The sequence below is a fragment of the Coffea arabica genome, chromosome 6c, assembly GCF_036785885.1.
Source record: "Coffea arabica cultivar ET-39 chromosome 6c, Coffea Arabica ET-39 HiFi, whole genome shotgun sequence".
NCBI lineage: Eukaryota > Viridiplantae > Streptophyta > Magnoliopsida > Gentianales > Rubiaceae > Coffea > Coffea arabica.
This window is the reverse complement of record NC_092320.1, coordinates 5,433,232-5,494,179: the sequence shown is the minus strand read 5'-3', so window position 1 is coordinate 5,494,179 and position 60,948 is coordinate 5,433,232. Positions and strand designations below refer to the sequence as shown.

The 60,948-nt window shown below is 36.3% G+C and overlaps 6 protein-coding genes and 1 long non-coding RNA gene across 15 annotated transcripts; 5 read left to right on the top strand and 2 right to left on the bottom strand.

The window, feature by feature from the left end:
- Positions 1–3,446: 3,446 nt before the first annotated feature.
- On the top strand, positions 3,447–9,045 carry LOC113691604 (F-box only protein 8-like). 3 transcript variants are annotated; one of them, XR_011815729.1, is made up of 5 exons: positions 3,447–4,581; positions 4,688–6,997; positions 7,312–7,424; positions 7,799–7,842; positions 8,436–9,045. XR_011815729.1 is itself a non-coding variant. In XM_027209824.2 (5 exons), the coding sequence occupies exons 1-2, from the start codon at positions 4,576–4,578 to the stop codon at positions 5,652–5,654; spliced, it is 996 nt and encodes a 331-aa protein (XP_027065625.1). In that variant the 5' UTR covers positions 3,450–4,575; the 3' UTR covers positions 5,655–6,997; positions 7,312–7,424; positions 7,799–7,842; positions 8,436–9,045. The 3 variants fall into 3 exon arrangements, 2 of the variants coding, with proteins under 2 accessions (XP_027065625.1, XP_071908416.1); XM_027209824.2 differs by having other exon boundaries at positions 3,450–4,581; positions 4,665–6,997; XM_072052315.1 differs by having other exon boundaries at positions 3,450–6,997.
- Positions 9,046–10,538: 1,493 nt separating this feature from the next.
- LOC140007956 (uncharacterized) lies at positions 10,539–11,397 on the top strand. Its single transcript, XR_011815387.1, has 2 exons — positions 10,539–10,790; positions 11,105–11,397. It is a non-coding gene; the product is annotated as an uncharacterized lncRNA (long non-coding RNA).
- A 6,130-nt stretch (positions 11,398–17,527) lies between these two features.
- LOC113691602 (protein ABSCISIC ACID-INSENSITIVE 5) lies at positions 17,528–21,929 on the bottom strand. 6 transcript variants are annotated; one of them, XM_072052318.1, is made up of 4 exons: positions 21,514–21,929; positions 21,376–21,413; positions 18,302–19,656; positions 17,528–17,999 (listed from the first exon to the last, which is right to left on the bottom strand). In XM_072052318.1, the coding sequence occupies exons 3-4, from the start codon at positions 19,508–19,510 to the stop codon at positions 17,901–17,903; spliced, it is 1,308 nt and encodes a 435-aa protein (XP_071908419.1). In that variant the 5' UTR covers positions 19,511–19,656; positions 21,376–21,413; positions 21,514–21,929; the 3' UTR covers positions 17,528–17,900. The 6 variants fall into 6 exon arrangements, with proteins under 6 accessions (XP_071908419.1, XP_027065618.1, XP_027065622.1 ...); XM_027209817.2 differs by having other exon boundaries at positions 21,376–21,401; XM_027209821.2 differs by having other exon boundaries at positions 17,528–17,996; positions 21,376–21,401; positions 21,514–21,928.
- A 943-nt stretch (positions 21,930–22,872) lies between these two features.
- On the top strand, positions 22,873–24,403 carry LOC113692340 (germin-like protein subfamily 3 member 2). Its single transcript, XM_027210737.2, has one exon. It carries the CDS (start codon positions 23,342–23,344, stop codon positions 23,999–24,001), a length of 660 nt encoding a protein of 219 aa, XP_027066538.1. The 5' UTR covers positions 22,873–23,341; the 3' UTR covers positions 24,002–24,403.
- A 1,408-nt stretch (positions 24,404–25,811) lies between these two features.
- Positions 25,812–29,633, bottom strand: LOC113692642 (uncharacterized). 2 transcript variants are annotated; one of them, XM_027211107.2, is made up of 6 exons: positions 29,245–29,633; positions 29,017–29,043; positions 27,897–28,159; positions 27,554–27,765; positions 27,163–27,427; positions 25,812–26,399 (listed from the first exon to the last, which is right to left on the bottom strand). In XM_027211107.2, exons 1-6 carry the CDS (start codon positions 29,339–29,341, stop codon positions 26,097–26,099), a joined length of 1,167 nt encoding a protein of 388 aa, XP_027066908.1. In that variant the 5' UTR covers positions 29,342–29,633; the 3' UTR covers positions 25,812–26,096. The 2 variants fall into 2 exon arrangements, with proteins under 2 accessions (XP_027066908.1, XP_027066909.1); XM_027211108.2 differs by lacking the exon at positions 29,017–29,043 and having other exon boundaries at positions 29,245–29,588.
- An 11,650-nt stretch (positions 29,634–41,283) lies between these two features.
- LOC113691490 (CEN-like protein 2) lies at positions 41,284–43,237 on the top strand. Its single transcript, XM_027209634.2, has 4 exons — positions 41,284–41,760; positions 41,872–41,933; positions 42,539–42,579; positions 42,794–43,237. The coding sequence occupies exons 1-4, from the start codon at positions 41,563–41,565 to the stop codon at positions 43,009–43,011; spliced, it is 519 nt and encodes a 172-aa protein (XP_027065435.1). The 5' UTR covers positions 41,284–41,562; the 3' UTR covers positions 43,012–43,237.
- Positions 43,238–50,201: 6,964 nt separating this feature from the next.
- LOC113691489 (CAAX prenyl protease 2) lies at positions 50,202–57,174 on the top strand. The gene is made up of 8 exons (XM_072052314.1): positions 50,202–50,795; positions 52,010–52,066; positions 52,204–52,416; positions 53,793–53,904; positions 54,604–54,675; positions 55,072–55,134; positions 55,520–55,597; positions 56,762–57,174. Exons 1-8 carry the CDS (start codon positions 50,535–50,537, stop codon positions 56,893–56,895), a joined length of 990 nt encoding a protein of 329 aa, XP_071908415.1. The 5' UTR covers positions 50,202–50,534; the 3' UTR covers positions 56,896–57,174.
- Positions 57,175–60,948: the final 3,774 nt, after the last annotated feature.

Sequence of the window (60,948 nt, the reverse complement as noted above, 5' to 3'; positions counted from 1 at the left end):
GACACCAAATAGAGGCATTAAGTACCTAATTCGAGATCCCGAGCATTCTAACCGACTAGTAGAAATTACTTGAAAACTTTGACATCCAGGCTTGTGAAAAGAAAAATGGATCTCACTTACAGGCTATTGGAATGCAGATAACAAGTTGGTTTAAAGGGTGAAATTGGCTAATTTCATAGTAATGGTTTCGTCTACAAGAAGTTCTTATTTTTGCTTCTCTTGTATGTGCATCTATCATCACATTTAGAGAGGGCTGTTGGGGTCAAAAATTGTCCAACTGCAGAGCCTTTGCCGTCTCATGAAGGATCCTTTGGTATCAACACAACAACTTTCGCTGGTCTTTGTGCTTAAAGGCTCTAGAAATACATTATCAAGCGTATTGGTTGTTGAGCTGATAGGAGGAGGGAGTGACGCTAAAGATGGCAATCCTGTGATAAGAGATTTCAGTCTAGAAATAATTCATTTTGGTTAGTTTCCTAGAAGAGAATTTAGTGAAGAGTTATGAAGGACAAAGAGGGTATATGTGGATGCCACCTGCAAAAAGATGTATCACACAGAAAGTAGAGATGAGATTGTTTCTTCTTTAGTACTTGCTGCTTTCTAAACAGACTGATTAAGGGGCTAAACTTCTTGTTGAGAAAACTCTTGGTTTTTGAGAATTTTTTAGGTGATCAAGGTTTATCCTACCTGTATGAATTGTGGCTATTATACTTTGCTGGATCATCACTAATTGTGACTTGTCAATAGTGTGTATAGCCTACTACAGGCAAGACAAGTTTACTTTTTCAAAACATTGAAAAAGTTGAGATTAGTCTGTATCATTGGAAGGTTAAATATGATGGCTGAGGCTTACGCTGAAACATTTTTAAATAACACGTCAAGTTCTGCAATTTTATCGGCGTAGCTGCATTTTTTGAATTTCATTATGTATTATTATTCATCATGAGAGATTCTAGGTGACATATTTGACTGGAAAGATTGTAAACTTGCACATAGGAAAATAGCTTGTTTGCAGGAGTAAAATTACTGTGTGTAGCACTCCCAGGACATAGTCCTGATATTGTTAGAAAACTTGTCACACTAAACTTAGTGTATGATTAAGGATGAGGTGCAGAAAGAAGGATTGCATTTCTGCATTTGTCCAATGGAGCTTCTGTCATGCAACGGTTGCATAAGGAGTAAAGTTGCCCTTGTAGTCCTGTTGCTTGCTTTCTCCATGAACATTTCACCTAAATTCAAGGTGAGTACAAGATCTCCAAAATCAGTTTATGTTCTCTAAAAGCTTTTTAAGAAACAAAAGATTGCCACCAAAAGTCTAAATCCTTCTGTCATAGCAATCCCATTTCTAAACGAGTTTTATGTTAAGTTAATGTACATGCTTAAATTTGAGGTGTGATACAATTCATACGTTCTTGTTCACGTAGCTTTCTTGCATAAACTCACTTTAGCATGCATCTGGACACAGTCTTTATGATTGGATCAAACCTGCATTGCTAACAGCGGCCTGGCTGTGCATGTATCTCTGAGGGGTGCCGTGCCCTGTATCTATATAATCTATTGTTTTCCTTTACCAGAGGATATGCCAATATCACGGGGCAACTACCTTCGTTTATCTCACGTGTTGTGAGAATAACATTAGCAGCAAGCAAGCTACCCCTATTATTTTCGGTTGCTCTTTCGCGGTGGCCATCCGAAACCAGATTAATTGATCTGCTTAGTTAGAGGCGTAAAAGTAAATAAGGAAGACTGGAATTAAAATTAGTTAAAAAGAGTTTACAATACTAGGCAGAGAGAAGCCTTTACAATCATCCTCTAAAAGTTTAAAATAGAAGAAGGAATACAAGTAGAGTTAATGAAATCCAGCTCCTGCTCTGCACCCATTCTTGCCAGAAGATCTACTACACACCTATTTGCTTCCTTGTAGATGTGGCTAATGCTAACTGTAGCAAAAACTCTGGAAAATGGTCCTGCAGTAAGAGATAATAGGGGAGAACTCATGAGTGTTAGCATTCAAGTTTTGAATGAGATCTCCAATCACTTCAGCATCAGTTTCAATCTGTATGTTAGGAAGGTTCAAAGATTGAGAACGAGAATGGGTTCATCTCTAAAGCCCAAAGCTCTGCAGCAAAGTTTGAGGCAATCCCCAAATTTCTGCACAAACCTCCTGTCCAGACACTTAAGGTGGCTGCGAATAACCCCACCTGCGCCAGCCTTGCTAGGAACTGAAGCATTCATCATCCATACTGCAAATATTAGGCATTTAATTTGTACGAAACATCTCAATGGTAAAAGAATAGGTCAAAATCATTAAAAGAATTTTTTAAAAAAAAAAAAAAAGATGAAACGATTTAGTTAAGCGTTACGACTCCAAGACTCACAAAAGTATAATTTGCAGCCAGTTGACATACAAACACGGAAGAAAAACTTTTTCATAAGCATCAGAACATTACAAACTCTATTTGCTATGCATGAATACGCAAAAGATAATTTCACATACAGTCCTAAATGACCACAAACCAACTACACTTATAAGCGTTTGATTAGAAAGAGAATGACTATTTGATAATACCCAAAAATGCCCAATTGTTTTTCAAAATGTTCCGGATTAACAAGAAGGAGATAAAATCTTCCATTTTGAATGCATATACATGAAATACTGATGAAAAATCATGGCCACCCATGCACAACCACGAAGACATAAAAGCACGCAATCGACTGAATATAAAAAGGCCTAAAAAACTTGCAATAGTCTATGCTAAATAAGTTGTATGCTGCCTGAGATTAATTCTTTTTTTTGTTTGAAAAAAGGCCATTTCTGAGGCAAACAGCCATATAGATAATCATGCAAGCCATAAACTAGTAAAGTGGCTAACTATTTTGCTTCCCTCTTGTCTTCGCAAGAACCGAAGTGCTTCAACAAAAACTTCTCTCCGGCTTTTGATGATCTTCAATCCATTTTTAATATGTGATTTTGCTGGGCAGTGGATTTGAGATCGTGCTTTTGGGGAGATTAAAAAAAGGGATTTGGCTTTTGGTTTCCGTGCCTCAAAGGGTATGGCGGGAATCGCATAAATGCATCTTTTTCTTTTATTATATATTTTTTTAGATTTACAAGTCATTTGTCAGTCTAGCTATTTTGTCATGTTTAGATCTGTTAAATCAATCGAGTAGCTCGAAAGCTCGTTAGAGCTCGACTCGTTAAGACTCGAGCTCGGCTCGTTAATTTTGGTTAACGAGTCAAGCTCGAGCTCGAAACATGCTCGTTTAGTTAACGAGCCGAGTAAGCTCGGCTCGTTTGATACTCGAATAGCTCGTTAGAACTCGTTAATGAAGGGCATATTTGTTATTTTAGAAATCAAAATTATAAAAATTAAAAATTATAGATTTTTATTAAGATTAATTTGCATGAGCTCGAGCTCGAGCTCGTGAAACTCGACTCGCTTGTGATAAACGAGTCGAGCTCGAACTCGAGCTCAAGCCACATGTACATTTAACGAGTCGAGTTCGAACACATTTTAAAACTCGTTTTCCTAACGAGCTCGAGTCGAGCTCGGCTCGAATTAAACTCGAGTCGAGCTCGACAGCCAAATACTCGGCTCGACTCGGCTCGATTAATAGCTCTAGTCATGTTCCACATTTCGTTAGTCAAATTTAACGGACATGATTGTTGGGAAATGGGGGAATCTGTAATTTGGTCAAATTTCAGGGTCCGATTGATAAGTCGGCCGAACCACAGTGGAAGTAAATGTAATTACGATTAATCTTCTCTACACTACTGACAAAGTATGCACTGTCAGGATTGGATAAATGTTAACTATGTAAAATTTAGAACTTAAAATTCAACTTTTACACACATGTCATGAATCAAACGATGATAGTATATACTCTATCAGTGTATATAAGATTTACTCATGTAATTGACCCTTTAATTAATCAATCGAATGTAGTTAGTTTGATTTTAAATTTTGTATACGAGTAAACAAGTGATTATGAACGGTTTTTATTTTCAAAAATAACTTTTGAAATTAAATTAAATATGACAAATTAGTTTTAAAACTAGTATTCAATGATCTTCTTTTGTAAATTTACGAAAGAGGCCTAGTAACACATGTCATATGTCTATTTGAAAAGCGAGGCCTAGTAGCACACATTTGCGTCTCTTTGGCACCCAGAAACTAGTTTGAGCCGATACCCGTGGAATATTTTCTCTTGAGTAATCATCACACAAGAAGTTTTCCCACGTCTTGCCAATGAAGTTTGTTCCATTTGCCGTATGCAAGTAGCAAAATGGTTTTTATATGCATAAATTTCATTAACCATTTAAGCGGTCATCTTTCTCACTTGTCTTCTTGTCATCATCGTACGTCCTTGTCTATGCCCCCCAAAAGGAAAAAAATTAAAATTAAAATTAAAAAGGCCTATGTCGTTCGCACTTTGCATCACCTTGCTTTAAAACTGATGGATAGGAAATTTGATTCCTGCAACAATTTGAGAGCGTTGATCTTTATGCTGCTCTAATTTTTTCCCCTCGCATAAAACGATCCCAGGCTTCAAAAGTTTGGAAGGCTGCAATGAATGAAGGTACGACTTTTCTTGAATTGCCTGCAGATGTTGTAATGCATATTTTCTCAAAGCTTCCTGTAAAATCACTGTTACGATTTAAGGCCGTCTGCAAGTATTGGTGCAGTCTCATTCAAAGTCCTACTTTTGTTGCGAAGCATCTCCGCCATCACAAAAACCAAGAAAATCTCTTAGTCCACTGCTATCATGTACACGGTGGAGCTTCTGCGCTTTCTTTGTTCCCGGATGCATACCTGGCTGGCACATCCCTGGAATACCAAGATCATATACCTACACCGACATCCTTCTCAACCGTCTCGACCGTGCTCGGCCCGGTGGACGGTTTAGTTTTCATCTACAACGATCACTCCCTGATGCTGCTCTGGAATCCAGCTACAAGAGAGGTTAAGCTTCTCCCACCATTAGTAGTCTCCTCCTTACCTCTGTCCTCTCCGTCACGGACTCTGTATTCCCATGTTTTCGGATTTGGGAAAGACCCCTCAACTAACGACTTTAAGGTGGTCTGTGTACGAGATTACTGGGATGATGATTTGCAGGTATGGTATGTCCCTCTTGTTTCAGTGTACACCTTGAGTTCTCACTCCTGGAGGCAGTTCAGAGATTACACATTTTCAAGCCTGCGCGTGGTGAAATCTTATACTAACACATACTTGAATGGATTCTATTACTGGGGGGGTATTAGCAGCTGTAGAGTCTTCGCTTTTGATGTGAGAAATGAGATCTTTCGAGAAATCAGGACTCCGGATACGTTCAAATCAATGCAGGGGAATCTCGCCTTGTATAATGATTCACTAGCTACGTTTGCTTACAATCGCGGCACTGAAACGAGTGTTGATGTATGGGTTATGGAGGCGGAAGGGTGTTGGATTAAAAAAGTCAGCATTGGACCTCTTCTAAACATCAGGAGGGCTCTCGGGTCTTGGAAGACTGGGTTCATTTTCATAGAAACAGGGAACATGCAGCTAGCCTTGCTGAATCCTGATACAAAGGAAATCAGGCATCTTGGACCTCGGATTAACTGCTACTGTTTGCAAGTTTCTAGATACAAGGAGAGTCTCGTTCGATTACATTAGGCGCGTTCTCCAAAAATGGTAGTAATTGAGATTGAGATATAACTGCTGATCCCCACTCTCAGATTCTGGCTGCTCTGGATTACACTTGTTTTGTTTGAGACTTGCGCCCCTTTCAACTTAAAAACCTTGTTAGGGGGGGGGGGGTTCCTGAATGGATTTTAGATTACATGTGAGAATCAGAAACAGAAACTGATGGTAGAAGTTCCATTTAGTATCTAGCTTTTTTCTGGTCATGGGATTCGAAAGTTGGGCACATGTTGCTGTCTTATAATGATTTGTTCTTCAAACTTTTTCGCTTCTTGTCTTGCTTGTGAGAAAATTAAAACATGGACAGGTAAAAGAAGCCATCCATAATTGAGGGTTCTAGAATATAACCTTTTCCAAGCAACTTGAAAGATGCTGCTTCAAATGCCTTTTACAGCATCTTATCCTCGTAGTCCTGGCATTCGAATCTGTCTGCTTGCATAGTCAGCTAATATCTGGAGATCAAAAGGCCATGAATTTCTATTAGCCATTTATCTTGTGCTGACCAAAGTGTCTCTTAATCTAGAGGAAAACAATATTATAAATGCTGGCAAATTCATGCTGCGAAAGATAGAAGATGCTATTATCAAAAAGAAGGATGGCAGAACAGCAGATGCTGATTTCATTAATTGACGAGTCTAGAGGTCATTCTTTGTGCTTCAATGCAAACATTTCCTAAAGGAGACAAGAAAGATGTATTTTAGAAGGGAAATGAGGCGAAAGTTTTGTTGCCTGCCAAGGTTTGCTCTCAACAACTCCTTTAAACAAAAGCTGTGGAATGTAGATCAAATATTGAGGTGTTCGAGATAATGTCAGGGACCAAGCAGTAAATTCCTGTTCGTTTCAAATAGAAATGCATGAATGAATTCCTTACCGCAACGGATCCTCTGTACCACAACCCTGTCTCACACCCTATCCCACCCCTCCTAAACTTGCCAAGTGTCCTTTTATTAACCCAATCCTGAAACAACCCAACTCGAACCATGTTTATTTAATTAACCGATTAATCGGGTTGAGAAACTTAATCTCTATAACCAAAATCAATTAAAATAAAAACCCAAAAACTAAAATTAGAGATTAAACAGCCACGAAATCGGTTTCCCATCAGATTTCACTCCTCCTCAAAAGCTTCATCACAAAATTCGGGCAGGACAACAAAGTGCAATTCAACGCAGCAAGTCACGATTCTGGTTTCCCATCAGATTGGTATCCTTCTCAAAACCTTCATCAGAACGCAGCAGGGCTGTCCGAGTTCATCATCTTCACCATTCAGCTTTGACGAAATATTCACGGATGAAGCTTCGAAGCTCTTCCCAAAGGTGAGAAACAACTTATTTCTTAAAAACCTTGGTGGGAAACCTTCGAAGCTCTTCGCAGGCCAATATGATGTGATTTGCTAAGCTTAGGCACTTGATCTAGTTTTCAACTTCAAATTGGTCTGTTGATACACACCAATTGAATTAGTTTTGCTATATCCTCAATTGCAGGGAAGAAGTAAGAAATTGGTTATATTCTGTAACAGATAGGTGTCTCTGTTTTAGTGTTTTGGAACTTAGGTGTAGATGATTTTGGGAGGGTAACAAGTTTGCGTTTATCTTTTGCTGATTGAGGGAATTTTTCTTCTAATTTACAGCTTCCGCTCCGAATGTTTCATCTGTTAAATTGTCTGAAAATTCGGTATCTGCTGGACGAAGCACACCACCTATTCGATCAAATGCCTAAGAGGAAGATGAATCAAACTGTAAGGTAAAAATCTGACTTGGTTGCTCTCATATTTTTGCTAGTAGAGCAACTCCTCTACTTCAAATGTTGTCTCACATTTTAACTTTTTTTCCCCCCAAATGTTAAATATGTGCCATTTGGACATTGCCTTTTTCATATTTCATTTGTTTCAATCAATGTTTTCCGTAGCAGATTTTTTGGGTTCGTCCCGAACTTGCTTTTCCTCCAATCAGCTATGTGTTCTCAATTTTTTCTAGTTTCATCTTGCTAGAAAGGAAAATGGAGTGCAATATAACTCTATAAACTCTGAGAAAAAGTGATCAAGCTTTTAAAAGAGAACCAAATAAAAGCTGTACGTCTGGCCAGTTGTCTTCTAATCACTTTGATGAATTTTGCAGTTTTTCCCATTACTGTTAAAGCTGATTGCCTGGAACGGAGAGAAGTAAGTCTTCAAAACCTTCTTTGTTCTGAATTGCTTCTAAATTTTTAGGTTTGGTTGTGGAGAGCATGTTTCAGATTTCTCATTGTCACTAACAGCTTATGAGAAGTTTCTTGGCTGTGAATTTTTATTTTATTTTATTGAGAACTATCTAATGTCTACTCTTTAGCCTTTGCCATTTAAGAGGAGTCAAGGAACCAAGCACTCTTAACCTCCCAAAAAAAGAGGGATTCTTTTGGCTTTTCAGACACATTGATTTAGAAAAAGGAGCGCATAGGATAATAAACCAATTAATTCCACATGCATAACTGAAAGTAGCTAAATTCAAACATGACCGAATAAAGCTGTAGTTGTCTTAAGTTGGGATATAAAGCATAAGCTTTATAGAATGTTCAGAAACCAATAGTTGCGTTTATGTCATAGAGGTGTTTGTAACTGATTGATTTCCGCCTTTTATGTCCCTTTGAATTTTATGAGTTTGTCGGAATAAGGACCTGTTTTTGTGAAAGGTGTGGATTAAACTAGGTCTTATATGCCATACAGCATGATGACTATTGCCATTGAGTTTCTGACATTGGAATTCAACATTCTGGCAGGTTGAGACTGAGAGAGAAGCAGGGCTAAACAAAGGAGTTTCAGATAAAGAAATTAGATTGAAAGTTTCTTCTCCAAATGTTCTTAATATAACCCTCGTTGATCTGCCTGGGATTACTAAGGTACCTGTAGGGGATCAACCAAATGATATAGAAGCAAGAATCAGGGAAATCATAAACTCCTACATAAGACAGGAAACTTGTATCATATTGGCTGTTACTCCTGCAAACTCAGACTTGGCCACTTCTGATGCGCTTAAAATGGCTAGAGAGGTTGATCCAGCTGGTAGGCTTTTTGGCAGGATGATTTTCTCTGCTTGACTTTATTTGGAAGCAGCAGCGTATATTTCTGTCATTCGGGATGTAGACAGGGTTTTGGATGCAAAGAAGATGGAATTGAAGAGCAAACAAAATTAGTTTACTTTCTCAAATGTTTCTAAGCATATCAGATTTGGTGAAAACCAATCTGTTGTTCAGGACTTATTTGAACTCTGAGATCTTTCCAGTATAAATAGTGAGCTGTGGGGTTTTGTCCAACAGGATGGGAAGAAATATCTATTGTTTAGATTAAAGAGATTACTTTTATAAATAAAAGAATCAAATGTTGTAGTCATGGTCTCAACATTTATCTTGCCCTTTCAAATTTATTCTAGTTCATTTTCTCTACGACTTTTAGCATTATTTGAATTTTGGCAGCATAATCATCAATTTCAATGTGCTCAAACCTCATAAAGAGGAAAACAAAAAATGGAATGATGTGTATAAAAATCTATAATCCCTCTTCTACAAGGGAACAGAAAGAAAAGAGTGGATAGATTCCGAGGTGTATAAATGTATAACTTCACGCCTTCCAAGTTTTTTGCACTGATCATTTATCTTTAGCAACTTGTTGATCACTATCATCATTATTTCTCAGTTCTTGTGCCTACAAAAAACAAATGCTAAGTTAGCAAATGTATTGAATTATAAATGTAACTTATCAAACTAATATATATAAAATTAAGTAATTAATCAAGGTTTTTTCTTACTTGGACAAAACTCATTGACGCTGCTGGTGTGCTATTGAACTTGAAGACATCAAATCATAGCCTTGGGTTAAGTTAGGGTCCAACGTCTGCCCAAAAAATAAGAAATAGAAGACCACCCTTCATTATAAAAATAGCTATAAACTTGTAAAAGTATAATACTAGAAAAAACTGCAATAAACTTATAAGTAAGCATACTATTTACTTACTTGCAATAATTGTGTCATGTTTGTGGGATTTCGCCTATTGTAGATGTCTTCTATTGAAATTCCAAATTCCTAATATAATTAAAAAGAGACGACCACAAATTAAAATTTTCATTGAAAAAACATATCGTTAATGTACTTTAGTCATCTAAAGAATAAATTATTCAAATAAAATTTAAAATAAATTACATATCTACTAACCAGAATCGTGACTTGCTGCGTTGAATTGCACTTTGTTGTCCTGCCCGAATTTGCTGCGTTGAATACCAATCTCAAGGTTTTGTTGCACTTTGTCGTCCTGCTTTGTTGCTGCTGCGTTGAATACCAATCTCAAGGTTTTGTTGCACTTTGTTGTCCTGCTTTGTTGCTGCGTTGAATACCAATCTCTAATTTTAGTTTTTGGGTTTTTATTTTAATTGATTTTGGTTATAGAGATTAAGTTTCTCAACCCGATTAATCGGTTAATTAAATAAACATGGTTCGAGTTGGGTTGTTTCAGGATTGGGTTAATAAAAGGACACTTGGCAAGTTTAGGAGGGGTGGGATAGGGTGTGAGACAGGGTTGTGGTACAGAGGATCCGTTGCGATTCCTTACTGGGTTCAAACTCGCAACGGATCCTCTGTACCACGACCCTGTCTCACACCCTATCCCACCCCTCCAAAACTTGCCAAGTGTCCTTTTATTAACCCAATCCTGAAACAACCCAATTCGAACCATGTTTATTTAATTAATCGATTAATCGGGTTGAGAAACCGAATCTCTATAACCATGAACTATTAAATTAAAAACCCAAAAAACAAAATTAGAGATTAAACTTCCGGAAAAAAAAAACCACAAAATTCGGGCCTCACCACGATTCTGGTTTCCCATCAGATTGGTCTCCTTCTCAAAAGCTTCATCGGAAAACAAAATTAGAGATTAAACTTCCGGGAAAAAAAATCACAAAATTCGGGCAACGGAAACAAAGTTCAACTCAACGCAGCAGGCCACGATTCTGGTTTCCCATCAGATTGGTCTCCTTCTCAAAAGCCTCATCGCAACGCAGCAGGGCTGTCCGAGTTCATCATCTTCACCATTCAGCTTTGACGAAATATTCACGGATGAAGCTTCGAAGCTCTTCCCAAAGGTGAGAAACAACTTATTTCTTAAAAACCTTGGTGGGAAACCTTCGAAGCTCTTCGCAGGCCAATTTGATGTGATTTGCTAAGCTTAGGCACTTGATCTAGTTTTCAACTTCAAATTGGTCTGTTGATACACACCAATTGAATTAGTTTTGCTATATCCTCAATTGCAGGGAAGAAGTAAGAAATTGGTTATATTCTGTAACAGATAGGTGTCTCTGTTTTAGTGTTTTGGAACTTAGGTGTAGATGATTTTGGGAGGGTAACAAGTTTGCGTTTATCTTTTGCTGATTGAGGGAATTTTTCTTCTAATTTGCAGCTTCCACTCCGAATGTTTCATGCGTTAAATTGTCTGAAAATTCGGTATCACCTGGACGAAGCACACCACCTGTTCGATCAAATGCCTAAGAGGAAGATGAGTACAAAATTTATGGTGCACATTGCAATGTAATCTACATGAGTGACAAATTTTGTTAACAACTCTCCACATTCTCTATTCTGTTTTTGTACTTTCCATGGAAGGTATTGATTGTGGTCTTATCAAAAAGAAAAATGCGTGGCTCAAAGTCCCAATGAATGAATATGCATAGAGCTGAATAATCCTTTTGCTAAGCCTATTTATTCACAAATTATCTTATTTATCTCGTGCATATTTCTTTTCTTATGTTGCAGTTTGTAATTACAAAGGATCATGGATTTCATAACTGTTGACTCATTTAAGTCTGCAATGCATCTTGGTTATTCCAAATGGTTAAGCAGATTGTGTCTAGAATTGAGAATGAGGGAAGCGATTTGAGGTTTAAATTTGATCTTTTACTTGCGGTTTAATTTATGGTGCATATTCCAAGAGATGCTTGAGAATCAGCTTTAGTGCTAAATCCGTCGGCACTCATGTAATTTGTGATGCATATTCCAAGGTGATCTAGTCAAATTAATCAGAGTAGACCTCAAACTTCAGGAAATCCTGCAACCTTACTGTTTGGCATGCTTGCATTTATGGCAATTTAATTTGACTGGATTACCTTGGAATGTGCGCATTAAATTGCATAAGGTTAAGCATATACTAGTCGCGTAGCAGTCAAATCAAAATAAATGAAAATAAATTAACTAGTTTCGTTGGATAAAACATATAACTCACTGAGGAGTTCGAACTTTTATTAAGTTTTTAACACTAAAGCTGGTTATTATCTTGGTGCTTATGCTTAATCTATTAATTTGTGAAAATCCATTGTGTATTTACCAATTTGTTATCACTCTGAAGTATCTTGCATGGAATTTTTGCAACCCAATGAAAAGGTTTTTGTTTTACATACTGTTTTGCAACTTAACTGGCATCTTTCTGCTTATTGGCGCTACATTGTTAGAATTATTTAGTTTCATACACTTCAACATTCTGTTTCAAGCATATGATTAACCACTTGTCAGTATTCTTATGACTTGAAGTCTCACTACTCAATTAGCAAGCCTTTGTTCTGATGGAAGTTATGCAGCTCAATTGGCATATTACTTGTGCTCATGGCTGACATACTTTTGATGTAATCCATCTTTACGGTTGGCAATGTTCTATAAATGTTTGATCATTTTTGTATGCTAGGAAAAGAAAAAGGAACTGGCCTTTTTTGCTCGCTTGCCTTACCAGTATTAGGTATTTTACATTAATCCGTTTCAGTGGTAAGAATTGTTTCTGAAGTCAAGAATATAGCGATTGTCTGTCACCTGAGCTAATGGGGCTGCAACTACTTGTGGGGTAATAACCTGATTAGACAGCTGACATTGCACAGAAATGGTAGAAGCTGTAGTAGAGTACTTGTAAAAGATAGAGGGACTTGATGAAGACATACTGCTCAAAGTAGGTCAGATTTCAATATTGAAAGATGCCCTGGGCAAACCCTTTGACCTGCTGGCAAGCCCAGATTCGGAGCATAAATACTTGGTGAATTGAGGGATAAACGGTGAATTTGTCAAGATTGTTTAGAACTGTTCATATTTGTACAAATGTTTTTGTTGGTTGGTTTTTTTACTTCTTTGGTTATTACGTCTTGAAAATGATGTTAAGTACTGAAAGGTTTGCAATCAACCGTGCAGTTCGTAACGTTATGGCAATTTTTTTATTCTAGTTCATTTTCTCTACGACTTTTAGCATTATTTGAATTTTGGCAGCATAATCATCAATTTCAATATGCTCAAACCTCAGAAAGAGGAAAACAAAAAATGGAATGATGTGTATAAAAATCTATGATCCCTCTTCTACAAGGGAACAGAAAGAAAAGAGTGGATAGATTCCGAGGTGTATAAATGTATAACTTCACACCATCCAAATTTTTTGCACTGATCATTCATCTTTAGCAGCTTGTTGATCACTATCATCATTATTTCCCAGTTCTTGTGCCTATAAAAAACAAATGCTAAGTTAGCAAAAAAATTTGGATCTTCTAATTGCATGCCTTGTAAGTACTCTAAGACTCCTCCTGTGTCACCTTGCATCATTGGTATGGATCTTTTGGATCGTAAGTAATTTTTTAAATCATCTCGAATGAACCCAAGATTTTCTCGTCCACCAACTTGTTTCGACATCAGTTCAATCGATTGTTTTGGTGTAATTCCACAACTTCGGGCCATATCTATTTCAGCTTCGTGTGCCATTGTCACATGTCTATGAGATCTGAATAAATGAGTTTTGCTTGGAGTTGATAGCTCATGATTATGTTCAGCAACAAATTGCACAACACGGTATTTTTCACCTTGTCTACAGCTAATTTTCATCCTTGCACTGCAATCACATCTTGTTTCTGGACGAGGACACTTAACAATCATATTGCGTTTGTCTTTTGGCTTTTTTCCTTCACGGGAGCAGCAAAAAACCCTGTCCAACATCAAATCACTATTTTTGTCTTTATGTCCCTTACTCAATCGAGTTCCAAAACCAGATGCTTTAGCATATTTTTGGTAAAAATTTTTGGCTGCTACTTCAGTATCGAATTCCATGTCAAGTTTCGGGACCAAGTCATCCGGTATAGCCAAAGGAAGAAAAATTTGATTTCCTTGATTGCCATCAGTAATACAAAGAGGTAAGGCATTATCATTTATCTCCTGCAAGTCAACATCTTCAAAGTTCAATTTACGACATGATTGGACTTCATGAGTTGGCAAATCATTCTCCATATTCCCCCAAAACCCAACAAATGACCTGTATCATGGACCACAGGAAATTAAAAGCAGAAAGAAATTTGCATGCTAGTCACTGCAAGATGCATTACACGAAGAATTGTTAAGGACATAACTAAATACTATAGAGTGATGATTTAGTGTATAAAAGTTAAGGACATAATTGTCTAATAATAGTATAGGGTGTGAATTTAGTATGCAGGGATGTCGATGTAGCCCATCCCACTTACTTAATTATGCATACCCTATAAGTCTGTATACATATTTTTTTGCTATTGGCATCAAATTACTGGATACAAATACATAATTTGTTATCCCTTTTGGTGATTCTATATTTAATATTCTTCTTATTAACCAAATTCTTCATTGTTTTTACAATAGTTAAAAGCCTGGATAGATATTTTCTCCTTTGTCATTAAATCAATTACCAGCTATAAATAAATAATTCATGTCTTCGGTTCAGACTATGAAAAAGCATTTCAGATTATAGTCTAATTTGTGCTTGACAGATTTTTCCAACCCAAAGTGGAATACTTTTGTCCATTTACTGTGTATATAACCTTTCTAGATGATTAACAACTATTTAATCTGTCGTTTATGATCTCATGCTACTGGTCTACCTTCATAGTCTATTCATGCATGCATTCTATGGCCAGGGAGATTCATCACTCAGGAATTTTACTATTGAAGGTCCTCTTTAATGCACTTTTAAGTGTTTGTTACCTTTTTGTTCCAACTTAATGTACAGAGAAAACTATACGGTTTGCACTTATTCTTGTTTACAACTATTGTTTGACTCATATTATTTTAATGTTGCTATTCCTGTAATGTTCTGTTCGCATAAGTCACTCATAGATGAACAAAAGCAGGAAATGAAAAGCAGAAAGAAATTTGCATGCTAGTCACTGCCCACACAGCTCTATCCCTCAAACTAGGAAAAAGAATAATGAAGAAGTACCTGATGGGCATATACAAGCTTTATATTTTTTTTTCACACCCCTGGGCTAATATAAGACTTACTATCATATTATTGTAGAGAACTTTCTATAGTAGTAGTATCTAAAGATCTATAACACCTTTCATTTGTTATGATTTTTGGAGATGTTTTTGTGTGTGCGGTATATAGGACCCAAGAAAATGCATAAGATGCAAAACATCTCAACAGCTTAAGGGGGTACAAGGTGAGCAGCACTATATTAAAGCCAACAAAGAAAACAACTGGTGTAAATAATATTTTTCCCCTGTTTAGTTTGTAAAACAGCACTTAGAATTCTAACTGAGAAAATACAATTGGATCACATCAAAAGAAAAAAAAAAAAGAAAAAGGATGAAAAACGCAAGTGTTGCTTCAGCAACACCAAGGCCTGCAAACTCACTGCAGTAAACATTAGCATCGATTTGATTTACATGACTATTTGACTTCCTATCAACTAATAATATGGAACAGTGGATGATAAAGAAAAAACAAAGATGAGAAACAAAAGATAACTTAGCAGCCAAAAGCAGTGCAGGGCCTATGAAGCCAAAAGGATGCATACGTGAAATCAAAACATATAAATGCCATTCAAACACATAAAAAGACGGAAACCGTGTTGCCTCATTTTGAGCTAAGCTAAAGGATCTTTTGTGCCTCTGAATTACTCACAGTCAATAATTTAAGGTCAGAAAAAATGATAAACTTGGCTCCAAAGCAAACTGTTGGAAAATTAAGCAGCACAGAAATCATGAAAAAAGAGAAGTTTGAAAATTTTAAACGACAATGTTACTAATAATTAAATACCAGTAGGAGAATGGCGAGGGAGGATCGAGACTGAGAAATGGAAGCCACGGGACGCTGAAAAATCTTATTCCATTCCGGATAAACCCTAGCTATTAAGTCCTCCGAATTCTCGTTTTACACAATTCGCACAGCCCTGCTGCGTTGCGATGAGGCTTTTGAGAAGGAGACCAATCTGATGGGAAACCAGAATCGTGGCCTGCTGCGTTGAGTTGAACTTTGTTTCCGTTGCCCGAATTTTGTGATTTTTTTTCCCGGAAGTTTAATCTCTAATTTTGTTTTCCGATGAAGCTTTTGAGAAGGAGACCAATCTGATGGGAAACCAGAATCGTGGTGAGGCCCGAATTTTGTGGTTTTTTTTTTCCGGAAGTTTAATCTCTAATTTTGTTTTTTGGGTTTTTAATTTAATAGTTCATGGTTATAGAGATTCGGTTTCTCAACCCGATTAATCGATTAATTAAATAAACATGGTTCGAATTGGGTTGTTTCAGGATTGGGTTAATAAAAGGACACTTGGCAAGTTTTGGAGGGGTGGGATAGGGTGTGAGACAGGGTTGTGGTACACTTGGCAAGTTTTGTTGCCTGCCAAGGTTTGCTCTCAACAACTCCTTTAAACAAAAGCTGTGGAATGTAGATCAAATATTGAGGTGTTCGAGATAATGTCAGGGACCAAGCAGTAAATTCCTGTTCGTTTCAAATAGAAATGCATGAATGAATTCCTTACTGGGTTCAAACTGTGTTCCGACTTCAATTGGGCTTTGCCAAACAAAGTTTAGTCTCCGACGAGGAGTGTGTTAGTGTGTGCGGTTTTTTTTTTTTTTTTGGAAAGAAAGTTGGGCTCCTGGGTTAGTAGAGGGCAGAAAGTTGGGCTTGAATCTGAAACCAAACTCTTCCAAATGGCATGGCTTCGATCTCAATTGCGACAAATACCAAGCGAGGAGACTGCGAGACCCACGTCAAATAAATTCACATTGTGTATAATTCAAGAAAAGTCGAATCGAGTAAATAAAATTCACTAGAAAAAAAAAAGTAAAGAAAAAGCATCCTCTAATATATGTCTTTCTATGTACAAATAGTGAGGGGAATCATAAAATTAGATGGCATGCTTAATTGAAAAAAAAAAATTTAATAAATCAATTTGATACTTATGCTTTACTCATTTTGTACTCGACTCTCCTCAAATCAATTCTTCTTATGGTTTATTTTTCTTCTGAAAACTTTTATAGAGTAACTTGATTGGTTTAGCTTTAAGCGTTACACTGCTGAATTATTAATTTCGATAAAGATTAAATATCCTTTTTGTGAGAAAAATGGAATTCGCATCATTTCTACTTGATTGGAAATGAATGCATAATTTAGGCGTATAATTATTGTAAAAATTTTATTACCATATGAAATAATATGTGTAACTTTTTTTTTTTCGTGTTGATGAATTTTATCGCCGTATAATCCATCAATTGTATAAATTATTTTCAACACGGGCACAAATAGATTAAACGTTTATTTTTTTTACCAAAAAAATAAGCAAGCAATAATATTATGAACATCTCTCTCATGACTTATTCATGCCATAACACATGTTGGGTAACAAAGTAACACAATATCGATATCTCGTGCTCAAATACTGGTTTATTAATTATTATGACCAGTCACATTTGCTTGACGATATGATCCATATTCCCGAAATGTCCTCAGCTTAGCTTTGGATATGCAAACTCCGCAAGTTAGAATAGAAACTACTTGCGGGGATAAAAAGGAGAAATACGACAGGTAAAAATTGTTATTACGCACGACGCGACCTCAAACAAAATTTAATTCAATCATATTTATTATTTACGGCCGACAAACTACAGAAGAAGAATTCCACACAAACAAATTCAAGAGCAAGCATAGGTATAACATCTCAAACAATTTTCTGGTACCAAGAAGTAAAACCGGTCGGTCATGTTTCTCCACCTCAAAAAGAGGGGAAGAGAGAAATATATATATATATATATATATATATATATATATGTATATGTATATATCAAAAAAAAAAAAAAAAGAAGGCAGCCTAATCACGAATTATCATCGAAATACTAGGCATTAATCGAATATTAACTTATGATGGCTTCTGAGCTGCACATTACGTTATATCAGCGGCTGCAGGTCCACGCCGCTTTTGTTTCTGAGTTCAGAAAGGAGAACTGGTGGTCCTCCTCATGGTTCTCATCAATTTATCGTCGTTTCGCTGCGTCCTCGTCTGAGCTTTCATCTTGGACTCTTCAACCTGCTGACAAGAAAAATCAGATATTTTACGCATGCTATACTACTGGCTGGCTTTTTAGCAAAGATACTAGTAGTTTTTTTGAGGTCATTCAATAATATCCATTCTCGCGTTCAAGAAGCATGTAACCAGATTATTATTACTATTAGTTGACGGACTCCTTTCGGTTGTGCGTACGAGGAAGAAACCAAGCCAAGCATCTGCAAAGAACTTGTACTCCACTAGCAGATACTATAACATTTTCAAAACGGTTGTCGGGACGTACATGTACACGAAGAGGAGGACAAATTGAGTGGGAATTAATTTACCTGTTGCCTTCTTTTTCTCTCAAGCTCGGCCAAAGCCTGCTTTAGATGACCATTCTCTTCCTTCAGCTGGTTCAATTCAGCCTCCAGTTCCACGGTATATGCCTGCTTTCTAGCTCTTGACCTTGCGGCCGATTCCCTGTTCTTTATCATCCTCCGCTGCCTCCTTTCCACCACCTTCTCTATTGGACCGTCGATGATACGTTTCCTTCCTCCGCCTGCTCCGCTGCCTCTCATTCCGCCCACGTCCATCCCGTATGGGTTTGCACCATCCATCTGATTGGCACACAGCCCCTCGGATGACACCGGACTCACAGGTGAACCCATTCCTAATCCCTGCACTTGCCCATATCCGCCTCCACTCCCTCCATTTCCCATTCTGCCGCCAAAACAGGCCGCTGTTGGCTGGGCCGCATAACCTCCGCCCCTCTTCATGCTTCCGGGATACGCGGCAGATGCATCCCCCGTTTGTGGCATCGGCTGGTAGCCCACAACGTTAGCACTGCCACCAATGACAGGCCTCGTCACAAAGCCAGTTCCCATTACATTGGTATCGTTATTTTGGTAGAAAGTACCACCGTAGGGCTGTTGCGGCTGCTGAGGCAACGGCGAAGGCGGTGGCTGAGTCTGTTCTCGTACCACCCCTGCTCTGACTAAAAAGTCTTCCAGAGTCATTTCCCCAAATGTGATCTGCCGCTGCTGAGAAGAGCCCGAATTTTGCGGATTGGTGTAATTACTCGGGGGCTCATGTTCTTGTTGAGACTGGTGAATCTCCGTCCACACCTCCTCGACTGTTTTCCGCGATAAAGGTCCCGGAAGTGTGAGAGAGCCTTGCCTTGGGAGGCTTAGTTGCTTGGTGATGATGCCCTTCTGATCTATCGGCGCATCGTTGGCTTCACCCAGCTGGGACAATTGCTTAGGATTGGGGTTGGTATTTGCTGCTGCAACTACCATCGCCGCACTCGTGACTTGAGCTTGATTTTCCTCAGCTGTCCAGATGCTATTCAAGAACTCGTCCATATTCATCGACCCAAAATTCTTTCCACTCTCGCAAACGGTGTTTTGAAACTCATCCAGAGTAAGCGAATAGATGGACGACTGACTGCCAAGGGATGCGAATGCATGATTCTTGGGCTGCTGCTGTTCTGACTGTAATGGAGGAGACTCAACCTTACTACCATGAGATGTCATTTCTGAATCTGTCACAACCATTTTTATTCCCAAAAATCTTGGTATCAGAATTTGACTTGGGAGTTCTCTGTTCCTCGTTCCCCGGCTGGTCTATAAAAGCCGATTCCACCTGAGTATGCCTTTTCTTCTATTCCCGACTTGGGGTTTTATAAGCTGCAAGTATATGACTGCAAATGAAACAAAAATGGATTTACTCAATTGCCAATATAAATTAGTTTCGCTATGCGATCAAACTACATATACCAAACAGAATTCATCTCGATCTACGAAGAAAGTAAACGTAAAGAATGAAATATCCAAGGACATCAATCAGACATGAAACGTATGTTCTTTTCCATTCACCTGGAATCAAACCTTAAGGGATCGAGTATGGAATCGAACAAATATGTACAACACCTGGAAATATTTATGTGTATAGCAAGGTGACAGAATTTCAGATGTCAGGAACAGGATGCATAACAGTGGTAATACAATATAAAGAGCCTTACACCACGCCCCACCCCACTCCACCACCCCCCTCCCCCCCCCAAAATAAAAAACGAAAAAAGTAATCTATAGTCATTGGGGTTTTTCTTTTTCGTTATTTCCCTTCGGTCTGCGACGATAAGGGATCAAAAAGAAACTAATGAAGTCAGCAGACGGTTAACCGCCAACTACCTAGAACGAAGAAAGCTACTGGCTTCGGGGACCCTAATGATATATATATATATATATATATATATATTTTTTTTCTTATGCGTTCCAAAAACTGTGGTTGCAGTCTTAAACTGTTAGCTGACATGTATGGGACTTTGCCTGCAAAATTGAGATAGAAAACTGTCAAATTCACGTTCACTCCATCTCCATTTCATCTTTGGAAGAAGACTGAATTCATCACCCATTGGACGTACGGGAAAAGAGGGACAGTCTATACGAGATTCGTGACTCACCCAAGTACGCAATCCAAAAGTTTCCTAGCGTCCAGGTGCAGTGGATGACATGGCCATGGATATACATCGGACCAGTACGGCATCTCAGGTTATTTTGTCGTATTCGTGATTGTCAAAACAACAACACGAGCACGATCGACTGATATTGAATTGACCATCATTGGAGACGCAATGAGCCGTTAATTGAACTAAATCACGAGCAGGAAGTAAGAGGATATGTCATGTTCAAATGTGACCCCATGAAATGACTGCTGGTCTATGATCTATCAGAGTTGATTTTCCCAAAATGGAATGATCCTCAAGCAACTAGCCTTTGAAAAGTGTTTCAGTCAGCTAATTTACTTACTTAACCTGAGATATTTACATCACCACATGCCAATACTTAAGTGAGCCTCCTGACTCCCTCTTTCCACACACACACACACACAAAAAAACAAAACAAAACAAAACAAAACAAAAAAAAAGAAGAAGAAGAAGAAGCAATTGTTAAGAATTCGAGGAAAGCCAATATAAACACTTGTGTTTGGTCGCTTTAGTTAAAAGACGAAACTGACAGCATGAAGAATTTTGTATTGGTTTCAAACACACAGGTTATTATACGTGCTAAACCAGAAAGAAAAAGGGAGTGCTAAAGGTCGTAATAAGCAAAACGGCTTCTAGATAAGTCATTAGCCCACCAATCAAAATCAGAGCTGTAATCATCAACTCAATCTCAGGTCGGGAAGATACTAAGGAATACCCCAGAAGTGACAAGGGTTCTCAACTCGCAAGGAAAAGCCATCTTTCACCCCCACAACCCCACCCCACCCCACCCCACCCCAAAAGAAAAAAAAAAAAAACACAGCTATTAAAGAGAGAGAGAGAAAAAAAAAAAAGAAAAAGAGAGCAGCTATGTATATCGAAAATCAGTTCCATGCAAATGGATTATAGGCTACCAAAAAGAAAGCAAATAATTACCTTTGATTTCTTGATTGAGATAAAATCTGCAAAATTAGCTTCAAACAATAATAATGTTACAGAGATGGAACAGAAGTTGATGCGTAATAAAATTTATAAAAAAAAAAAAAAAAAAAATCATGTTTGCATGATTCTGACCTCCTTTAGCTAATCAAGGAGAACCGTCATTCTCCCTAGCTAAATTGCTCCTTTAGCTAATCCAGTCTGTTGAGGTGATCTGAGGGGGCTGGGGAAAGGAAGAGGGAAGAGTTGAAACAGTGAGCAGTAGTGTGTTTTCGCCTTTTTGGACAGCGGTCCGCAATTAGCTTAGTTGCCTTTGCTGCTTTCTTTCTTTAGCCTTCAAGGGCTCTTACGTCGCGACAGCATTGGCAAATTTCCGGTTCCTCATCTTTCTCCTCCAAAAACCGGGAAAACAAAAAATAATTTTTTTTTTTACTGCTACTTATTCCACAGTTCCATTGCTTGGTTGGGGGACCCCACAACAGACAGCCTCCTGCGGTCAAAACTGAATAGTAGTAGTAGTAGTATTAAACTTGTCCCGGATTTAACATAACACAAATTCCAACTGCGGCCTAATTGTTATGTAAGGAAACTTGAAAATGCCTGCCCTCCTTGACACGTCCTCACCCATGTGTCCTCCCCACAGCTCTTCTGCGTCATCCTCTCTCCCCACATGTTTACACGTGTCTCCTTCCTTCTCTCCCCCACCTGCATGAACTGCTCAAAATATTACACCACTATTTTATTTTTCTTAAACAGAAAAGCATACAAACTGATTACTTGTCCAGTGGCAGTGGGTGCTCTTCACTCTGCTTAACTGCTGATTGTGGTTCTGTTTCATTATTTTCAATTCTTCTTCCTCGACGTTCTTATTGTGTGTTATGGACCTGTCAGGCCAATTGGGCCGTCAGTATGTGAACCAACCAGATCGCAAGTCAATGCGTGGCCCATCCTATGCTATGATTCGAGTCATTTTGGTGAAGAAGAGTGATCGAATTTCAAGCCTCGAGCAAAAAAAAAAAAAAAAGGTCTAATAATAAGGTGCAAAGTCCTAAAACATATCATTTTTTTTTTTACTAGCGTTTGTGGCAGGTTACGAGAGCTTGACGTTGGCTGTTGTCATACATCGATCCCTTGGCAAAGAAAACAAAGAATTTTTCAGTGAACAAGTTTACAAACTCTACACAAAACCAACCCTGTTCTATTCCTAGTTTCGCTTTTCTTCTTTCCCGTCGAAAGAGGAAGCCAACTGGAGCTCGCGAGGGATCCGTTTTGCTCTGTTCTGTTCTCCCGGCTTCAACTTTCAACAGTGTGTGTCACTCTCTTGAGCACCAGCAAAATGACAGAATTCGGAGCAGTAACCGGTCCCTGATCAATCCAACAGACCTAATAACTTGGAACAGATCACTTACGCATTACTTGCTACTCATTTTTTTTCTCTTTATTCACAAGTAAAAGAATATGCATCCAGCACGCATTAGTTTTTTACTTTAAAAAGCAAAAAAAAAAAAAAAAAATTTAAACGGGTCTCATTTTCATAGAGATTGCTTGCATGTGTCACAGTGTTGAAGATATTTGCAATCATATTTTCAGCATCATAGCCACCCATCCCTGCACCTAACAGAGTCAAGAAAATAATTATTAGCTATAATCACGTCGACGCTTTGTTTAGTGTATAGCACATCGCACTCACATCCCTCCATTCGATTAAAAGCACTCCAGAAAAGTCGCCAAAAGTAGAGGTTGATGCCCTACAGCAGTACCAGTACTATAGCCCTACTCAATCTAGACAAATGAGCGTACCACGCGAAAAATCCTAGCAATTCATATAAGTTGGAAATTCCTGATTATCCTGGCCAATATTTATATAGTAGTATCTCAGTGTTCTTTTCTTTCATGTATATATTTTGCTCTAGTGCTACCTTGATAGCGGTTGATAATTGCAGCCAAATAGCCTGAGTGGAAGATGTTTCCAAGACTGGAGCTCTTGCTTCCATTAATTTTCTGCCTCCACTCTCACCTCGTGGCATTGGCCTGGGATCCTGACCCCGTGCAAGATTTTTGCATACCCAATGCAAAAGTTGGCTCCAATAATGCCAGAGCGCAGTGCAAAAATTCAACGGAGGTTACCCCTGATGATTTCGTGTTTTCGGGTGTAAAAGCCCCTGGAAACTTCTCGGAAACTGGCCTCTCGGCAAAATCGGTCAACCCCGCCACTTTTCCGGGGCTTAACACCCTAGGAATGTCGTTTGTACGGGCAGACCTCCAGGTTGGTGGGATCAATGCTCCACATTTTCATCCCAGAGCGACGGAAATTGCATTCGTGGTGCAAGGAAAGGTTTATTCTGGCTTTGTGGATTCGACGAACCGAGTTTTTGCCAAGGTGATTGAGCAGGGAGAAGTGATGGTGTTCCCAAGGGGTCTAGTTCATTTCCAAATGAATGTTGGCGAGTCCACTGCTACCGTCTTTGCAAGTTTCAACAGCCAAAATCCAGGAGTGCAGAAAATCCCATCTACCATTTTTGGTTCCGGAATCAATGATGAGCTATTGGAGAAAGCTTTTGGGTTGACCCTCGAGCAGATTGGGAAGATGAGAAGGAGGTTCTTTCCTGGAAGGAAAGGTTAGCCATTCTCAGGAATCTGCGTCTACCAGTTGCGTCCTTCAGTTCGGAGCTGATTCTAGCGGTAAATCCTGGCCAAGCATTTGTCAGGTGATTAGTCGGTTCCTGGTTCCAGGTTTTAGATGAAGGGCGGCAATTAGCTTATTTGTGCATTGTTTTGGTCGTTTTTCAATTTAAATAACAAAAAAAACAAAAAACCAGATTCTGTTTCGATATTCCCATGCCAAATGTTAGTTCCTTATTAAGCCGTCATGCTTGTTGTTTAAAAATTGCTCTTGAGGTTTGTCATAATATTACTCAAGTTGTCGTAATATTGTCCAAGCAATTGTCAGGACAGAGGAGTTTAATGAACCCCTCTAAAGTTGGTTGATTTTCAAGTATTGTTGAAAAGGTTTGTCATTATATTACTCATCTCTCTTAAAATTTTTAAAATTTCATTTACCTTCCTTGTCAACTTGACAAGACTAAATATTCCCATCAAATGTCACAAATTGACAGCATTACCCTTGCTTTTAGTAATTATTTAAGCACAAAGCCAAAACAAAATAAAATCTTAAAACCAAAAAATGTAAATTAAAAAAATAAATTGCTAGTTAAAAATGGTCCATATTTCTTTATATTAGAGTCGCGATGGAATAACAAAGGACGTAGATAAATTAAATGTAATCAAAATCAACCACTTAGGAGGACTTTGATTAGTAATTAATATCTTAAAAAATTCCGTGCATAGTTAAATTACAATTAAAGATGTCAAAATATATTTTGAGGAATTATGTTTTAATTCATGGTGTAATTTAAGTTATATTAAAAACTAAAATAATCTCTTTATATATGTGAATTTTTCAAGATATAAATTTTGATTTTGTTTCAATACAACTAAAATAAATAGTTTGCATCGAGAAATTTAATCTTATTTTTTTATTATTGTTATAAATTTCATAAGCAGAATAATATACGATTAGTATTGGAACAAAAAGTTTTTTTTTCTCATTTTTCTTCCAAAGGAGTTAAAATATTACAAGAAATGTCGATGCAAATGAGGTAAGCGAAAATTTAAAATTCTCAGAAAAGTCGAGTAACATTATGTAAAACCTCGAGGGAGATTTCTGAAATTATCCCTTAAAAATTTCTGTTGTTTCTAGAAAAAGCTTATAACACCTTAATGCTAGCTGCCAATGGTTAAATTTATTCCGGGAGATAGCTTTCAAAGCTACAATGATGCGGATTCTCCCTGACTCTCAGAAATGTCACCACCACCACCATGTTCTTTCCGACCGTAAATTATCTTTACGTTTAGTTCGTTCAACGTTTAGCAAAGTATTCATGAGAAAACTCTAACCCATAATGGTTATTTTGTCTTCTGAAACCTTTGGTAGAAGATATAGTACTTCAATTATTGAAGACCTTCAGTTAAAAATATCAATTTGTCGAATATTCTGAGAAGAAAAAGGAAATTAAATTGGATAGAAATAATCAATTAATAGCTTAATAGCTGCATATCTGAGGAAACTAGTGCCGTTCAGATTCTCCGAAATTGAGCTGGAGACGCATCCGGCCTGGAGGCATAATATAGGAAGAGCCTCTAATCGAGCTACCCACACCACAAAAACCCTGATATGATGATGTTCCCAATCCCGGTTTTCCCTTGCGCCGACCAATTCATGGCGATCCAATTTTGGGTGAGGTACTGCGGTTAATTTAACGTATAATTCCGTCCCTGTAGCAGAAAAAGTATCGCCTACCCACCCAAAATGACGACTTCAATACGAAATGGCTCCAACATGTTTTCATAGCATTGAACCACCATTTACCGCGTTGTGGAAATAAACAAAGAGATCCATATAGATGAGACTGCAGCAGTTTATATGACAAACAATTGTCCAAAATCGAGACATGTAAATGTTTCCATCTCTTGTACTATCTAATCCAAAGGAGCAAAATTTGGCTATCATGCTATGTTATAGAGCAATTCAGTCTGATGACCCCCAAAAAAAAGAAAAAGAAAAATAAAGGTCTAATCACACAATACAAAAGGACTAGAAAAAACAAAAATTCCTCAGACGAGCTCACACAGAGAAGCTTGGGAATGAGAAAGGAGAATTACCTGGCACTCTTCCCACTCACAAGTGCCTTCACTATATTGTCTCCCATTCCTTCAGCTAATGGAAACATGTGACCGGCACCTGCTAGTTCATGATAGTGAATCCATGGTAGCCGCTTGGCAATGTACTTTTGTAATGAAGCAGGTACTAGCAGATCCTCATCTCCTTGCCATATGTGAACAGAACCTTCATTATTTGGGAAGGGATTCTCCAGATCCATCGGATCAAATTCCCACTTTCCAAAACCAATTATCAGGTCACGGTGAAGAGACTCGTATTCTCCTTGCTGTTTTATCTGAGCCTGATGTTGAAATAGAAGCGATATCCGAAATAAGACGCTGGTTTTTTCCAATTTAAAGGAACTGTAGAGCTACAATTGCTTATACACACATTACAACGAATAAAGACAATGAAAGAACATGGAGGACGTTGCCTGATAAAATTCACAGATGTCAGTAAGGAAAATCTTATTACTTGATTGGAGATGCAGACTCAATTACAAATATACTTACTTTCCAGGTCAAAATCAGTTCAGCCTACAACCAGTAGGGATGCAAAAGGGTCACTGCAGAAGCGTGAAATTAACATTTTTGAAAGCAAATAATTTTCTGTAGCTGATCAGTTGAATATATTTACTCCACTAAAAAGGATCTTGTCAAGTGCCAATCCATTTTCTGTAGTTTGTGTTGCCGTTCTTGAGAACTTTGAAAAGAAATGACATGTACACCGGTGAGGATAGGGGTTGGGATCTGTTGATCATCGTGTAGTACACTATTAAAGACACCTAAACATTTTTTTAGAAGTAATCATTGTATGAAGGTGCAGCTTGTCTCATACTTGGTGGTTAGTATATCTGATAGTGATTGTACAAAAGCAGGAAGAAAGAAAACTGAAATTTACAATGGGTAATGCAGGCATAGATCCAGGTTACAATACACAAAGATCTTCCTGACTATCAACACACACACAATCATTTTGACACACATGAAAATGTATGCTTCATGTCTCTATTTAGAATAACGCGAAAATGCTCAGGAAATGAGAGAAAATTTGACAATTATTACCTCGTAATCACGTCTTAGAGTATTGTGGCCCATCAATTCAAGGTCTTGACGTGATAAAACAGCAGGATTCTGAGCCACAGCAGCAGCAGGAGGAAACAATTTTTGAGTATTCCACCAGTAGGTAAGCCATGCTGCATAGTGAGAAACACGAAGAGCCCATTGGTCTTGTGGAAGCTGTTGGTTGTATGCTTCGTTCGACAAGTTAGCAGGAAAACCAGGCCACCAATAGTTGACAACTGGTGCTAAGAGAGCCGCTCCTGCCAATCTGTTCAGAATAAAAGATGTTATACTTGAGCTAGAGGAGATGGATAAGATACTGTTCAGAAGAATGATGAAGCAACTGCTGCAATATTCTTCCCTCCGTCACATGCATGACTTGAATGAATCATACCTGTGAGGAATATACTTGATGGATGGCCAGAGTGCCTGTCCACCCATTGAAAATCCAACAACATAGAATTTGGATCCTAGTTCCAACTGATCAGCAAGCTCCTCTAAATCAGAAGCCATGCTCTGTAGTGTTCTGTTAGGATTTGGATCACTTTCTCCATAACCAGGTCTATCGAATGACACTATATAGATGCCTAAGCTTTCGATAAGATCCTGCTACAAAAAATCTTTTCATTTTGAGAGATCATATCCTTAACATTTTCGCGCAGAAACTTACAATCCCTGTAAGTATAAGATAGTAAGATTCACTTTACAACATAAGCCAAATAAAGAAAAATTTGCACCTGGGAGAGGGTAGCCATAATGGCAACGTCATGTCTGCAACAATGAAATCCGTGGACAAATACTATCTTATACTTTGCTTTATCCTTTGAAACTCCATGCTCTTTGTAGGCTAAATGCCTTCCATCCCTAAGTTTTATCCTAGGTGCTGTAACAGGGGCACCATCAGGAGAGCCTAATGGTTTGGGAGGAGGAGGTCGAGTAGCTTGATAAGCCCATGCCAAGAAGCCGATGAAGAAAACCACAAGGATCTTCTTAAATATCCCTGAATTTGTAGGTTTAGTTGTACACATGTTCACCAATTTTAAGAATGCTCCTATTCCCTCCCCGCATTAGGAGAAAGCAGTGTGAAGTGGCGTGGCAGCACATGCCACTTCAAATTATGTCAAGTTATTGAAGGGAATTTTCAATCTTTATAGCATCACTAGTCAAACAAGGCCACATAAAATTTACTATCAAATCCTAAACAGTTTAGCAAAAACCAAAGTTTTCTCACGGTCAACTTCTGGCTTTGCCTGCTTGTGAATATGCCCAAACCAACTATAAAGGAATTCATCATCATTACTTTACGGGCAAAGACTTAGCTGTAGCATGCGAATCAAATTTAGAAATCGAAAACATATGCATCAACTTCATTTAAAGTATGCATATCAAACAATTTATGCAAAATCAAAGGAAATATTGGGATGACAACAAATAAATCTGGAAAGCCCAGATGACTTTTTTTTTTTTTTTTTTTGTTGAGATGGCTTGTTTAAATCAGCAAATACTGTATGGTTTACGGTGGCTCATCAAGACACTTAGTGATATGAATAGCAGAGTGAACCAGATTAGATTGAATCCTTATGAGTATGCTTCTCACATATGTAGGTAGCCATATACTTAGAGCGGGTTTCCGCAATCAATCAGAATGTTTCGAGAATTAATCCTGAAAATTTTGCTGTTCGATTTAAACAACGTACAGTCGCAGAGCAGATACTGCAAACGTTACCAATAAGCATAAAAGCCAATTAACAAACAAGCAATGATGAGTCAAATGATAAAAAGTAGTATACTTGTACTGTCGTACGTGAGATATCCTATCCAACTTCAAGCACAGAGACATATGTTAAAGAATCTCACCAATCCATGCGTCCAGATAACTGAAATCTGGGAGCCAAGATCATTAATTGGACACATTAAAAATCAAAACTCAATACTCAAACCAAACAGTTGAGACCCATATGCATGGATTAAAATCAGACTCCAATAGCAAACGTTGACTCCAAATTACTTTTCTCAATCAAGAAAATCAGCATCTGCGTACAAATAATAGAAGAAAGCAAAGAAAGACAGCAAAAGAAAATAGACCTGAAGGAAGAACGGGGACGGAAGACTTCTGCTTGGATTTCCTGGTGTGGGCCCTAGCAGAGGCTGCAGAGATTTTCCTAGTTACTCCTGCTGCCATTTTCCCTCGACGCTTGTGAAGTACGATGAGACGGTCAGTAGGCTGATTTCCTCGACACAAATCAGCAATAACTCGCACACCCACGTGGCGTGGGGTGAAGTGAAAGCGGGAAATAGAGCTTCACAGATCTGGGGCGGGCGGGCGGGCGGGACAGGTGATGTAGGATAGGAGTTGGGACTTCCTTGGCTGTCGTCCGTCTGTAGCTGTATACTGTATAGACGGTCAGTTTCTTCAGCTTGTGTGGCTTGTTAGTGGAGGATGGTAATAAATGATATATGTATTCATACACGATAAGCAATAATTGGGATTTCCTGTTCAGTTAAGTCTCGAGGAAAGGAAATTGGATTTTTTGTCCGACGAATTATAGTCCCATCACACATGGCGTGAAATAAAAAAAACGGGAATTATTAGTCTGAAGGAGTACAAAAGCCCTAAAAGAAAATAAAAATTTTGGAGGGCCAATGATTTGTGTACTTATTATTCAATCGTGTATTGACAAATTCGATTATTAAAATTAGAGATTAAACACCCATATGCATCTTAAATCACGTTAAGTGTCAACTTTTGATGAAAAATAAAATTTGAACCCTTTACCTCCTATCTCACAAAACATGCAGTGACCAACTCGAAAGTTGGTTTTAAAACATTTTTTTTTTGCACCATAGAGACCAGTTTTCTTCTCTCTCTTGCGTGATAAATTTTCTCCTAAGTCCTAATGCATCTTATATTTTTTAGTGACAATTTTGTCCTCTTCTTCTTTTTTCATTTGCTATAACACTTTTTTTTCTCTAATCCCCTAAGTGTTTAATGCATCTCATTTTAAATTGTATATCATATAGAAATTAAGAAATAAATCATTGGATTTTAGTCCATTGGCCAGGAAGAGTCCCTTAAAACTCTCTCGAGCACTATTTTAGGGATTTAAACCCTGCCTAGTGCATTATAATGAAGCATTGTGCTCAGGGATGGTAATGCACGGTCACCCGTCCCGCAGGGGGCTAATGGGGAGGGGGTTGGGGTGAGGCGAATTTTTTCCCCTCAGTTTAGAAATGGGGCGGGGGGCAGGGGGCGGGGGAGTGTACCCCCGTCCCGCCACCCGCTTTAAAAAATAAATATATAAAAAATATATATAATTATATATAATATATAATTTAATTAGTTACAAACTTATTAATGATATCATTAGTTATATGTATTATATGATGTCTATTAGTATATATAATATAATTGATATTATTAATTATATATGTGTACTAATACAAATTATTAATTTGTTATACTAAATTTACTAATACATTTATACTAAATTCTTAATTACACTTAATACAATAACATTTTTTTCTTAAAAAAAGCACAAGCACAATAATGAATTAGTGATTGTATTTGTGTCAAAAGTGAAAACTTGACTACTTTAGTTATATTTATTTTATCATGTTGGATTGTATTCAAATAATTTTTGTTTGATTGTTTTTATAAGTTTCAATTATAAAATTATAAGGAATAATAATTTGATGATGTGTTGATATTTTAGTACTTGATTATTTGTTAAAATAATTTGATGATGTATTGATATTTTAGTACTTGATTATTTGTTAAAATTTAACCATAATAAAATTATATAACAAATTTTTATTAGCCCCGCGGGAACACCCACGAAGGAAGCGGGGCGAGGAGGGGACGGGACGGGACGAGGGGAGTGGGGGACGGGGGATGGGGGAGGGGTCCCCCGCCCCGTTGTCATCCCTAATTATGTTTCCTTTTTTTTTTCAAAAGAAAATTTCAAAAAGTGCGGTAATGCACTTATCTGCCCGAAAGCTGACACCCCAGCTTCCTTACAAACCTAATTGGACTTTCCTTCCCCAAAAATATAAATATAGGAGTGTTATTGCAGTTAGATGATAAAAGTTGGTCACCAATAAACGTTTGACGCACATTCCATTGGGTTCAATGTCAGGCCGACGGTCATGGCCCAATATGACCCATAAATGCTTGAGCGGAATCCATGGACTTGTCGACACATGGTCATCTCTTTTTAATGGCGGGATAAGTCCAACCCATATTCCCTATGTAGTCTGTTTATTCCGTAGCTTGACAAAAAAATAAAAAACAGTTTTAGTCCACAATGTTTAGTTCTTGTGTGATTTTAGTCTTTAAAATTTTGAAAAAAGTAAATTCAGTCCTCAATATATAGTACATGTACAATTTTGGCCCCTAAAATTTTGGCAAGAGCAAATGCAGTCCTTAATGTTAACAAATTGAAGTTGGTTTATGATAGTTGACAATTTTTTTGCAAATATTGACGAAATCAGTCACGTGCAATCACATATTTGTCAAATTAAACTCTTGAAAAGGAAGTAAAATAGAGAGTAACATTGAACAATAAGAATAATTCACGTGATGGCACGTTAGTGATTGATTAACCACAAAGTGACGCATAAAAAGAAAGAAAATTTGTTAGTCTATACAAAAAAATTTTAAGTATTACAATTGTTTGTTTGGGGACAGTGAAGAGAGAGAGTGTGTGTGAAAATAAGTTTTGAGAATTGAGTGCTCCAAATAGTTTTAGTTTTTAAATTTTTAAGTTTTCTTTCTTTTTACTAGTTAATTAGTTAGTAAGCGAGTTATTAGTTCTTAAATTTATTGTTTAAAGTTAGCTACTATTTTGTTTTTTATTTTAAAATTCATTTAATGGACACATGACTGGATGTGACTAAATTCTATCAATAATTGGGAAAAACATATTCAAATGTCCTAAATCTACTTTAGATAATATACATTGGGGATCAAATTTATTTTTGTCAAAATTGTAAGGACTAAAATTGTGCAATGCTAAATATTGAGGACTATATTTGCTTTTGTCAAAATTTTGAGAACTAAGACTACACAGAAACTAAACATTGGGAACCAAAACTGTTTTTTTTTTTTTTAGCAAAAAGTTCTATATTAGTTTTGAGAAACTAATGCAAAAAATGAACTTTAGAGGAATATAATATTGCACATGTTTAAATTTAACTTCACCATGTAATGAGCAGAAAGGTTGAAACTCTTCAAAATTTGAAGAGTTTTGCCAAAAAAAAAAAAAATTTAAATATTTTCATCTTCTTTGTCGTGGTTTAACGTTGGTGATAACCCTCAATAACGACGGGTCCGTTTGGATTAGCTGTTTTTTGGGTTGTTTTTCAAAAACAGCACTGTAGCATTTCATTTTTCAAATACAAGTCCGTTTGGATTAGTTATTTTTGGGGTTGTTTTTCAAAAACTATATGAAAAATTTTTACTGTAGATGTTTTATGGATTATTTTTAGATGTATTTTTAAAACATATTTTCAAGTATTTTTATAATTTATAATTTTTAAATTTTTATAACAATATATATTTATGCATTTATAATACATTTATAAATATTTATAAATAAATATATTAATATATTTATATAAAAATATATAAATTATAAATGTATAAATTATAAATGAATATCATATAAATGTATAAATTATAATTTCCAATTTTTATATTATTATATATAATACATAATATAAATACATTTATAAATATATAAATTATAAATGAATATCATATAAATGTATAAATGTATAAATTATAATTTATATATTTATATATTTATATACATTTATGCATTTATAATACATTTATAAATATTTATAAATAAATATATTTATATATTATATAAATATATGTAAATGTATTATAAATGTATTATATTATATATAATACATAATATAAATATTTTTATAAATGTGTAAATGAATATTATATAAATGTATAAATTATAAATTATAAATGTTATATTTTTATATTTATTTATAAATATATTTATATATTTTTGTAAATACCTTTATAAATATTTATAAATGAATATTTATATATATTTATAAATGAATATTTATATATATATTTATAAATGAATATTTATATATATTTATAAATAAATATTTATATATATTTATAAATGAATATTTACGTATATTTATAAATAAATATTTACATATATTTATAAATGAATATTTACATATATTTATAAATGAATATTTACATATATTTATAAATAAATATTTACATATATTTATAAATAAATATTTACATATATTTATAAATAAATATTTACATATATTTATAAATAAATATTTACATATATTTATAAATAAATATTTATATATATTTATAAATAAATATATAAATGTATATTATTATAAATATATAAATTATAAGTGAATATTATATAAATGTATAAATTATAAATTATAATTTTTATATTTATATATTTATATACATTTATGTATTTATAATACATTTATATATATTTATAAATAAATGCATTTATGTATTTATAAATGCATTTATGTATTTATAAATGCATTTATATTATATATAATATAAAATATAAATGTATTTATAAATGTATAAATGTATGTTATTATAAATGTGTATAAATTATAAATGTATAAATTAATATATTATAAATATATATTAATATTATGTATAGGTGTATTAATATAATAAATATAAATGTATAAAGGTATTAATATCATGTATAAATGTATAATTAATATTATGTAAATTAATATAAATGTATAAATGTATAATATTATATATAATACATAATATAAATGTATATTATAAATATACATAAACATATATATTATGTATATATTAAATATATAATTTTTAATATTTAATATTCATAAATTTGTATAATTACATATTTATATTATATATAATTTATATAATACATAATATTTGTATAAATATATTATAGAAATATAAAATTATATTTTATATAAAATAAAATATAAATTAATATAATATATATATCCTATACATAATTGAAATATACAAATTGAAATAAACATATTAAATATTTATTTGGAGTTGTTTTTGATATATTGTTTGGATATAGTGTTTTTGGAGTTGTTTTTGAAATACACATTACTGTAGCATTTGGAATGTGAAAAACAATTTTTCAAAAACAGACCAAAAAATAATGAATCCAAACAAACCCGACATTCGGGATTAAGGTTCAATCATCAATGAACTCCCTATACACGTACAATGTCACGTGTGTGCCAGACGCGGCTAGACTACCCTATATTTAGAGTCTAGTCGGGGTAACGGGATTAAGAAACTGACATTTGGCGGCGATAAAATCGCTTGTACAACGCGGAATTAAAGAGGGTGGGGAGGGCCACTCTCCCTAAGTCTTAGAAAATTTTTACTTTTTCTGTCTCAAAAAAATTAAAAGTTCAAAAAAATTAAAAGTTTTCAATGCTGTCCTTTATGAATTATTAACTTTGCCCACACAAGAACACGAAAAAAATATTTGATACCAAAATTTTATTAAAGGTATGTATATTAAAAATTTGGCGGCAAAAGTGTTTTTGGAGTACATATTATTTTCATTTTATTTACGCACACTGACTTACTTGCACCATCAATATATTTTTCAATTATCTTTTTATCTAATATACATCACATAAAAAAAACACTATAATATTTTTTCACAAAATTATCTCAAATAATTTACTACCCAAACCACCCTTAAAGTAACATATTTTGCTCCCCCTATGCAATTACAGAAGATTCTTTCCATTAGGCCACTCCCGGTACGTTTGATGGCTGACTATGCATGTGTGTGTGTGTGTGGCACGGAATGCATGATTCAATACATCAGGAGGACAAAGATGATCTACTTTGACTGGCTAGTTTCGGGTTCGATCTGGTGTAAAGAGCAAGTAAAAGAACAGCAGGTCAAGCACTCTAATTGCTAGATTAAAAACGTCCAAATAGGATTAGAGCATAAAAGTTTCCGTATAGGTGGCAGTACAACCAAGTTGGATCATGAGTCCTTTGTAACAGCAGTGGCAACATCACTACTATGTACTTCTAAATTGAAGAGGATTCAGTTGATTAGGTGATACATATTTCACGTTCCTGTCAATTAGACGTTCGTGTACGGGTAAATTGTACATACACACATCTTCACGTGTGAGTACAGCTACAATCATAGAAGTCCAACATACATAAATAATTTAATCCATAGCATGTACAGTGTAAGACTTGTCCATGGAATATGCACTTGCAAATTGTAAAATTGATGGAGGATGTTAACCATGTATTGCATGAGTTCATCAATAAAACCTGTTCTACCTCTGTTTCGGTTCCTTTGTTTTTTTTTTGGGGCTTACGTTGTTGACTATGACAATTGGCATGGTTTATTTTGTTTTTTCATTTTTGGATGCAGTGGTTGTTCAGGGCTACTTCTTTATTTGATTTTAAAAAAAAATCAAGGATGCCAACGGATTTGTTTGGATTGGAGTTTATTTGTAAATTTTTACTTGCTTGTATCATCAATATATATATTTTTTAATCAATCTTTTATGCTATATAAATCATATAATAAAACGCTAGAGTATTTTTTTTAAAAAAAAAATTATCTCAAATAATCCACTATTCAAACACACTCGACGGTGTGACAAAATAAGTTCTCTGTAATGATTTGACCAAATTCCCTTTTTTCGGCTAATTACTCAGAATATTGGCAACAAAAAAACCAGAAGAATGGGGGTCTGACTACCCCATGTACAAATCTATTGCTGCCGGGCTTAAAATCAACTTATTAAAAAAAAAAGAACACACAACCCGGCTGCAAAAACAAATTATATATTAAAAAAAGAACAATGACACAGCCCGGCAGCGAAAACCAATTTTTTTTTAAAAAAAAGAGTGCCATAAGGAAGGAAGTTATGAATCCTGCTAAGTGCTAGCTCCAAATGGTTTTTGCAAGCCACGCCTCGTGGTATGAAAAATGAGCAGTGTTTTTTAATGTCAATAGTTGGGATTGAATTTGATAAACAAACCCTAAACTATGCATACAAAAAAAAAAAGTTGTTATTTTTTAGACCCTAATAATGATAATAATTTTCCGTAGGTACACCTACTATACTAATATTTAACAATTACCCTCGCACGTAGATTTGCAAATTGCAATTGTGTAGTTCTCTAGTCCCACGCTATAATTAGATTATTAAAGCCTAGGACAGTGATTAGCCCGTTACATTGGCGATAGAGTCTAAGTTAAATTAAATGTAAAGCATAGAGTTAAAAATTTCCTCATGGAAAACAAAAGTGCTAATGACAATTTTGCTTCCTTGAACTACAATAGTAATCACACTTTGTCCCTTTAAACTAAAAAACAAAAAAGAATGTACACTTTTTCGCCCCTAAATTTGACTCCATCATCCTTTCCTTCTCTCTGCCTTCCCTAAAAAAAAAATGATGTAACGATTAATTTGCCCTTTTCTATTATTAAGTGTTTTGTTATAACAAAATATATCCTTTCTTACTCCGGGCCAAATATTCTAAGTATTATAATAAACATATTCATAATTGTCATTTTTATGTTTAAATTTAAATTCATCATTACATTTTGCTGCTTAAAATTTTGGCAAAGCGCTTTCAAAACTTTTGTTTATAAAATTTAACATTTTGCTCATACCAAATTTACTGATTTCTTACATACTATCTTATTTCTCTTATATTCTTTGAAATACAAAAAATTTAAGTTTAATTTTATGGATTGCAAAAGACATTACAGTGCGTAAGGTTATCCATACTTCATTGTGAATAAAGATTGACCATGGAAATTGCTAAACTCTATCTTGAAAGGAAAATTATAGAATTAAAATGCAAGTAAATGTTGACAGTGTAATGAATATATAGGAAATTTTTTTTTTTTATAAAAAAACTACATACAAATATTTTTTTCATCAATAATGTTTGGAATAAAGTATATACTTAGTATTATAATCACATTATTGTAACTTTATAACTGTAGATAGATTATTAAAGCAAAGAGTATATTTTTATGACTAAGGGACAAAGATTGATTAACACTGGGGACAAAATTGAAGAAAAGTTTTCATGTGGGGGTTAAAAAATAAATAAAACTCCCTAGATCAGTTAGGGTAGGGAAATGAAGTAGGATTATGGCTATAGGTCAGGGGTCAAAGTGTTATAAACTCACACACGTACGGGGTCGCCAGGTTTTTCCAGTCAGCTCCACACTCTCTCCCTCCAGCCCCAGCCTCCAACCCATCTTTCTCTATCTTATGGCACTCTTTTATTTATTTTTTTTAATTTGGTTTTCGCTGCAGCATTGTTATTTTTTTTTTTTTATAATTTGTTTTCGCTGCCGGGCTTAAGATTTGTACATGGAGAGTTGTCAGACCCCATTCTTCCGAATTTTTTTTTTTTGGCCAATACTCTGAGTAATTAGCCCTTTTTTTCGGCAGCCTTAGAAAACATCGAATCAAGCTGGAGCTCTCACGAAGTGAAGTTATCAGATGACCATTTCGTTTATTAATTATGACGGTAACAAACACATCCTGAGTTAGGCCAAATATATTCGAAAGTACTCCACGTAGCTTTTCATCAGTGTATGATCATAGCTGCCGCAAAGGTATCAAAAGTACAATACATCGGAAACAGGCACATACTCGAAGTTTCAAATTCTAGAGGAGAAGTCGATGTTTTTAAACTTAAGACTGCTAAGTGTGGGAATCGGATGAGTTTTTTTTTTTTTTTTTTTTCATTCATGGTTTAGCCGGTTCAGTTCAGTTCAATCTTTTTTTATTTTTTTATTCATTATGTAAATTGGAAGAAAAAAGAAAAATTATTATGAACCAATTTAAAAGTTTTGTTTTTAAATCAATTTTGGTCGATTTGACCAATTCTTGATGAAGTTTGATTAATCTGACTTATGTTTTGAGTTGACTAATGAAATAGACCAATACCATGACTAGTTCATGGTTTGACTGGTCAAATTAACTAATCCTGTCCGATTTTTAGAACACTGACAGAAGTGGGGAAATAAGTTAAGGTTGGAATTGGAGGCGTTCCATTCATTTAAAATTGATGCAGGACATTGTAGAAAAACTGTCATATTCTGAATATCTATTTCTTTTCTCTAAACGAAAGAAGAGAGTTCGCCTCCAATTCTTTTCTGTCAATTCATCAATAAGGTCCCGCAACCGTTACATGGAGAAGCCTATAGATCTTTGGGGTTGCCTCACAAGATCCTAGGAAGAATGACTAATTGCATAATATTCCCTCCGTCCTATTAGAAGTATTATAACTTTTGTTTTGAAATATTTCAAAATGTTTGTCATATTGAGAAAGTCAAAACACTTTTTAGTTTCTTCTTCTAATATAATCCTTCCCTTTAATCATATATATGTTACCAATCAAATTGAAAATTTGAATTTGTAGGGGTAAGATTGAAAATAAAAGTATAAACATCACAATCAAACCATTATTTTTAAAAAATTGATTTTCGAAACATGACAAAATAATTGAAGCAGAGGGAGTGATAGAAACCAACATAAAATTAACCGTAAAGAAAACATATGTTAACCGATCCAACTGATAATTAAGGACATTGACCAATTTTGGGGTATTGATTCAACTCTCAAATCTTCTCGTTCTTTTCAGTTTAGAGTCTCCCTTAAGACACAAGAGGGGGCCAAAAGAAAAAAAAAACAAGGACAGGAAACTATTATGCACATCGTAATCTTTTTTTTTTTTTTGTCGACACAGGGGCGTCCGGGTCAATTCTTACGGGGCTCGACTAATTCCCTGCGGCCCGGATCCGGCGCCCCAACCCGGCCCGAACACGTTAAGTGCGCGGAGGAATCCAGCGGAGCGAAGACTCGAACTTGTGACATCAAGGTTAACTAGCTAGTTATACTACAAGTTAAATATTACTCTACACATAAAATTTGTCATATTGAGAAAATCAAAACACTTTTTAGTCTCTTCTTCTAATATAATCCTTCCCTTTAATCATATATATGTTACCAATCAAATTGAAAATTTGAATTTGTAGGGGTAAGATTGAAAATAAAAGTACAAACATCACAATCAAACCATTATTTTTAAAAAATTAATTTTCGAAACATGACAAATTAATAAAAACAGAGGGAGTGATAGAAACCAACATAAAATTAACCGTAAAGAAAACATATGTTAACCGATCCAACTGATAATTAAGGACATTGACCAATTTTGGGTATTGATTCAACTCTCAAATCTTCTCGTTCTTTTCAGTTTAGAGTCTCCCTTAAGACACAAGAGGGGGCCAAAAGGAAAAAAAAAAACAAGGACAGGAAACTATTATGCACATCGTAATCAAACTAGCTAGTTATACTACAAGTTAAATATTACTCTACACATACAATTCCTTCACTGTATTTTCCTTCCAACCACTGCATTGACTAACTTTTTACTAACAAGTTAAGATGAAGGGATGGTAATCCTTTTCCACGGTCGGAAACTAATGGACAATGGATTTTCTGAACTAGAAGACGAAGTAAAGGGAGATTGAGAAGTGGTAGTTAATTCGTTAATATATTGATGCGCAGTGGTAATTTGGACAAGTTTTTACATGACATCAAACTAGGAAAAAATATTTTATACTAGGGAATGAGTTGAAAAGATGGGAGAATTTGTTGTGGGAGGAAAGGTAGAGTTTAGAATTTGAAACGTGGTGTCTGTGGGACTAAAGTCACCACATGAAGTCCTCAGTGCAGCAGAGTAGTTTGGTGCCTAAATAGAGTAAGTCCAGCTCGAAGCATTTGCTAAAACAAGAAAATCTGGGGGTTCTTTACTTGAGATGACCTCTCAGCACTTTCAGCCACTGCCTCTTGAGATGAGTGTATGGTGGTGGAGTTCCCCTTTATACTCTGAGCAGTGTGTCTATCTTCCGACCGAATCTGTGGAAATTAGTGAATATTTTGCCTTGATTACAAGTAAACTTGGAAGGTTCTATCCTAGTCCACCTTGAAAGTTTTGCTATATTGTTTCCTGAAATGCAAAAGACGGAATCTATCTACTAGTAGTAGAATACAAGCTTTTTAATCAAGGGAGCAAGCAGAAACCCTAAGAGATGTCTTGTTCTCGCTTTTTGGCTGAAAAGAGGCTATAACCATGACAACCAGCTTGGTTGGGGCCACCTCTTTCCTACCCAATAAAAAAGCTTGGTTGGGACTTGGGGCCACATGGAGAATTAGTTTTATGAGTAACATAACTTATCTCTGACACACAAGTGCCCTATGGGAAACATATATTTATGCCTTAATAACCTTCATTTGTTAGCTGGACATCCAATCAACAGGAACCGATTCTAAAGGTCCCATTGAGAGCAAGAAATGATCAGAAACTGACATATTTTCCTCTGAAAAGAAAAGAAAGCTCCCCACTAATCAGTCTAATTAAGCAACGGCCCTTCGGACTATTGCCCGTCACCAAAAACTTTAAGTTTTGATGGGATAAGAGGTTAAGGGTTCAAGATTTGTCTCCCATCAATGCATCATTATATATGGGTTCAGTTCCATTCTCTCCCTCCACCTTAATGTAGTTTAGAGTAGGAGTAGAAATAAGAATAAATTAAGCTACTTATGCATCTCTTCTAGTCCGATAACAGTGTAGTTTAATCATCATTGTTTTATGCATCTCATCTAATTTGACGATAGTTTAGTTCCAGCAGTTTCTCTAGATCCCCGTTGGGCCTATCTGTTGCCATCTAATTAAAAAAAATAATCTATTTGCTCAAAAAACCCAAGAACTCAAGTGCACACTCTCGCCTACTAAACAACACAAGAAAATTGAGAAAAAATCAATTTCTCTAAGCCCCGTTGGGCCTATCTGTTGCATTTGATAAAATTAATCTATTTGCTCAAAAAACCCGACAACCCAAGTGCACACTCTCGCCTACAAAACAACACAAGAAAATTGAGAAAAAATTTAGAGAGGGAGGGAGAGGGAGAGGAAATTTTTTTTTTGGAGGGCAGAGAGGAAAGTTCATTACTTTTGTATTCTACACTTGAACCGAGCTAGCTGTTCCCAGATATATAGCTAGCCATAACGAAAGCCTCGCTACTAGGTTTTTATTCATTTACTAGTAGTATATATAACTGAGGTAAACTAGCTATAACTAAAGCCTCACTACTAGGTTTTTATTCATATGTACTGTATGTAACTGAGGAGCTGCTTTGTTCTAGATAGCAACCCTATATATTGAGAAGCTGGAACCTGGTACTTGCTCATCCAATTGGAAACCACTTTGCAGTTAGTTTCTTGGTCAAACCGATCTCTGTAAATTAAGAGCTTTTACTCTCCTTCCCTAGCCCCTACCACAGTCCCCCATCATGGCAAGAAGTGCGGAACCACTTGTTGTTGGCAGAGTGATAGGGGATGTCCTAGAGTATTTCACTCCCTCCATAAAAATGACTGTAATCTATAACAACAAGCAAGTTTGCAATGGCCACGAACTCTTTCCGTCGGCCGTCGTCAGCAGGCCTAGAGTTGAGATTCTTGGAGGAGATATGAGAAATTTTTTCACATTGGTAAGTCGTCACAAAACTTGATTACATTGGGGATGAGATGGTGAACATAATCAGAATCATCTATTTCCTGCTGCATGCCAAATATTCTTTGGCATTCTTTTATATGTGCAGGTCATGACCGATCCCGACGTTCCAGGCCCGAGTGATCCTTATCTGAGGGAGCACCTGCACTGGTAAACACGGAAATTTTTACTCAAAACTTTATTTTCCAACGGAATTGATAGCGAAGAAAGAGTATTTCTCATTGGTTTATATTACCTGATCTTCGGGCAGCAACATATTACGGATTGTTCGTGGAACTCGATCTAGCCCTTGGTGTCTTTAGATTAATAGGAGTTCCACATGTAGGATTCTTTGCCACAAGCACAAAAGAATATTATTAATCATCTACTAAAATGGATCAGATCATCGGAGCAGCGGTTTATTCTTCTTGTTGACATTGGGCACAAGTTAGCTTGTTGTATCGATCAGACTGGTACGACGTCTTTCGTACTATCAGTGACCATCCCGTGAAAGAAAAGGAACAAGAAGGGAGGCATATATTATTTTGAATCCGCTCAATTAATCATTTTCTTACTGAAATTCTTGCACTAAAGGTTGGTATACTAAATGAAGAAGAAGAAATGGTGATGAACCGTACTAGGGTTTTTTTCTGGATCTAGGCAATAAGGAGTTACTAATAAAGATGTTATTGCCAGGAGAAAAGAAGAAGTGTATACTAAAGTAAGTCTATGGCTTAACAGTACTTGTCTTAACATGCTTTTTTTTTTTGTGGCAGGGTTGTGACAGATATTCCAGGCACAACCGATGTTACATTTGGTAAGTTCATCGTCATACTGTATATATATCACCCGTGTAATGTGTGTATAGTATGTAAGCCTCACCAGTTATCAATTGTGACACCCAAAAAAAAGGGGCGGTGGTGGGTTGATTAATTATTAGATGAAGACTAGTACTACCACTAAACAGAGTGGTTGATTTAACTTATTACACAACCACCCTAGCATGTACGTGACTACTATGTGGATGACAGGAAGAGAATTGGTGAGCTATGAGATCCCACGGCCGAACATAGGGATCCACAGGTTTGTGTTTGTTCTCTTCAAGCAGAAACGCAGGCAGACAGTTAACCCACCTCCTTCCCGGGATCAGTTCAACACCCGAAATTTCGCAACTGAAAATGATCTGGGCGAGCCTGTTGCTGCTGTCTTCTTCAATGCCCAGCGAGAAACAGCAGCCAGGAGACGTTAATTGACCCTATCGAACAACCCTAGTAAGCCCCAGAAGCCAAGATAAGAGAAGATAGGAGAAGAGTGTATGTTTCTGTGTGTTTGTAGACTGTAGAGTCAGAATGCAGTCATCGTTAGGATGGCATGGTGGCTGTAAGCCCATAATAAGTAAGTTTCTCTCAAGTGTTTGTCCAAATTCTCCAAATGGAATATGAATGGAGTGGGCCAATCGGCATCAGAGAAAAGAATCCGCTCTCTTCTCTCTCTCTCTCTCTCTCTTTTACTAATATGATCGGATCTTTACTATGATGTGTTTGTGGCACCTCGTACGGTCATATATGTATGGTTTCCATTAAAAGTAATTGGTGTTGTAGCAGTAGTAGTAGAAGTAGTAGTTTGCTACTTTCCCAAAGTACTACAGTAGGAAAAAAAACATGCGGCATCTTCCCTCCTCCTGGGACCTGAGTCCTGAACCATCAAATTGGATTCTTCTGAGACTTTGTCAATGCAAGCATAATTGTAAGACACGTGATGGGATGGGAACCCGTTCCTCAGCAACCAAAAAATAAAAAAAATTCTGAACACCTTCCAATTGGCGCTGGTCACTTGTATCAGTCTAGGGTTGTTAGTCTCAATTGGACTGCTGCTGGGGTTTCCCTTAATCAGATGTCCATTTTGTTACTTTTCCGGTTGTAAAGCCAGCCAAGTAAGTGGATAGATAAGTGCATGCGCCTTCCAATCAGAACTACTTGCACTGCATCGGGTTGTGTTGTGAGTAGGCATGCACCAATATTGCCTCTCTCTATGGTGGACAGATCAGTGCATCATTATTAGACGTGATCATGATCCGGGGAATTGTTAGCTACAGTGCATGCATTGATTTACCATTTCTAGCTTTGTACAAATTTTGTACTTTAATCTTAGGTTTTTCCATGCATTTATTTGCCCTAGTTCTCTCAAAACCTTAGCTCATATGTTGGTTCAGCTACCCGCCATTGACAAGTCTGCTCAAGAACACCGACGACCACCTAGATTTATGACCTAAACTTTGTGCGCCCTCCAGCTTCATTGTCAATGGTGATCAACTACCAATTGTATTGGAGAATTTCATATTTCCTCAGCCTGTTTACTCGTTCCAAGTTCCAATACTACATAGCATAGCGTGGGAATCACATGTCCTGCTGAAGGGTGAACTTGTCATTGTGATTTGACAAAAGTTCAATTCCCCAGCTGCGACTCCTCTTTAGAGTCTTTACTTAACCGTATCTAAAAAGAGCCCTGAGATATGGCATAGCCTTTTTTTTTCTTTTTTTTTTGAGATATTGTATAGCCTAACAGACCTTTTTTCGTTTCCTTTTCTTTCCCCCTTTTTCCATAGCCTAAGGTTGTGTTTGGATTGCATTTTCCGTCATTTTTCATGGAAAAATTACTGTAGCGATTTGATATATGTGAGGGAAAAAGATGATAGAAAAATGTGATCACGAAAAACGACAATATTTTCCGACGGAAATAAGCAATCCAAACAAGGCATAACAATATACTCCTTAGGTAACACATAACACCTTAGCTTCATTGATTTTTGGCCAATTAGATATGGTAGATCATATGCATAACGATTTGCATGTGCAGTATATATATATAGTGGGTGGGAAGAAGATAAATAAAAAAATTTTCGGAGACAAATAATAATGGCTTAGCTTGGATTAGTGTGTTTTTCTACAAACTATTTTTGTTTATACAGTCTATAATAACATATCTTAAAAATAACTAATTCACACAATCTCCAAATACACCAAAAAAATAAAAATAAAATATAATTCCTATCACCACACACCACCACTACCACTTACCACCACCATCGTCTCCATCCTCTCTCCCTCCCTCTTCCTATTCCTCCAATTATTTTCTTTTGCTTCCTTGGCCCTCCCTTCCCCTTCCTTGAGAGTTTCAATCAAGTGAAGGGAGGAGAAAGGAGAAAGGAGGAAGGAAGAAGGAGGAAGGAGGGAGCAAAAGGGAGGAGGAGTGAGGAAAGCGGTGGCAGTAGGTGGTGGTATCTTCGATTTTGAAAAAGTATCCCAATAAAAATTAAATTATAAATACAACCCAATAAATAACTATAATGATAAATTTTTCATATATAATATTACAGTGTTGTATTTAAAAAATATTTTCAAAAATACTTAATCCTTACAGTGCCAATATTTAGCTGTTTATCCCTTTTTCTCTTGGATAAGGAAAAAAAATTTAGGAGATAGACAATAATGTGTTTAGAATTTCTTTTCAACTCATAAATTTAGAGTCTTTCTTAAGAAAAAAAAATTGAAGAGATAAACAACTCATAATTTTAAGTAAATCAACGAGACATGGTGCAAAACCTGTACAAGGCTCAGGTAATAGTGGAAATTTTCAAGTGAACTTGTTTATGAGATGACGTCGTACGGAAGAAAAAGCTAATGATACCTTTATTTCTTGTTTAGAACTGTATCAACTACAGTCCAACTGCATGTTCTTTTGTGCCCCATTTTCTCCCAGCAACAATACGAAATTTTCTTTTTTGAGCAGCAACATGATTAGTCACCCATGTATATGTTCATTTGACAAGCACCTCACTAATGTTGGCCAAACGAAAAAAAAAATAGACAAATAACAAAAGCAAGAAGAAGGCAATAGCTGGGTGTTAACACATGCAATTTTCATTTACCCCAAGAATGAAAAAAGCAACTCCCAATATGCTCGTGGTGATATACCGACCGAAAACCTGTTTTTATTGTACTATTGACTAACTTTGGACCAGCCAAGGGGGTACGGGGATACAGGAATTTGATGTGAATGAGTTGGAAGAACTTTGAGTTGTTGAAAGGTGAAGCCACAAAAAATTATGGTCACGATTCTGCCTTAGCAATTTGTCACTGACCCCGTCCACGGATTTTAAGAACGTAGATATCTCCTGCCCTCAAATTTTCTGTTAAAAGTTGAGGAACTCCGGCCGGCAGCAACGATGATAGTTTCAAATTGATTTCAATTACCTTAAACTAACAGCAGCATCAGACTCTGAGTTACATTTCATGTTAAGCATCTTATTAATCTAATTAATTTATTGAGACAATTTTCCAACTTGTTGATCAATAATTGACAACCTCCTTTTAATTGTAATTTCTAGGAGACGTCACCAAAGACATGACGCTTTGAAAAGATGATCATCCACGAAAATTACTGTCAGATAGAAAGGCCAAGACTACCATCTTTGCAGTACTTCGTCTTCGACTAAAAGTCAGGGTGGATAAAAATTCAACCCTGTTTATCTCACTAACAAATGTCTTTTCTAAAATTTGCCATAAGGATAACTTATTGAGTTGGTGCTCAATGCACCCAGGGTGAGAAATGTATGAACAGATTTCTTTTCTGACTTTTGCAATGAGGATAACTTGAATGACATTTTAAACTGTGCACACATCAGTCATCACACAATGATGCAATTCAGAGAATAAATTGGATATATATAGAGGTGGCAGGATTTAGTGAACAAGACAAAGTGTTTCTTCACCCGATTGCTCTGTGTGTGTGTGTGTGTGGGGGGGGGGGGGGGGTGGGTGGGTTATAAGGAAGGGGCATGCACAATGATTTTGGCACATCTCAAAGTTTCATCACCGGAATATATTGGAAAAAAAAATAAAATAAAAGAGTGACTCTCAGAACCAATCGTTCACTAATAATTAATAATTATACTTATCAATTTGATACTTAACTAATTTTTCTAATATTTTTAATCCTACATGAATAGATTTACAGTTCATGCTTTTGTTTCTTGATGCAATAATCTTGAAGCCCAAAAGTGTCGAAAGTGGGGACACCCATGAGCTTTCCCGGCACGGGCTCCTCCGCCGAAAAAGAGCCCGCATGCCATGAAAATGCATGATCGCATGCTTTTTCTACTGTGGGAACTGCCTTTGAAACGTCAGCAATAGGCAGCAAACAATTGGCCAGAAGAACAACGTTGGGCGTTGTTGCGGTAAAATGGCTTTCCCAGTAAAGGGGTGGTGGGATGTTATCTCCGACGTCCAAGTTGATCTCAAAGAGGTCCTCTTCTTCTTCTTCAGCTTCGATATCATGATCAGTTGCAACTTTGCTGCAAGCCATTGCCTGTAATTCTTTGGTTGCAGCAGCATCCTTGGCCATGCTATAGATATAGATAGATACGATGAAGTGTCTTTATGGAATTTCTGTTGACCAATTAAAAGTATATGTGTGCAGCTGATGGAACGTTGTTCTATGCGTTGCGTGCTGGAGAGCTATTTATATATACGGTTGGATTGGACCGGTGGGGTTGCTGGCTGGAAGGTGGATGGAGGATCGCTCCTCAACAAATCTACAACTAGCTATTTCCAACACGAACTGAGGTCGATGCACCCATTTTCAAACCACGGAATCCACCAATATATCAACATCCTGTAGAAAAACACGTAATACACCAATCTAGCTTGTCGTTTTATTGACCGGAGGAAAAAGGACAAAGGAATCTCAAGATTGAAGAGTGAGATATTGAGGGGCAGGTCTTTCGTCTTCTAAAAGGACTTGAGTTAATATTTTCTTTTACTACTTTTTTTTTTTTTTTGTTTTACCACATTCTCGTGTAGATGAAGAAATGGTTAAGTAAACTCTATTTTCTTGAATTGCAGTGAGCATGCTGATATATATATATATATATATATATATATATATATATTGGATGGACCTTCTTTTATGTGCTCTGCCTACTTCAAGTGATCAGTCATGGAGATCCAATTTGATAAAAAGGAAAAAAAAAAAAAAAGGATATACTGACAAGAAGTCATATGTAGATTTGAATTAGAACATTCTTGATTCAGATTGGAATTGTTCATGTGCACCCGCCGAGCTTGGCAGACACAGAAAATTGAAGTCAACAGAAGTAGAGCTAACTACCTGAACGGACCACAAGATGTTGCACCCTATTTCCAAATTGCCTAATTCTGATGGATAAGCAGCAAGTAGCTTTTGGGACATGAGAGTCTCAACTCCCGATGACGAGAGACAAGAGTATCGACTCCTACTCGGATTCTGGTCATCCAAGCAACCAAATCAAAATACAGAATTGGATACATACACATTAAAAGATTCTGGTATTGCCGTACTGATACAATTGCAACTATAGACTATTCGAACAGTATGGACTATTTTTTTTTTTTTTTTTTTTTTTTATGTATGTGAGTAGCAGCATCGGCTCTATGACCCAAATAATAATAATAATAATAATTTAAAGCTCCGTTTGAATAGAAGGAAAGTAGTATAGGAAAGTGAAGTGAAATAATGTGAGGTAAAGAAAAATGAAAATGAGTTTGTTATACGCGTTTGGTTATTAAGAAAAATATTGAGAGAATATAAGAAGTTAAATGATAGTTGCTAGTAGTTACTACTAAAACTTTTGTGAGTAGCCAACTATTTTCCTTCACAATCCTGCATATTTTTCAAGACACAAAATGCAAAAAAAAAAAGTGTAGGAAAAAGCAATAAAAATTTTCAACATTACTGCCAACCAAACATGCATGAAGGGGAAAAAAAAATACTTACTTCACTTTCTCACACTTTTCCCTACAAACAAACACGACCTGAAAGACGACAAAATAGGTCGGCCACCAATGTGGCACCTGAAACTACTACTACATTGAATAATATTAAACAAAGCTTACTTTCTCTCGGCAAGAGTTTTCGTTAACAACACATAAATTAACCTCACAAGATACAACCAAAAGGCAATTGCTGACTTCTGGTTGCACCCATGGAACTTAAGTGCTACTCACACACACACTTAACAAACAAAGTTTACTTTAATTAGCAAAATTCGTCCAATCTACATGTCTAATTTTTCCTAAGATATTCACATAGAAATTGCCTTTACGCAGAAAATGATCTGATTTACTAACATTCCAATAATCACAACTCTGAGGAGTTTTGATTGAAATTTTTTTTGAAGTGTAGGTGAGAATTGGAATCACAACTCTGAAGGAGTCTTGATTGAAATTATTTTTAAAGCATAGATGAAAAGTCTTGAATATAGAATCTTTTATTTATACTCCTTCCTCGTGTATTCATCAAACACCTCACTTTTAGGGATGGCAACGGGGCGGGGGTTGGGGCGGGGGACCCCTCCCCCGTCCCCCGCCCCGTTGCCTATTAGTTCCCCCCGTCCCCCGCCTCCCGCTCCCTCCGCCCCGCCCCGCTTCCCCCGCGGGATTAATAAAATTTTATTATATAATTTTATTATAATTAAATTTTAATAAATAATCAAGTACTAAAATATCAACACATTACCAAATTATTATTCATTGTAATTTTACAATTGAAACTCATAAAAGCAATCAAACAGAAGTTATTTGAATACAATCCAATATGATGAAATAAATATAACTAAAATAGTCAAATTTTCACTTTTAGTACAAATGCAATCACTAATTCATCAGTGTGTTTGTGCTTTTTTTTGAGAAAAAAATGTTATTCTATTAAGTGTAATTAGAAATTTAGTATAAATGTATTAGTAAATTTATTATAACTAATTAATAAATTCTATTAGTAGACATGTATAATTATTCATATAATTGATAATATCAATTATATTACATAAACTAATATACATTATATAATACATCTAACTAATAATATCATTATCATAAGTTTATAACTAATTAACTTACATATAATATATAGTCATTTATATATATATATTTTTTTTTTGCGGGTGGCGGGGCGGAGGAGTATACCCTTCCCCCCGCCCCGTTTCTAAGCGGGGGGAAAAAATTCCCCCCCCCCCCGCCCCAACCCCCGCCCCGTGAGCCCCTCGCTGGGCGGGCACTCGCGGCACCCGCCCCCATTGCCATCCCTACTCACTTTCTTGATTAATGGGAAAATTGGAGCACCCGAATTGTTTGCCTCTTTTCAGTCCAAAGCCAATTCCAAAAAGCCCATGTGTTCATTCAGAATGACTGCTAAACTGTCCAAACATTCAGATTGGCCCACCTTACCGATGGTGGGCTAAATTGCAGACGGGAATTTCACACACCCACTCATCTTTGGGCTTTGGGCAATTTTTGGATAGACTTTGAGATGAGTTGGAGGGGTTCTTATTGCCTGCCCAGTCATGGGCGTCCATGGTAAAGGTCTCAAGAATGACCTTGGGCTACGAGCAATCTTTTTTTCCTTCCCCTAGCTCCTTTTCTTTCCCCCTGGATTTTTTCTTTCCCGTTCCGTTTTTGATGCTTTTCTTCCCCTCGTTCTTTAACCTCCTTTCTTCTTCTCCTTTCCTTTCTTTCGTCTCCGAATAGCAAGTTTGTTGGGTTTTCGAAAGGAGTAGATTCCAAATTGCCGCTCCAAGTCAAGACAGACATACAGCATCTGCACATCAATACCCCCACAGGGACGCAATAGGGAGAAAACGAAGCAGAAGCAGCAGCGTATTCAGTGTTTTATAGTATTGCAGTAGTAGTAGTACGTAGGGAGAGACAGACTAGTAGTGTGTAGTGTGGCGTATGAGTGATGATGGGGACTGCGATTTCAGTGGAACGACAAGAAGAAGAACAAGAGCAAGTAGTAGTTGGCGGAGGAGGTCTCTCAGCTACAGTGGCAGTCATGGGATGTGCCGCCATGGCTGTGTTTTATGTTGCAATCCTTTATGCTCCCACCTTAATTCTACGCTTGCCCCCGCCCGCTTCCTACAAATCCTTCATGATTAGACGCTTCATCTGCGCCGCCATCTCCTCCCTGGTCTCCATCTTCGCCTCCGCTCTCATCCTCCCTGTAAGCCTCCCCTCTGCTAATTCTTCTCTTTTTTTGCCTCAGTTTATTTTTTTTCCTTTTCGCTGTTAGGCGCCTTAAAAAGCACCAATTGCTAAGATAGTTGCTTTCTTGAAGCTCTCAACATACCCCCTTTTAACTGAAAACTGAGCTGGGTAATATCAGTTTCATCCTTTTCATTGGCTAGAAAACTTCAATGACAATTATCTTTGATGGTTTGTGTCCCTCTTCAACTGTCCTTTTGTTGATAATTGACCAATCAGTTGAAAGTTTTGGTGTGTATTCAGCAGTGCCTTTTGTCAACCGAAGTACTTAATTGAGCGTCTCTTTTGGTTTTGTCATTCTTTTGAGTATCTATTTCCTCATATATAACTTAAAACTTAGTGAACTCGAAGCTGAAGAAGCCAACTTTGACAATCCTTGGGTGAAACCAGATGACCAATTTGCCAAGGAGATTTATTACTAAAATACAGGGTAAAGTGCAGCCTTGGATGAATAGCGGAGCATTACGTTGAATTTCATCTGTGTTAGTCGTAATTTTCATGGATGAATGGTAACCCATACAATGTAGCATGTTGATCCCAATGTTTCCTTCTCGCTTTCTGGTGTATGCACTTAGTCTATCTTGGTTTTGATCTTTAACGCACCTGCTAAACTTTCACCAAATCTGTGACCTACGCTTGATTAAAGGAAAAAAAAAAGAAGATAAAAACACTGATGTGATTGGGATATTTACATCTTATTACTTATTTCAATCTGCTTCAAACAAATTCTGGCCTCTGTATGTTTGATATTTATATCTAATTACTATCCCACCTGTTCGATGTTGGTCATTTGATATGACATTTCAATCTACTTAAAACAATTCTACCCTTGGTATGTAGAGTGTGGCAAACGGTATCCTGAACCCAGCCAATTAAAATACACGAAATGATGCACGGTCCTTGGCTGATCCATCACGAATTTTGATTTCACCCTCTATCCTCTCTTTTCCGCTTATTTTTTATGGGGCCCACGTCTGGTGCAATATGGACACCCTAGCACAGACTATCTCTTGTATGCATGTGTTCTTTCCTGTGTTTATGCTGCCACTCTGCTTATATCTCATATCTACTTAGATTTCATTCAAGGACTTACTAATCTGTCCATCTTTTGATGTAAAATTTTTGGAGTGCCATTTCTGATTTTTATTTCCAATTGTGACTCATTTGTGTCAGCTAAGATGGCATGTACCTGATGTTTCCAGTGCTTTTGGCATAAGATTTGATCATCTCGTAAGTATTCTGTTTGAGTTTGCTTTACGTTATTAGCTTTTAGTTTTGCTTGTGCTTTTTATTAGTTCACATTATTTCTGGATTTGGAGATTGAAAAGGATGACTTATGCTGAAATGCAATTTTGTGTATGAAACAGTGGCAAGCTTTGATCCTTCCTCTCTCTCTGACTTCCCTAATGTATGCTGGGTCATTCGTCCAGAAATGTTTGCATCTCCTTGATTCATGGGAGCAACATCGAAACTATGGCAGAAATGTAACAATTGAGTGGATAAGTAAGGTGCAGGACAAGTGTATTGATTTGATGCTTACGATGCCTTCCAACATCTCAGTTTGGCGCAACTATATTGTGGTTAGTTTGTGTATTAGCTTTTTATATTGCTAAACAATTTTTCTCTTAGTTTTGCCTGTTATATTTTCTCGGAACTGCTTGTCTATTCTGGTATATGTTTTAAAAGGATAGGAAGCTTTTTTCCCCCCAACTTTCTCAAGAGTCAAATGTTCTGTAGCCTTTATATCTTTACTAATTTCTTGTTGGGAGATATCAATGATCTGCAATTCTGGCTCGCTTAGCTGCATAAACCCAAGTTTGCTTGATGATTTTAGATATTTAAAGATCTCTCGTACTTCCCAAAAAAAAGAAAAAAAGAAAGATCTCTTGTACTGCATGAAATGAGTTTGGTTAATTTTGTTGGTTAGTAGCATGCTCATTATGTTTTACACACTGGTTTTTGAGATATATTGTGCAATAGAAGAGTTGATGTTTAACTTGTGTTAGAGATATGATTGGTTTCTGGAAATGTATATGATTACTGGATTAGCTGGGGATACATGGTGCCATCCACTGTCAAGTTTGATATGGTCAGTATATGTTTGTGAGAGCATGAACTTGTTGACATTGTCATTCTTTTAATGTACTTAGATATAAAGCGAAGTGGTATTAACAATGTGCAGATAATCCATTCTTTACAAAATCTGAAGGATCCTTCTGTAAGACTCTCAATATATCAACTACTGATGTTATGTTCTGTTTGCTAGCAATAATGTGATGTTATTAGTTAATGCAAATATGTAGTCAAGTGTATGTCTCCATTGACAGCCTAAAAGCTGAGGAATAGATGTAATATGGGTGGAATGATTCTATGAAGCATTTTAACTGAATTAAAGTCCTGCTTCAGATATGTGTGATTCTGTCAGCAATAAATGGAATACTTGCATGTCACACAGCTATAGTTTTCAAAACAAGGCTGTATAATTTGTTTGGAAGGTACTCTCTAAACAGAAATAACCTGTGATCAGAACTATAATATATTCATATTCTTTTCTAAGTTTTTTTTTAAATATTTGAAATTACAGCTTATGGTTCTAGAACTCTTAGGCATTTTCTCTGTCAATACATTTTTTGTAGCTTTATTTGGAACTTCAATTTAGGGTGGTGGTTAGCTGTTGTGGTCAGACAATTGTGTGCATGAGAGTATGACATAAAAGCTTCTGGTCAAGATTTTAGCTACAACTTATGTTAATGTCAATGCCAATAGATAAAACAGCGGTCCAATGTGAGTTGGAAAAAAAGTAGAACTAACATTATATCAGTCAACAAACTTGTTCAAAAGTGTGCTGTAATTTGAACGTAGCCTCTTTCTTTGTATTTCTCTTTTAATTGGTCTGTTTATGGACCCTCTGCTTGTTAATTGGTTTTTGAACTTTTTGCTGGATATGATTATGCAGGCTCCAATTACAGAGGAGTTGGTATTTAGAGCTTGTATGGTACCCCTCCTTCTTTGTGGAGGTTTTAGCACTTACACAGTTGTATTTCTTGGCCCCATCTTTTTTAGTTTAGGTGAGTGAAGGCTTCCTTTTTTTATTTTTTTGGGAGGTTGTAAGTTCTGTTTGAAATGGTTGAGTCACTTCTGCAAAAAGGTTATCTTACTAAGCGTAATTCAAACTTGTCTTAGGGAAATTGATATATTCATATCACCTAAAATGAAATATGAATTCTACTTTTTTGTTTTTAAATTTTTTTGGGTTAGCAGCGGAAGGGTGGGAGTTAAGAATCGGGGAGGGGAAAGGGGGGAATTTAACCTAGGAACTCTAATTCCTAGGCCTCAACCCTAGCCTGTAGACCAAGGCCGCCTCAGCTAAATATGAATTCTACCTGTTAAGGATTTAATTCATAATATTTTAATACATTAATACAGTAAGATGACGTTCTTTCTTCTGCTTTTCTTTGTCAATTTCTGGGATAAGCAGAGAATTATTTCTTAGGCATGACTGGCATCATGTGGGTTTTTGTTTTTTCCTTGTCAGTATGCTTATTGTTTTGATTGGGCATTTTTCTGTTCTTAAATCACCTTGTATTGCTGGACTGTGAAATAGGTATTCCCCAATCCTGTCAAAGGTTCAAGCTTTAAGTTATACCATCTATCTGCTCTTCATTTTGTTAACTCTTGTCCTTTTCGGAACTTATCTCCAACCATATGCATTACTTGTTTCTCTTATTTACTACTTCACGGAGACTAAGGATATGTTTCATTTTCAGCTCATTTAAATCATATATTGGAATACTATTTCCAGAAAAACAGGAGCTTGGTCAAAGCATCCATGGCTGCAGGTATGCTTCCTTTCTCTGTCAACTCAGAGAACTCAAATTTTCAATTCGGTGAGAACAAAGCAAAAGGAGTTACTTTGCATTTGGTTTAATCCCTCTCTAGTCAGAGAAGAGTTGTTTGATCACTTTTGATGTAAAATTTTGGATAAGAGAATGACACAACATTGACACTCATTTAGTTTATCAAGAAATTAATTTTGTTGAGAGGTACCCTTGAAAAGGTGTAATGTTCAAATTGAAGTAGGATAAGGATCCAACTTGGCATTGATCTTTTTAGGGGCTTCTTTTGATTTATGATTTCTTTTTCTTAGGATTATCTTTGTGCCTCAGGTTCTTTCTGTTCCTGGCTTTTTAACGTAATGCTTATTTTCAGTTTCCTGTTTCTGATTTTTGTTCCAGGTTTCCAGCTTGGCTACACTGTTATTTTTGGGTCGTATGCGTCATTTTTGTTTGTTCGAACAGGTGGGCAAAGCTTATCAAAACATAAATCTTGAAATCTCTTTTTTAACTATTCTCTTTTGGCAACTTGATTAACTGCAATGAGATTGGCTTATCAATCTTAGAACACCTTTAGATCCAGGATAGTTTCATTGCCCCGGTTGAGTAGAATTCTTACATGGGGTTTGTGGTAATTTTAGACATTCTGCTTTTAGGTTTGCCTGCAGGCAAGTTGCTTCCGACAAATCTTTTGCTTTGGAGGATGTTGATTAAAAGATGGGTTATGGGCTTGCTAGTATAATTTCTTCAACGTAGAAAGCATTTTTTGTTTTCCTTTTTTGTCCTCATTTGGCTTATTCTGATTGGCCTATCTTTTGTGATATTCTTCTTGTTTCATTGTGATTTTCAGGGCATCTTATTGCTCCCCTAGTTGCTCACATCTTTTGCAATTATATGGGTTTGCCCACAACTTTTTCACGAAGGGCAGGTATGTGGTCTCAAGCTAGATATCTTTGTCTGAATAGCTCCAAAATATTGAGAAAAATGTTGATTTATTGCTTTAAGCATTTTGATTCATATGTTGTTTGAACTTTCCCTTCTCGCCTTCCTATTTGTCACCATTATTTCCTTTTGTTTCTAAAAAAATTTTGCTGCATTATCTTGCCAACTTTTTTACTCCGGTATGTACCCTTGAGCTCTCTCGTATTCATAGAGCCCTGAATTTTATGACCTATTATCAAATGAAAAGGCTATTGTGTGCTCCACACAAGAAAAATAAAAAAAATCGGCACGCATTGTTTGATAGCTGAATATGTAGAAGTGTGAAGTGGTCTTTAATTTCGGAAAGCAAGTTTTAATTATGAATGCAAGAAATATATTTGAGACAGACCCCATTTAAGATGTTATACGACCAGTTGAAAATGATGCATACAATTCTGTACGTGTTTTTCTTATAGAATCAACCGTGTGACATAGTTGCATAGATATCCTTGACTTTTAACAGTGCAGTAATTACTCCAACTGCTGTCTCCCAAGACTTGACAATTTTCCATACATACATTTCTATCATGTTCTATTACGAAAAGATCATGCTTTTGTATTGATAAGGATAATTTTGGAATAACGAATCTTATTATTGTGGGCATGAGAATGGAGGAAAAACGTATGCAACCTGAACAAAAACCCAAGCCAGAAGCAAGTTAATGTAATTTCAAAAGCCATAATTGCACCAAAATCTGGGCGATCAGTGGAGCTATAGCCTTAAATTAATTCAAAAATTGGATAGTCACGCCCTTTTAAATTTGATCATCACTTAACAGTAGCGTCTGCGCTCTTCAACATGATACTATTAGGGTTTAAGTAAGTTTCTTTTTTTTTTTTTTTTTTTGTCAAACAGGGTTTAAGTAAGTTTCTTGGTACAGTAAAATGCGCTTTAAAATCACCTGTTTCAGAAGAATTTCGGTTTCGCATGTGCAGTAACCAGCTCCTCCATTTCCCCTTTTTGAGTTAACCAGTGTACTTGACTATGTTGTTTCCGGGCCTGCATGTCCTAAAATGAGCTCATTAACCCTGTATAGTGATTATGATAAATGATTAAACACCTTTTTGCCTTGTTTCGCCGTAATGAACAATTTCTATTAATTGCGATCAGGAGTAGCGAGTTTGGCATTTATAGCTGGGAGTCTCGTCTTCTTCTGGCTTCTTTTTCCACTCACAAGCCCGCATTTGTACAATGATAGAATGCATAGCTGCAAGTGCTGGCATGGATATTGTACGTGGAGCTAAGCCTTGTGAAGTTCTAATGCTGGATTTCTAAAGAAAACCTTCACGTTACGAAACTAGTTTGTTGTCCTTTTCTCTTTCGTGTAAAGTTGTTATCTTGGTTCTTTATGCTGATGATTCAGTTATAGACCCTTCTACCAACTGTAACTTCTTTTGAGTTTTCTCTTCTCCTAACACGAAGATGGAAAGGGGAAATCTGCCTCGAACCTTTTTCGTTTATTACCATTACTGTTAAGCGTCTATTTTATCTCCATGACTTGAATATGTGCATTGATTTGGGAAGGGTGCGACTTGTAACCCAATGTCCATTTTCCTTTTTTTCTTTTTTTGGTATTTCCTCTACTAGACTTCATTTGCACATAATAACGTATATTAATAATAATTCATTCATTTCATAATGAATTAATTAATGATGCATGATGATAATCATGAACGTAGTAGTAGGACCACTCAGTTGTCTTGCCTTGATCATGAGTCGGGCTTATGTGCTGAATAAAGCACACACGCCATCAGGGAAATAAGAAGGAAGGATTAGTAAAACGCTGTTGAATCACTGTACTGAACATGTTAGCTAAACATTGTTGACAAATAAGTGTCTATTAATTTTTATAGAGAAAAACATTTCAATAATAGTAAAGCAGGCAAGAGGCAGTCGTAACAGGCGGGCCTGCTGCTCCTCTTTGCAAGGAAGGGGAAGGCCATGGTGATGCAAGAAAATGAAAGTTGATTTTGATGATCGAAGGAGGACAGGTTTTGGCTGATTAAATTGATGTTGGAGTTGGGAGTAGGCCGGGCAATCAAGACCACTGCTCATCATGATACAACAATATCTGCGATATCATCAAAAGCTTGGAAATCGAGGGATGGGAAATGATGGTCTCTGAGATATTGCTCTGATGACATAAAGATCCGAAGGGGATACTGAATCAAAGCGAGGGAGATGTACCAGTCTTCTCAGAGAGAAAACAAGCATAATATGGATTGGATGGACCGAGTCACCAGAGAGAATCCATCCTACGACTACTGCTACTACTACTACTACTACTACTAGCGTAGCATGGAGTATTATTTTGATGAAAATTGGCCATCTTTTTCTACCGGGGACTGAATGGTTTAGTGGAAGTATGTTCGAGTGGTGTTTGGCTGTTTTCTGGCTTATTTCTCTTGGGTCTTCCACAGGACGCTGCAGTCATCATTAGCCTATGCGCCAGCCCTTATTTTGGCTTCCCTTCCCATATTTTGACTCTCTTCCCTCAGACATGGACGGATTCGGTAGAGAGCGCAGAAACATGCCATCCCTAAAGGCCGAAACGAACACGTGGGATGGGAAGGGTTTTGTGAAGTGAACTCAAATGTTGACAAGAAAGACGCTTTGTTTGTTGCGAGTCCTGTGACTTGTTTTCTTGTTTGGTTTGATCGCTTGATGGTCAACCTGTTGCCACGTCGTATCCTATGAGTTGACGTGGTGGGCTCTCTCAGTCTGAACCTAGTCAAACATAATCAACCCCTCTTCGTTGACTTTTCTGCTGAATGAATCTTGATGAGGTTACCTCTGATTGGATTTAAGATCCTCCCGTCGCTTTGCTTTAGCTTCCTTGATGGATATGGCCTGTGATTGATTTCTTGTATTCTGCTTTTGCTTTGTGAAGTGATTACATTTTTTTTTTCCCTAAAATAAAATCCCCCAGACAGGCCAAGATTCAGAGCAAGGGCAAACTTAAAAAGTATATATACATACACTAACACCGTTGAATTCATGACATGATATGTGTGTAAAAATTAAATTTTAAATTTAAATTTTACATAATTTTCATTCATTCAACGCTGGCGGACAGTATATACACTGTCAGTATAAAAAAGATTAATCGTATATATATATATATATATATATATATATATATATATATATATATATATATATATATATATATATATATATATATATATATATATGATTACCTTCTAAGTCCTTGGTTTTTAACAAATGGCTAAAAATAAACGCGCCGTGTATCATACATACTACAACCGGCTTATTGTCACACCCGAACCTTTTCTCGATTGGAGACAAGTTCCAAGTTTGGGCTCTTCCCCGCAGAACAAGAAAATATGGATGACATAAGATTGCAATATATTTTCTCTGTGGATCAATGAACATATTCGTAGTTGCATTTCTGGATATCACGTATTAGTATGGTTCTAAAATTTATCGGGCATGAGTATTTGGACATCCAATTTCTTGTATCCTACGAAATCTATAGGTGGATTTTTTCGCATAATAATTGATATGTGGACCGAGTAATTTTTTACCCCACGAGTAACCCCACGACCCAATTTCTTCTTCCTTACAAGCCATATCTGATGCTTTTCGTCCTCTGTGTACTTGTCATGTTCATGTTCTTCTAAGTCCTTTTGCAGAAGAAAAATGGGGACTTGTATTCAATTCGATTGACAAACATGGGGTTAAATTGGGAGGAAGTAAACCAAGTAAGCGTCGAGGACAGAGTGAATGCCACAGCACACATTGCAAGAACATATGGATGTTTAAAATACTAGCACAAGAAGTCATGTTTCTTTTCCGAGTTTGTCCATATCTTCTTTCTAAAGTTTTCTATGAACTACTGCATTCTACAAATCTTTATTGGCATTCACACTATGTTTGTTGGTTTCTTAAAGTATAAACTGAAAAAATAACATCTTAGTGAAAGACTTGTATTGAAGGATGAAAATAACCTTATATATTTTATTCATCAATTTGCTATTTATAGTGTTGTCGTAAAACAAATTAATATAATTTTTACAATTAATAATTATTCTAAAAATTCTCAACAATGTGACTTGATAACATAATAATATTCTACTAGCAAATATTAGCTAAAAACAGTTGTTAACAAACTAACATGATGCGACGATCTTTGATTAACAAATATCCTAACAATAAGACTTTATTTAATTACTAACAAGTATAAAAAACATCTAAAATATTTGTAGAAAAAGTTGGCACATCTCAAGAAAGTCAAACCAGGACAGGACAACTACTTTCGAAATGTGGGCAGCGGTGAGGTCTGAGAATGAATTTTTATTCCCTCTCTTGAAAGACCTTAATTGTGAACCATATTGAATCTTTGGTACTTTATTGTTTGCATTTATAAAACTTCCATCTCTTTCTGCTTAATCCAACTAGATAACCACACAAATGACAGAACTAGCTCTTTTCTGTACTTAGACACACGTTTGAATCCCACGTTAAAGTTTGCACAGAAATAGTAGTTATTCTCCGAGGAGCAAAGATGGATGAGAATGTGCACATTTTATTCCTATGATTTGCTAACCCATCGTTTGCATGTAGAAGATACTACTACATAAAATACCACCACGGATATCAACGCACTAAACTAAATACCACTGTTTCCGACAATTGGGCAACAAACATATACCACTGGGGAAAAGACATGTCACATATATTGAAGTTCTAGCTAAAGTTAAAACTGCCACAGTTGAGTTTTGCATGATACATCTAAGGCCCCAAAGAACAAAAACAGGATACAACAAAAGATACTGCAAGGATATACCGCTACCACCATACTAGTATTCATATATAGAAACTGTTGCTCCTGATGGATGGATGCCGGATGGATGGATGGATGGATGGATGGAGGGACAGCTACCAAAATATTGTCCTATGCAAAGACTACAATTGATACTGCAGCGAGGTAACTACCACTTTGACTCCTATGGTTTTGCAAAAAATACGTACTGGTAATACTAAAAGAGGGAGGAGTCCTAGCTAGGTGGGCCCAAAGATGTCCCAGGCAATATTTTGCTTCAGTTGTTGTTGGACTTGGAAGCGCCCGCGCTGGAGCTGGAGCCGGAGCAGAGATTAAGATCAGGAATGGAGTCAGAGGAATGATTGGGTCTTGGGTTCTTGTTCCCATGAGCTAGCTTGCGTTTCAGCTCATTCAGCAGTGCTTGATTCTCTTTGTTCAGCAGCTCTGCTTTCTTCCTCAGCCTTTCGTTCTCCTTCATGATGTAACAGTTTTCCAAGTACAGTTTTGAGTT

What these genes read in the sequence shown, in the direction of transcription:
- LOC113691604 (XM_072052315.1), top strand. Translation starts at nt 4,572, where the DNA reads ATGAATGAAGGTACGACTTTTCTTGAATTGCCTGCAGATGTTGTAATG.
- LOC113691602 (XM_072052318.1), bottom strand. Translation starts at nt 19,510, where the DNA reads ATGGTTGTGACAGATTCAGAAATGACATCTCATGGTAGTAAGGTTGAG. An exon ending in AGAGAAAAAGAAGGCAACAG is followed by an intron (nt 18,000 to 18,301) that starts GTAAATTAATTC and finishes TTTTCTTGTCAG; the next exon opens with CAGGTTGAAGAGTCCAAGAT.
- LOC113692340 (XM_027210737.2), top strand. Translation starts at nt 23,342, where the DNA reads ATGTTTCCAAGACTGGAGCTCTTGCTTCCATTAATTTTCTGCCTCCAC.
- LOC113692642 (XM_027211107.2), bottom strand. Translation starts at nt 29,341, where the DNA reads ATGGCAGCAGGAGTAACTAGGAAAATCTCTGCAGCCTCTGCTAGGGCC. An exon ending in CGTCCCCGTTCTTCCTTCAG is followed by an intron (nt 29,044 to 29,244) that starts GTCTATTTTCTT and finishes CTTGGCTCCCAG; the next exon opens with ATTTCAGTTATCTGGACGCA. An exon ending in ATCAAGTATATTCCTCACAG is followed by an intron (nt 27,428 to 27,553) that starts GTATGATTCATT and finishes TATTCTGAACAG; the next exon opens with ATTGGCAGGAGCGGCTCTCT.
- LOC113691490 (XM_027209634.2), top strand. Translation starts at nt 41,563, where the DNA reads ATGGCAAGAAGTGCGGAACCACTTGTTGTTGGCAGAGTGATAGGGGAT. An exon ending in CTGAGGGAGCACCTGCACTG is followed by an intron (nt 41,934 to 42,538) that starts GTAAACACGGAA and finishes TTTTTGTGGCAG; the next exon opens with GGTTGTGACAGATATTCCAG. An exon ending in CACAACCGATGTTACATTTG is followed by an intron (nt 42,580 to 42,793) that starts GTAAGTTCATCG and finishes TGTGGATGACAG; the next exon opens with GAAGAGAATTGGTGAGCTAT.
- LOC113691489 (XM_072052314.1), top strand. Translation starts at nt 50,535, where the DNA reads ATGATGGGGACTGCGATTTCAGTGGAACGACAAGAAGAAGAACAAGAG. An exon ending in CCCCATCTTTTTTAGTTTAG is followed by an intron (nt 53,905 to 54,603) that starts GTGAGTGAAGGC and finishes TTTCATTTTCAG; the next exon opens with CTCATTTAAATCATATATTG. An exon ending in AACTTTTTCACGAAGGGCAG is followed by an intron (nt 55,598 to 56,761) that starts GTATGTGGTCTC and finishes AATTGCGATCAG; the next exon opens with GAGTAGCGAGTTTGGCATTT.